The following is a 72,089-nucleotide window of genomic DNA, read 5'->3' on the forward strand; positions in this document are numbered from 1 at the left end:
AAATACTACTCACTTTTAACATACTTTGTACACCTTATTATCATGGTCATGTAGTACCTCGTATGGCACTAGTCTATAAATACGGGGTATTATAGCTCGGACCGTATTTTATCCCAAATCGACAACCTTCAACGAAACTCATTTTCTTTAATTCGTGTACCCTTTATCCTTCATGGCACTTATTTATTGCTTATTATAAATAGCATAAATACGTTAACCTCAAGATAATATCATCCCTGAGTCTACGTCGATTAACCGAAGATGGGACTTTAACGTACGAAATGCGATATGTAACATGGGTAACAATTTCAAATATTTTCCTGAATCCAGACGCATGGGCCAGGGGGTGAATTTTAGAAATCTTCCACTAGGGGTTGGGTTATTTACCTAATAGTTAAATTATGAACTTTTGAGTATATACTGACCTATTTATTTAATATTTGGCTAGTTTTGGGTTATTTGGCACCGAGTTGAGGATTTAAAGCGTATTTGTGGACCGGAAGTGAGTTTGAAAACGAAGTAAGTCTCTTGCCTAACCTTGTAAGAGGAAACTTATCCCATTAGGTGTATTTTATTGTGAATTACTTGTATTGGGAGCTACGTACGCACTAGGTGACGAGAGTCCGTGCTTAGCTATATATATCATATGGTGTCCGGGTAGTTTCAGATTTACATCATGCCTTATTTGCACTGTATGTTAATTACGCATATTAATTGTCTTAAAAAGAGCTGAGATTAAGGATATTAAGATTTAAAGTCTCCAGTTTAGATTTCTTATTTTTGGAAAGAATTGAAGAATTATATAATAACTTTAAGAAATCCAAGTCCACTCACGTCACAAGTATTTTCCCAAGCGAGGTAAATTCCTCTACTCTTATGGGAGCATGATGTTTGCCTCGTCAGGTTAGATGCATCTATGGTTCGTGTCATTCGACCCTCGGCAGTGCACATAGTATATTATTGGGATCAGGCCGTGCGACCTCGACATAAATCGTGCGTGATAATATTCGAATCTTAAGTCCACTTGATATTATGTTATGTAGTAATTCATTTTAAAGTTACTTTTAGTTGAAGAATTATTTATTCACTGCTTGTTATGGAGTTATTATTATTGTTTACATAATCCATGCTTATCTAGAATTTTTGTATTTTATTTGTTGGTCCATAGTAAGTGTCGATGTCGACCCCTCATCACTACTTCTTCGAGGTTAGACTGGATACTTACTGGGTACATGTTGTTTATGTACTCACGCTACACTTCTGCACTAACCGTGCAGGATCTGAGGCAGGTTCATCTAGTATTCATCGCGGCGCGCACTACTAATACTCCGAGACTTAGTGGTGAGCTGCCTTTCGAGTCCGTTCTGCAGCACCCGAAGTCTCTCTTTTGTATTTACTTTCTGTCTACTTTATTTCAGACAGTAGTTAGTGTTTTGTATATTCTACTAGTAGCTTATGCACTTGTAACACCGGGTCTATGAATTTTACTAGCAGACACTTGATAATTTTGAGTATTTATTTTACTACACTTGTTCTTATAATTGTTTAAACTTTATGGTATTAAATTTCCCACCTCTCACTTGTTTAATAATTAAAAATTAACTATTTCGAAAAATGTTAAAAAGAATAAATACATGGCTAGTTCACCGTGGCTTGCCTGAGAGCGACGTTGGGTGCCTTCACGACCTATAGGGAAATTGGGTCATGACAGTATTAGTTGATATATTTGCATTTGACGGGGCAACAGTTGATTCTAACAAAGAAAAGAATGTTACTGACTATTTCTCTATGTTTGAACTTGGTAAATAACAGAAAGTATATTGTTTCACTTTAAATTTATTGTACTTTAATATATTTATTAGAATTTTTTGTATATTAGGTTCGACATCTGGTGTACCTTGTGAGGGACATGATGTAGAGTCGTCAACTGTTAAAATAAAGGTTTTCCTCAATTTTGATCTTATATAGACATTCGTTTCTACTCTATTCACAGGAATAATGTTATATGTTATTTATCTTAAATGTGTCTATAAGTTAAAATACATAAATACTTTGTGCTCTTTCCTAATCGGTTCTGTACCTACTCAGGCTTCATTGTATGCTTTTAACCATCTTGACAATTTTGTTTGCCAACTGACAGCCTTGAAGCTCATGCGACTAAATTGTGGGGCAATTTAAAAAAAAGGAAGAGTATATGTGATGCTCCTATGATTTGTGAAACAGGTAAACTTAGCCTTTATATTAGACTTTGTTGGCAATGACATATTAACTGTACATTACTGTAAACCATGAGTGTCTACGCAAACCTCATGTTACAATATCTACCATATATGTTCCTTAGTTGTAAGCACGTGATTTTTGCCCTATATGAGAATTACTCCCAAAAATAAAAAAAAATAAAATGATTTTTTCTTTGGTGTGCAATTTTGTGATATTTTGAATAATTATTTGTATTTGTCTGTGCGTGTTTATTTGCTAAATTAATAAAAATACAAATATGTGTCGCATTTTGCATATAGAATTTAATTCCACAATTGTTAATAATTAGATGTGTTTTACAAAAATTAAAAAATTACAAAAATAGGCATCGTTTGCATTTTTAGTATTTAATGTCCAAATATACAATTTTATGCTTAATTATTATTTAATTGTGCGTTAATTGATATTGGGAGTTAATTTGCGCTTTTATGACTTAATTTAGTTCTTAATAATAGTTTAAGTATTTTTATAATTTAGTTTTAGAAAATAAAAGAAGAAAAGAGAGCGAAAATATAAAGAAAGTAGGAATTGGGCCTCTTCTTCGATTTCAAGCCACAGGCCCAAAAAATGGCCCAACCTTCCCTATGACCCAGTCCATTTCGAACTGGGTCGACCCAGTCCATAACCCAACACCCATATTATTGTACAAACAAAATAAAACAAAAAAAAAGTAAGAAAACCCTAAAAATGCCTAAAGCATCCGCCCCCCCCCCCTATTCTCCTTCTTCTTCCTCAAAACTCCAAAGCACAACCATGGCTGCCCTTGACCCCACTCCCTCTCATCCAAACACCATCAACAAACAGTTCGTCATGACCAAACGACCCCAAGAACCATAGCTACTGTTGTCCGCGTAGTTGTTTCTGCGTCGTCACTTCATTTTCTTCGTCCTTCGTCAAGCTCGAGCTTGAGCTCGACATCCATGGCTGCCCAGCTCCACCAAGCAGTCCGCCATTGCCTTCGTCGACCGCTCGCTTCCATGGCAGCTGATTCCGCGTCAACTTCTGTTGCTTCATCGTCCAAACCCCACCGGCGCAGTTGCTGCTTCATCGTTCAAACCCCACCGGCGCCGCTGCTTCTCCTGCCTCGTCGTGGCAGCTGGGTATGTCTCCTCCATCGTGCTGCTGCTACCGTTGCTGGTTCGCCAGAGTTGGGTCGTCGTTGTTGCTGCCGGCGCTGCTGCTTCACGTTCCATGCTTTGGCTCTTGCTTCGTCTTCTTCGTTATGTCAAAGTTTCGTTGGTTTCATTTAGAGTTCATTCGATGTTCGTCGTTGGTCATTTACGGTTAGTTGTTCTAAGTTTTATTTTTGTCCATATTTTTATTTGATATTTTCCGAATCCAAACTCGTTAAATGATTCAATTCTTGTCTTGTTCGTTGTTCATCGTTGAAATAATTTTCTAGTGTGTTCATGTGTTTGATTGAATTAATTTTCAGATTTTAAAATAGAAGTTTAATTAGTTATTTTCATGTTTGTATTATTGTTTAAGTGAATATTTGTTAGTTTAATATTAGTTAGATACAAATTGAAGTTTAATTAATTGTTTCTTCAATTTGTTTAATGTATTTTATGTATTTTTCGGAAATTGTTAATATTGTTAAGTTCAAGTTTAAATTCATAATTGTTTCTTCTTAGGTTTTGTTTTGTCATTTGCCTAAAAGAATTTAGTTGAAACAAGGGAAGTATGTTGGTTTTAATCATTTGAATCCGTCGTTTTTATTTTTAGATTTAATTCATGTTCATATTATGTTTGTTGATCTTGAATCCGAAATTTGTATAGTTTGATTTTTTTTTGTTTATCATTTATGATTATCTCTTGAATTTGTCTCATAATCTTGTTTAAGTTTGATATAGGAATTGTTGGTTGTAATGTTGTTATGGTTGATTTTGAGTTCAATATTATTGAATTTAGAAATCTAAATATACTTGTTTGATTGTTGTTGTTGTTTAAATCCGAAAATAGGTTTGTTGTTGCTAAAAATATTGTTCAATCAAATTTTAGTTGTTCTTTGTTGTTCAATTTGTGTTCATGTGATTTGTTGTTGAAATGTTGTTGAAATCATGTTCATGTGGTTTGTTGTTAAAATGTTGAAGAAATCATGTTCATGAAATTTGTTGTTTGAACATTGTTAGAAATTAATCATATTGTCTATATTTTGGTTAAGTTTGATTAATTGATGTGTTATAGCTGATGGGGTAGTTTGGTAATTTGTAGTACGTTCGGGGGTAAAATAGTAATTTGTAATAAGGTCGGAGGGGTAGTTTAGGAATTGTACATTTTGTAATTGTTTATTTGAAGCATGGGGGACAAATGAAATGGGATGGGTTGTGATATGGTTATTTAATATAAAGGGGGGACAAGACAAAAATTAGTGGGGGAATCTTGTATTTGTTTATGTTAGGCATGGGGGACAAAATATAATGGGGTGGTGTGATATATTTATTTAATGTAATGAGGATGAGTGGGAAGATAATGGGTTTGGTAGAGAAAATGGGTTGATTTTAATTGATTAAAAGATTTATGGGTTGGGGGATATATAGAGAGGTCTTGAATCAGATTAAGAAAAAAAAATTAAGAGAGAAAATTCCGAAAAAAAATATTAAGACTTTAGAAAAACAAAAAGAAAAACATTCTGGAAATTCAAAAGAAGAAGAATATACACCTGATATATAGTCCAAATATTCTGAGATACGGATTGAGAAATTAAGGGTTAAACACTAACTAGTCTTTCAAAGATCTGAAAAGTTTCCCTTTGCTTCTGTCCGTTGGTTGTTGTTGTTTCCGGATTTTGTCTTGATTTTAAAATCTGTCACTAAGTTTCTCGTCACTGGTTGTTACTAGTTGCTGGGATTGCTGTTGATGTATGCTACTGAATTTCTGCTGATCTCTCACTTTTCTTTTGCTTCCAATATCAGGTACACAACTGACACGCTGATTGTTGTAAACTGAAACAGGAAGCATGAATACGAAAAATGAAGAATTGAAGTTCTAAATTTATTTTGAATTATATTCTTAATTTTATTTGTATATATAAATTATTTAGCTTACAAAAATCGGAATCATGTAGCTATTTAATGTATATATAGTGGAACATCCAACGATAGCTTAACGGGTGAACTATCTATATATTGCTTAAAAATAAATAAATGGTGTAGTAACTCCGTCTAAGTTAAAAATCAAACGAATAGACCATTTCGGAACTTGTAAGAAAATTGTTTAGTTAAATAATATTGGTTAATTCCAGCATATAATTATTTTAGATTAAAATTAGATTGCCAAGTTTTTTTTTAATTTGACAAACTGAGAACATGCCTAGTATAATATAATTAGGTAGTAATACGTGAGCCTGTGCCCGTATTGGCAACGGACTGCCTTGCTTGTATCATTTTTTCATAATTTACGAATCATATTCGAAACTCAACTATAATAACTCAAGCATGTAAATAAATTAAGACTTTTTCTCTTTCATTTTTGTAGAGACAATTTTAATAGAAAATGTAGGCACTTTAGGATTATCCTGATAAAAATAAATGAGATGAGCCTCGCCAAATAAAACACACAAATTGCGGGGCCCTCGATAAATGTTTAATTAAAATTACTTAGACTTCGGGATGAGCCGTTTAGCAAAATTCCACGGCCTTACCCAGAAATAATAATACGATAATTGCTTCAGGCGTGCATTTTAATAATCTTACCTTCTTAAATTCGGGTGCGCATTTATGTGACCCAAATCCAAATCTCAACGGAGTCGGAATGTATTAACAACCATGGGCGCATTGATTGTGACATGGTTCGAAATGCATTTTTACAATGTTGCAATTCCATAAAAAATAAATGATAATAATAAAAGCGGTTTAAACTTAATAAAAGCACATAAGTCACAACATGTATTTAAATCAGATATTTAGCCATTATAACAATTTAAGCGACCGTGCTAGAACCACGGGATTCGAGGGTGCCTAACACCTTCCCTCGGGTCAATAGAATTCCTTACTTAGAATTTCTGGTTCGCAGACTTCATTTGGAAAGTCGAATATTTTCCTCGATTTGGGATTCAAGATAAACCGGTGACTTGGGACACCAAAAGCCAAACCTTTCCCAAGTGGCGACTCTGAATTAAATAAATAATCCCATTTCAAATATTGTCACTTAAATTGGAAAAACTCCCTCGCGCATTCAACCCTTCGGGGCGGGCGCGCAAAAAGGAGGTGTGACATTAGTGATCCAATTTTTTTTTCTAATGATACTTCTTACATATTTAGTTAATCACAGGACCAGAAAGGTATGTCTGGCTACTAAAGAGCAACAATGTGACTATGTTGCTCTAAAAAAAGGTTCCGAACTGCCAGTACAGTGGTGCCAAAAAATTGAAACTGAACCTCCAGGATTTTGTTGTAGCAACGGTTTGGTTAAGTTGACATCACATGAAATGTCTGCTGAATTATTGAATCTCCATTTAGCCAATACTGAAGAATCTGAGCACTTTCGTACTTATCTTAGAATGTACAATAACATGTTTGCGTTTACTTCATATTGGCACGCAGTATCACTTTCTGTTGGTAGTAGGTTTTATACCTAACCGTTATTTTCTTTCATTGCTGTTCTCCTTATTGTCTTGTTGTTTTTATTCTGCTTTTATATGACTTTTGGTATTGTCCCTTCTTGTCTATATTTTAATTAATATGGTGCTTATGCTTTACTGATCCGAGGGTCTATTGGAAACAGTCTCTCTATACTCACAAGGTAGGGGTAAGATCTGCATACATACTACCCTCCCCAAATCCCACAATGTGGGATAATACTGGGTATGTTGTTGTCACTTGGAGTGAACTATGACAAGGCACTAGAAGAAAGAACCATGGCATTTACACATTTAAAGTATAAGAACAAATGTATCACTTCGTAAATGATTTAATTCCATCAAATCGGCTGCCAAGATTGTCATGACCCAAACCGATAGGCCACGACGGGCACCCGATGCCTTACCCAATCGAGTACCAATGTAAAATATCTTTCTTACCATACCATCATGGGTAAATGGTCCAAAAGGGCCTTCATGAGATAATTGAAATAAAACATAAGGGAATACTAGGCATAGGATGACCCAACATGAAATAGAAACTTATACATGTGACATACGGGCCTCTAAGGCCGACATAATCATTTGTAAACTCAAGATATAGGCCGACAAGGACATACAAGTATCCATATACATGACATCTATCTACAAGCCTCTAAGAGTACATAAACGTCATAAAGGTCAGGACAAGGCCCCGCCATACTAGTCAATACATATCCAAATCATACTGACCACATAGGAAACTTCGAAGCAAGTGGAATATATCAACACCTTCTGCTGAGCTGATACCTACTAGAAGGACTCTCAACCTGTCTATGGGGACTTGCGAGCATGAAATGCAGTGTCCCCAGGCAAAACGGACGTCAGTACAAATAAAATACCGAGTATGTAACGCATGAAAAGCAGTGTATAAAAGACATGGAAGAAACATGGAGTAAAGGACTCAACTTGTAAGTCTGAACAGCTCTGTGAATCATGAAACATTTATAATGTCATGCATGTGCGTATAAATTTCATATCATGCATATGTATAGGTATACATAACGTCATCAAGCCTCTAAGGGCATTCCATCATATTATCTCGGTCTTTGTTGGAAAAATCATCAACGTATACCAACTGATCAAGTGGTGGTGCGTATATAACGCCATAATCTTTCCCCATACCCCATATACATATACTATATACGTATATAACGCCATCTATTCATGAGTCAATATACATATATAAATAAATGCAGTGCATAATGAAGTAAGTCAATAAGATCTCTCGAAATGTCATGAGACCCATGAACAAACAATATGATAGTAGGACACATGGGGAATCAAGAACATAGGCAACCCTAGTACTTCTAAGAATAGAATCATTTGTGAAAGTTGCTTTCTTGCTCGTTTCTTATGGATCATGCCAAAATGAAAGAAGGGATAGCCTTAACATACCTTAACTCTGTTAATTCATTAATACCTTACAAGAAATACTTCAAACAACTCAACTCAATCTACCATAGGATAAGGAGATTCAAAATCAGTGCCAAGTAAAGGCTAAGTCCGCAACTTAAACTAGTAGCTCGTTTATGTAAATTTGGGCAGCATCTCCCATGTAACAAGGGCCTCCTCCAATACCATATACCAACAACAACAGCCATAGCAACACAATTAGAAATTTAAAAACAACCTAACTACAATTCGGGACCTTTAATACAACAAAACCCCAAATATACCACAACACACACTGGGGTGAATAATTTATCAATTAGCATGAAATTGCAACAATGAGCGACAACCTAATACCCTACCACATGTGTCATTTTTACATGCCCTTCATCCTTCCAAACACCATAAATTAGTAGCACAATAGGCCAACACGAGTGGGCTACAAAACAGTCCACTAAACATGAAATAAATCAAACTCATGGCTTCCGATTACCGTCCTGTGAGTTCTAACTATTAGGAAACAAATTTATCAACCTTATTTGATATTTAAAAGCTTAAAAACAGAAATTAAGAATTTTCTTAACTATGAATTACCTTCCAAAACTCAAACTACAAAGAAAAAGAGAGGCAATATAGCGATACTTATGTCGCATGGATCGTTATAATGCTATCGCTTCTTGGTTTTGTACCCGAGATGTTAATATTATTTGAAACCCTAGAAGAGAGCTTATGGATATGTTTATGTATGTTCTATGGTAGTTTTCTATGGAAAAATGAATATAAAGACGGCCTAAGACCTATATATATCAATTTTGGAAAAGTCAAAGAGGTGCTAGCTTGGCACCCTAGCATTGACCCATCTTCTGATTCTTATATCTTTTTATCCGGATGCCGTATGAATGAACGGTTAAATGAGTTGGAAAATAAATTCCAAGACCTTTAATTTAGTATATAATATATCCCCAAAAAGACTTCATATAACACACGAAATGTATTTCTCAAAAAGCTTCAGTGATACACCTACTTGTCACCTATGCAGTCGGCGCAGTCTCGCAAAACTGCAAATATCTCTCTACTGCAATACCGTATCAACAAACGGTTTAATGTGTTAGAAACTAGACTCATATATATTCAATTTTACATGTGTATCATCCATAATTTCAAGTATATTGGGAGAAAAGCTCCTCTACATTTGACCTAAGTTTTAGCACATTTATTAGTGTAACTTGTGATTACCTTTGCCAACTTTTGTTCCACAACTCGCTTGACTTTAAAATGTAATACAATACTATCATAGGAATAAAATAACTAACATAACATCCTTATCTTGTTAAGCACCCTAGTATCACCCCAAAAATATATGTTATAACATTCCCAACTTGTCATCATTCGACGAAACTTATTTTCTTCAATTTGTTTAGCTTCTTGGTCTTTCAACCCTCTTGGTACTTGTTATCCATGATCTTAAAGATTTGTAACCTCGGTAACGTGATTAACTTACGTTATCTACTCTCAAAGATGATCGCATTTATGATCTTACATCAATTGACTTACGAATACTCTCACGTACGAAAATATGGGATGTAACATCATCCCCCCCCCCTTTGGAACATTCGTCCTTGAATGTTGACTGATGCACTTATTAGTATCATAACCTATTGATCTTACAAATACTTCAATATTGTCCTTGCATCCAAGCAATTGTTTGGTGAATAAATCCAAAGGCCAGGGCATTTCCCCCTTTAGGCCTCTTTCTCGCACTATGACTTGTTGTCGGAATTCATCCAATACCGTAACTTTTGCTACCTTCTGTCATGCAGCCTTTACGACTTTGTCCTTGTATGTGTGCCTATGCGACCCTTCTCTCCTTTTTCCTCAAGCTTTTAGCCAATCTCTAAGCCTCACTTTGGGAACATATACAGAACTTTGACAAGCTGTCCCTCTGGGAATTTATAGGTGTACCAAAGTTCTTTGCTCGATACTTTGTCGAACTTACGACTATTGTAATATCCTGTTCTATAGCCTCGGTTATCTGTACTTATGGCTTTACTAAAACTAGGTAGGTCATACTATACCATAACTTTTACTTTAGTTTATTATTACCTAGGTTTGCTACCCAACTCCAGGTTACTCTCTCACTGCTTATCCTAATGTATAAATCTAAGTCTTGTTCCTCAATACTATTCATCTTAAGAATGACGGCCTAATATCATCTCATATTTTGTAACTTTTATCAATACATTTTTGATTTACCTTGATATTGATCCATAATCTACCACTAATTACTTAAAACCTCTTACATAATATATTGTCACTAGGGCCCACGTTGCATCAGTGAGCATTTGAAGTGATTTGCCTGATCCACCTAGGGACGATACTATACTTCAATAATTGTATTTCATAGCATCACAACATGATTCATCTTATGGGTTTATTCTAATCCTGTGCAATTAATGAAATCCCTTTTCTTAAAATCATTATTCAATCAAAGGCCTAAACGTCATCCTCTTATCATCACCATTACAACCTCAACATTTCATCTCTTCTAATTGCTCCTAGTCTTAGACTCCTCTGAGTTCATTCAGGCTTTACCGAGCTTTCAATTACTTACGGAAACCATCAACTCCCTTGTTTTGATGGGTTTATCCCAAGGACTAACATATTCATGTCACCTTCTCACTCGCCTTTTCATATCCTTGCTCCTATGTACCTTAAACCTTTTCGCTCTATGATATTTTACCTTGTGACCCACCTATCTATTTATATTATTCACAACCTTCCTTTAACTTGATAGCACCATAGATTTCCTTTCGTGCCTTCTCAGTTGCCTTTAAGTGTAAGCAATTACTTTTCCTGGTCGTTTTGCCACTTGGTTCATGAGTACTTGGCTTATCTTATTGCCTATGAATATTGGAATTTCCTATAACTCATATGATCTCAAATATCACTTTTGACTTACCGTTCATTAGTCACAATAGGTGTCACTTTCTTATGGAGTGTATACAATATTGTAGTGAGACTGTTGTTACAAGATCATTTCTTCTTCAAGTTACAATGCTTAGGTTGAAGCCTTCTTCCTTATTTCCTCAGCTAGTCTTTCATTGTAGTACTTAAGGGAGATCCTCTGACTCCTATAAAGCTGCAAGCATATTACATCGCATACCCGAAGAAATTTTTGACGTTCTCAGTCGCCTATAATTATTCTTAATTACTTACCTTTGTGCCCTTGTGCTCTTAGGGTTGCTTCTGAACTGAAATTTTGACTATATCCCCAGTGACACTTTCTTTTATTTTTGTAACACTTATACGGTACCTTTAACTACCCCAACTCCTATATGAATATTTCTCAAGAATCACGACATCATATTTGCGAGACTGAATTCCCTATGTTGGGTTCACTACTTTTATCTTGCACAATATGCTTATTTGTCTGTAACCTCTTGCCTATCCATAACTAGGATCTTCCTAAATCAACTACTAACTACTCATTGGTCCGTTCTCATATCTATATTTCGCGTAATCTCTCTTGGGTTAGGTCCTTTGTCTTAACTTACCCCTCATACTGGCTTCTTATGTATCAAGTGTTCATTTGCACTTATTTATCAATAACATCCTGGTCGGGAGCTCTTACTGCCTCTTCCTGGCGTCGTGCTTGCATACTATTCTAGAGTACCAACATAGTTACCTGGACCACTTAACTTCAACTTAATACCACATTACACCATCTTCCCCCTATCTTCTTCTTTGGCGTCTTTTCACATTTTACTGATTCTTACTTGCCTTGCGGTAACCCTGATGTACCAAGGATAACTTCTTAAACATGAGGGTGACACCTAGTATAACTGACACACTTAGTCCCTTAAGCTTAACTCTGCTCACAATGCTTGCTTTAGGGAAGCATCTTCTTAAATGAACTTTAAAGGTTATTATTCTATTGTCCATTCTATTATTGCTTGAATGCGATCTCTAAAATTCTCATGATGTCGACTATTAATCAAATCCTTCGATCCCTAATTCATGTTTAGTTTATATTGTTCACTAGCTCATACTGATTTCTATTACTCTGGGGGTCTAACTTTTCATTCCGGTAATCATGTTCGAGTCACAACTAATTTCTCGAAATGAGGGTATGACTTTAGGGCTTATACTCTTGTATTCTCTAAAGGCATATCTCCTCTTGTCTTTTCCTTCACTTAACAATAGACTCTGTCATTCTGTCATATTTTGATTTACCATTATCACTCATTTATCACATCTTACTCAGAATGCTTTATTTACTCTCTTCTTATTCTCCGACTAATATTTTTATCTATCACTTTATCCTAAAAACTTCAACAAAATATTATTTCGCTTTTAGCTTCCCTTGCACCATCTCACTTGCTCTTCGGGTTGCCTAACATTCTCTCCTTACTAGGGGTAGGATGCATACTAAGGTAAATATTTATCCATTCTAAGATTCCACTACCTATCTTCTGAAATTTCTAAACATTCTAGTATTCATATCTAACTGTACTATTCTAGAGTGCACCACCTGGATGTCTCATAAGGAAATCTATTACCACATTTGTACTACCCTTCGGAAGTGTTAGCTAATGATAACAATCCATCCACCATTTTGGGTTATTCTAATTCCAGCTGGATCCTGATATCTCATCCTTCTCTTAAACTATATATGTTAGCTCTCATAGGGCATAACTAAGATATGTGTGGACAATTTTATGTATCTATGTTACTATTGAGGGTAACTCAAAATGCATATATTTCTCTGCCTAAATTGTAAATACTAATAATCTTCATTAACTAGGTACCTCGTACCCTTCTATACCTTGCTTCTTTTACTTGTTGAAACTTGTATCTACCTTCTAATTTTCTCATTTCATTAAACCATATGGGTGAATAGATATTCATGCCTTAGGGCTCCTTATCACGAAGCTTATAGTCTTCGTGTAACGACCCGGACGGTCATTTTGAGCATTTATATTTCGCTCGGTAGTTTGAGGGGATGAGTAGCTCCCTATGATGTATTATGACTTGTGTGCATCGTTGGTTTTGGTTTTCAGGTTATTCGTAATCGATTTGGAATGATGAATTTCATGATTGAAGCTTTAAGTTAGAAGAGTTGACCAAGTTTGACATTTTTAGTATTTGACTTCGGATTGAAGTTTTGATGATTCAGTGAGGTCTGGATGGTGATTTTGAACTCAGGCATATGCCTAGATTTGCATTTGGATGTTTCTATAAAGTTTCAGCGCAAATTGGTGAAAGTTGAAAATTTAAAGGTTTGAAAAGTTCATAAGTTTGACCGAGAGTTGACTTTGATGATATAGGATTCGACTTGTGGTTCCGGGAATTGGAATAGATTCGTTATGTCATTTTGGACTTATATGTAAAATTTGGGTTCATTCCGGGTTAATTTGATATGTTTCGGTGCGAGTTTTGGAAGCTGAAAGTCCGAAGTTCAGTTAAATTCGAATTGAGGTGCGATTTGTCATTTTGATGTTGTTATGTATGATTTTAGGCCTCGAGTAAGTTTATGTTTTAATGTGGGACTTGTTGATGTGTTCGGACAGGGTTCCAAGGGGCTCAGGTGAGTTTCGGATAGGTTTGAGTTGTGTTGCGCTCGTTTTTTTGTTAGGATGTCGTTTCTTCAAGCATAAATGGTACCACATTAAGCAAATGAGCTCCAATTTTTGTTTTGATTGAAGCATTAGATCTGTATCATAATTCTAGAACTATAACAACTGGAATCATCAAGTTTCGACATCGTATGAGGAATTTATGGTCATTTTACTAAGAATTGGATTACCAAATTTTCAGGTTAATTACGAAATTACCATTGAATTCGTATTTAAAAATCTTCACTACTTTCGAATATTGAAATCAATATATCTCCTTCATTATGAGGTCAAATGGAGTAATTCAAAAGCCTAACTTAACTAAAATTTTACAAGAAATCTATTGGAGGCATCAAAAGTGAGTTTCGGGATCATTTGGTATAAAGAATGAGGCAAAACAGCTGGGCGGAAGCATATTAATCAATGGTTTGTTCATTTGGTCATATTTTGAGTTGGGGAGCTCGGATTTGGACAATTTTGTCACGCCCCAAACCTGGGGAGGCGTGGCTGGCACCCGGTGTCGTACTATCCTGAGCGAACCATTCTGTAACTCTTTTTTTTCTTCTGTAATTATCATGGGCAACATGGCCACAACTCGTAATGTATAACTATAAGTAGGCAAGCGTTGTATCAATGAACCATCTTTCTTAAGACATGAATACATATGGACCGTCAAGGCCTCTGACATACTGTACAAAATGAACCTATTTCTACAAAGCCTCTAAGATTATTTGACACTAAATGGGACAGGGTACCGGCCTACCCATAAGTTTGTAGCAAAACTCTGATACGATGACTTATAGACTTGGCTGCACTCCGAATGAGGTGGAGTCTTACCGATCCTTCGTTGAATACCAACCTCGTCTATTATGAGGGCTCGTCAAACTAATTATTTATACCTCTAGGCATGAATGCAGCGTCCCCAACAAAAGGACGTCAGTACGAATAATGTATCGAGTATGTAAGGCGGAACTGAAACATTATAATAAGTCAACATTAATTAAAGACATATAAGAATCAACCTGAATCTCTGAAGTGCTATCGTATATGCATACTTATTATACTTACATATATACAATGCTTCTCTTTGAGACTATTATCCATATTGTATGATGTATGACTGCCCAACAAATTGTGGTAACAACCCGATCGACCGTAGCATGGTGGTAAATGCATGACTGACCTATCGGCCGTAGCTCGATGGTAAATGTGTAACTGCCCCAACTGGCCATAGCTCGGTGGTAAATGCATGACTGCCCAACCGGTCGTAGCTCGATGGTAAATGTGTAATTTCCCTACCGGCCATAGCTCGTAGTTGCATTACTGCGGACCTTGCGGAAGTTTGATGCAGTTTGGGTCATTGTCAATAGGTTTACCAAGTTAGCACACTTCATTCCGGTTGTGACCGCGTATAATTCAAAGAGATTGGCCCAGATTTATATTTAGGAGATAGTTCGGTTACACGGTGAGCCTGTTTCTATCATATTAGATAGAGGCCCTCAGATTACTTCGCATTTCTGGGAAGCAGTGCAGAGTGAGTTGGGGACACGTGTAGACCTCAACACGGCCTTTCGTCCGCAGACAGTCATAGCGGACAGTTTAGATCTTGGAGGATATGCTCAGAGCATGTGTGATTGACTTTGGAGGGCAGTGAGATCGATTCTTGCCTTTGGCCGAGTTTGCTTACAACAACAGTTATTAGTCCAGTATAGAGATGGCTCCATTTGAGGCTTTATATGGTTGCCGATGTCGTTCACCTATCGGATGTTTTGAGACCGGCGAGGCCAAGTTATATGGTACTGATTTGGTGAAGGATACCTTGGAAAAGATAAAATTGATTTAGGAGCGACTTCGCACAGCACAGTTCAGATAGAAGAGTTACGCGGATCAGAAGGCGCGTGATTTATCATTTATGGTGGGCGAGAAGGTTCTCTTAAAAGTTTTGATGATGAAGGGGATTAAGAGGTTCGGGAAGAAGGGCAAGTTGAGCCCAAGGTTTATTGGTCCATTTGAGGTATTGAGATGAGTTGGGGAGGTTGCTTATGAGCTTTCTTTGCCTCCCAGTCTATCGGGAGTTCATCCGGTGTTCCACATGCTTATGCTCCGTAGGTATCATGCCGACAGGTCACATATGTTAGACTTCAGCATGGTTCAGCTAGATGAGAGCCTGGGTTATGAGGAGGAGCCAGTTGCCATTGTTGACAGGCAAGTTTTCCAGTTAAGGTCCAAGAAGATTTCTGTGATAAAACTTCTGTGGAACGGCCAACCAGTCAAGAAAGCTACTTGGGAGGCCGAGGAGGACATGTGGAGTAGATATCCACACTTATTCAGCACTCCAAATATGATTCTAGACTCGTTCGAGGATGAACATTTGTTTAAGAGGTGGAAAATGTAACGACCCGGCCGGTTGTTTTGCTTTCTCGAACCTCATTCCCCTAAATAAGACTCCTTGTATGTGCTCTTACTATTTTATGAATTACGGGGATGGTTAGTTCGGGATTTGGAAAGGTTCGGGTTGAAATCGGAATACTTGGTTCCTTAGTTTGGCTTTAAAAGGCTAAGTTTAACTTTGGTCAATATTTTGAGTAAACGACCTCGAGATCGGGATTTAACGATTCCAATAGGTCTGTATGATGATTTCGGGCTTGGGCATATATTCGGATCGGGTTTGGATGACCCGGGAGCATTCTGCACCTAATAGTAAAAGTTGGCTCTTTGAAAGTTTTAAATTTCTTTAAATTTGGTTTGAAATAGGAATTGGTGTTATCGAGGCCCAATTGGTATTCCGAGCCTAGGAATAGTTCTGTATGGTGATTTAAGACTTGCACACAAAATTTTGTGTCATTTCGAGTAGTTTAAGTATGTTTCGGTGCGTTCGGAGTAAGTTTGAAGAACTTAAAGTTCCTAAGTTGATTTGATTTGGTTTGAGGAGTGATTCTGAGTTTTGATGTTGTTTTAGGCGCTCCGAGGGTATGAACGAGTTCGTTTTATGATTTCAAACTTGTTGGTATGTTCGGACGGGGCTCTGGGGGCCTCGGGTGTTAATCAGACGAGGCTCAGACCAAGTTTGGAACTTGGGAGCAACAGCTGAAGCTCCCAGCTTCTGGTGCAATCGCACCTGCGCTTGGCCAGCCGCAGGTGCGAGCTCGCAAAAGTGAGCCTTTTGACGCAGAAATGGACCAGCAAAGGGCATCCGAGTAACCAGCAAAAGCAAGCTAGGGACCGCACCTGTGAAGGCTTGGGTAGGGGTGTCAATGGATATTCGAAAACTAACTAAATCGACCACACCGAACCGATTTTTAGGTTTCTTTTTAAGAAACCATAGGTTTTTATATAAATATATAACCGCACTAATAATTAGGGTAGGTTTTTTATTTTATAAAAATAAATCAAAAAAATACCGAACCGTATCGAATAAATTTTACATGTGGAAAATATATTTATCTAGTAAGTTTAAAAATAATAATGCATTAAATTTTTCTTTAGGCCTTGGAATTATGAAAACTATTACAAGACAACAAGTAATTAAACTTAAAATACTAATTCCTAAAACTTATTATGCTACTTTCTACTAAAACTAATTTATTTCAAGTATCTTTATTAGCAAGATACAAAGTATTCTAGCGATTATGAGTAGCAAACTACATATATTGAATATGTTTCCTTTCATATAATTTAGATTTATCTTTTTGAATATTTAATCTTCTGTTAACTTTATTCTTGAGTCCCATCTTGGTTTATATCTTTCAACTCGTGTGGTTTATATTTTCTTTGTCTTTGTTTGGATTTTTTTACGTTGTTGTAGAATAGTTGATGGATTTATACTTTAGCCATCATTTATTTTTTTAAACTTCATCACCCTTTAAACAATAAAAATGTCTAGAGAGTTTTGCTAAGTCCTATAAAAGAATGTATGTTATTGCATTCTATTTCTACTAGTGAATTTTACATCATATTTAAAAAATACCGAAAATTAACCGAACTGTACCGATACCGAAGAGAAACCGATATGATTGGGACAGTTGCGAAAAGTCTAATTTTAGTTACACATAATAAAATAACCAAAAAATTAGTATGGTACATATTTTATAAAATAACCGGCCGAACCGAATCATTGACACCCCCAGGCGCAGGTGCGAAGGAAGTCGTTGCAGAAGCGGGCAGCATCGCAGGTGTGATTTTATCGCCATAGATGAGGGCTCGCAAGCGCGACCAGCTGAGCGCAGAAGTGAAGGGGGTCAGCCTAGCCATGGTCCGCACATGCGTGGTTTTGTCCGTAGAAGCGGAATCGCAGGTGCGGCTATTTTATTGCGGGTGCGGAAATCGTAGAAGGCAGAACCTCATTTAATTCGGGACTTGGGCATTTTGAGCTAATTCATTTCATTCGTTTGGCGATTTTTGGAGCTCTTAGAAAGGGGTTTTCACCTAACACTTTGAGGTAAGTAATTTCTACACAATGTGAGTTAAAAACATAGATTGTGGGTAGATTTAACAAGTAAAATTTGTAAAATCATGGGTTTAGATGAAAAACCTAGGTTTTGATAAAAATAGGATTTAACCACGAAAATGGTTATGGAATTTAGTGAAAATTATATATTTGAGTTTGTGAGGTTATGGGTAACAAGTTTCTTCAAAAATTTCCAGAATCTGGGTACGTGGGCCCAGGGATAAAGTTTAGGAAATTCTTCAATTGAGATTGGGTAATCACTTTAATATTTAGAATATGAACTTTTGAGCATGTATTGACTATTTTATATAACATTTGACTAGTTTCGAGTCGTTTGACACCGAGTTAGGGTTTAAAGCACATTTGTGGATTGAAAGTGAACTTAAGAACGAGGTCAGTCTCTTTTCTAACCTTGTAAGAGGGAACTCATCCCCTTAGGTGTGTTTTGTTGTAAATTACTTGTATGGAGAGGGACATATGCACTAGATGACGAGAGTCCGTACATAGTTATATTTATGCTTATGTCCGGGTAGTTTTAGGTTTACACCATACTTTGTTGGCACCGTTATTTGATTATGCTTATTAATTGCCTTGAATAGAGTTGAGATTGAGGATTTCAAGATTTGAAATTTCCAGTTTAGATTCCTTATTTTCTAAAAGAATTGAAGAATATTATGAGAACTTTGATAAATCTATGTTCACTCGCGTCGCAAGTATTTTTCGCGAGCGTAATTCTTTCTACTACTCTCATGGGAGCGGGCCGTTCGCCTCGCCAGGTTAATAGATGCATCTATGGTTCGTGTCGTTCGACCATCGGCAGTGCACAATTTACATTTATGTTGGATCGAGCCGAAAGTCCTCGATGTATATGTATTTTGGATCGGGACATACGTCCTCGGCATAATTCGTGCGTAATAATACATGGAGCCCAAATCATATTTGACGTTATTTTATTGGCTTGAGAGGTTAAATGGTTAAATGATGAAAATTCGTTCGGGATTTACTATCGGTGAAAGAATTGTTTATTTATTTCATGTTATTAAATTTTGCATTATCATTATTTAGCCCATGCTTATTTAAAATTTTGATATTTTATTGTTAACCCATAATAAGTGTCAAAGTCGATCCCTCGCCATTACTTCTTTGAGGTTAGACTAGATACTTATTGGGTACATATTGTTTATGTACTCACACTACACTTCTGCACTACCCGTGCAGGATCTGAGGCAGGTGCATCTAGTTATCATCCCCACGTGCACTCCTGATTACCTCGAGACTTTGCGGTGAGCTGCCTTCCGAGCCCGTTCTGCAGCACTCGAAATCTTTCTTTTGCTTTTACTTTCTGTCTATTTCACTTCAGACAATAGTGTAATATTTTTTGTACATTCTATTAGTAGCTCATACACTTATGACACCAGGTCTTGGGATTATGCTAGTTGTCACTTGGTGATTTTTGATTAATTACTTCATCTCATTTGCTTTAAAATCTTTCTATTTATCATGTTATTTAATTTTTCACTTCATATTTATCCAATAACTAAAAATCAACCATTTTTAAATTGTTAAAAGAAATAATCACATGGTTAGTTCAGTGTTGGCTTGCCTAGAGGTAACGTTGGGCGCCATCACGACTTATAGGAGAAATTGGGTCGTGACATAAATGCATTGTATTCTATATAAATACACTCAAATACATTATATTTTGTATAAATACATTATTCTTTTGCCTTTATTTATGTATTCCGAAGGTGAATACAGTCGAATATCACTATGTTTTGTGATTTTTTGTTGTCTGAAATCAACCGAATTGATTACGGTAAATTGAATAAAATGTATAATAGTGAATAATGAATATCTGTGAATTGAATACAATGTATACAGTCAAATTGAATAGAACGGTATACACCATATTTCTTGATTACCTCACTGTATTTATAAATACAGTCGCCTGAATATATGGAATACGGCACAGTAGCAGCAAAATTTATGTAAAATTGATTTTCTTGAGTTAAATTAGGAGTGATACACGCTTATTGATCTTTTTTCCGGGATTATATTCGGACGAATCAAGTTGCTTTGGTCCAACCCATTTTGTCTTAAGAAATTTGTTAAATATGTACAATTATTAATTTAAACCCAATAACTTAAATGAATAATAATGCCGAACCCATAAACTTCAAATCCTGACTCTACCTCTAGCCGTATATACATTCTTTCCCTGCTGGTATAGCACAGGCACTGGTGAGAAGTTGATATATATTTTTGTTTCCAAGAAAATAAATGTATATAGAAGATTTACATAGTCAACTATATCAGAGAGAATTAATTGTCTCATTTTAGTGTATATTTGCATGTTGTACTAATTCCCAAGGCACTCTTTTAACTGATTATGAACTCATAGTCAAAAGTGTAGAGAGAAAGACAAGGAATAAATATTGCAGTACATTTGGCTACATGTTTATGTTAGCCAAGCCTGCAAGTTAAAATTAGAAGCAAAATAATGAGATATAAAAACTATTGGAGTATCTATATTTTAATAGTTAATATACATTGTAAACATCTACTCCTACGCTCTAATTCATTATTCATCTAATGACCAAAGTGGTAAGAACTTTGGACTACTTTACTTTTGAAAAACTTAGGACCCGTTTATCCATAAAAAAAGAAATTCTTTTTCTAAAAATTATTTTTCAAAAATGTGTTTGTCCATGAAATTTTGCAAGTTTTTGAAAAAAAATCGAAAATGAGTTTTTTCAAGACCACTTTTTCTAAATTTTGAGAAAAACTTGGTTCCCCCTTGCAAAACTACAATATTTTTTCAAGTAAAGTACATGTCCAAACACAATTTTAATTTCCAAATAATATCATTTTTCAACTGAACTCCAAATATTACTTTTTTTTCAAAAATTATACAACTTTTATGTCCAAACGCCTGCTTGGTTCCCATCTTCTCTTATATATAGAGGTGTGCAATGAAACTAATCAAAACTCACTTATTCTAATTATCCATTCTCAACTTCCATCACTTTTTTCATGCACATTCCTTCGAGGGTATAAAGAGGAGAAAATCTTTGTTTAAGATTGGTAATAACCCTTCTCTTTATCTTAATTAATTAGTTATTTAATTTAATTTTTCTTAAACTAAGAAAGCATTATAATATATTGAAATGCAGGATTAGGACATACAATTCTCTTTCTCTCTTTCTTCACAAAGAACTAAATAAAAGCTAGAGCTAAGAACAGTACTCCTTTTTAATTTTTATTATTTTGTTTAATTAATTTCCCTAAGATCAACTTAGTTATTTGACTTGAGCAGATAAGGAGAGAAAATGTGGAAGCTAAAGATAGGAGAAGGGGAAGGGCCATGGCTAACGACCACCAACAATTACATTGGAAGACAATATTGGGAATTTGATTCAGAAGCTGGAACTCCTGAAGAAAGAACTCTAGTTGAGAAAATGCGTCAACATTTCAAGAAAAACAGATTCACCCAAACACAAAGTGCTGACTTACTCATGCGTATGCAGGTATTATATTAATTAACTAAAAGAAATAAAGTCCATAATCAATACTCCCTCCGTTTCATTTTATGTATCCTATATAGTTTGACTTGACACAAGTTTAAGAAAAAAATAAAAACTTTGAAACTTGTAGTTTCAAATATATTATAATATTTATGTAGCTATAAAACTTTGGAAATAAATTTGTATGGTTTACAATAGTTTTTCATTAAGAAAGTACAAAATAAGTCATTTTTTAAGACGGACTAATAAAGAAACAACGAAAAGGGTTCAAAATGCCCCTAAACTATTGGAAAATGTTTAAAAATACTCTTCATCCACCTTTTTGGTTCACTTATGCTCTTTGACCTTAGGTCAATGTTGAATTAAAAATAATTACTTAAAAAAAATATTTTGCAAAATATTTTTATTTTTTTAAGCTAATGCACCAGTAGTCCACTAATTTAGTAAAGTCTTATTCTTCTTTTTTCAGTTTTGACAAAAAAACAATTCAGTTTTTACAAAAATAATTATTTTTTTCAGTTTTTTTAAAGTATTTTTTTTTTGAAAAAACTGAAAAAAAAATTATTTTTAACAAAAATATTTTCGTTTATGAAAAATATTTTTTTTCAGTTTTTTTTTTTTTTTAAAATTCAGTTTCTTGTGAATGATTGCTAGGTCCCCATAGTTCATAATTTTAGTGACTTTGCAGCTTAGAAAAGAGAATCCATGTGGACCAATTCCAGCAGCAGTGAAATTAGAAGAAACAGAAAATATAACAGAAGAAGCAGTGAAGGCTACACTAAAAAGGTCCATAAGCTACTACTCAACAATTCAAGCAAATGATGGACACTGGCCGGCTGAATCTGCCGGCCCTTTGTTCTTTCTTCCCCCTCTGGTATATATTTTTCACCTTGTAACTATTAAATTCATATGTGATGAGACACTGGAAATGACAAAACAGGGTAATGTCAAAGTGCATATTATACTGTGATGAGTGCGTTTAACTGGCAGTATAAAAAATAAAATGTTATTGTGTAATTTAACTCGTTGTATGTAACATCTCAGTCCACTAGTAATATTGCTCGCTTTGGGCCTAGGCCCGTACAATTTACAGCGCGTCACTAGGATCTAAGATCTGTTTACTTATATATCGAGCATATCTCCCGTGTTTTATCACATACATCCCCTTTAAGGACTCGGCGTCCTCGCTAGGCTTGTTCAAGGTTGCACGCAGAGTGACTCTGATACCATATGTAACAGCACAACACTAGGGTTTTAAGGTCTGTTTACTTATATACCCAGCATATCTCCCGTGTTTTGTCGATATGAGATTCCCCTAGGGTGTCACATTGTAACATGTTGTCTGTCTATTAATTAATATGTACGTCTGCAGGTCATGGCATTGTATGTTACTGGAGACATGAATGCGGTTTTATCACCAGCTCATCAAATGGAGATTAAACGCTATACTTACAATCACCAGGTCTTTTTATTTTCTATGAATTAACACGTTGTAAATTATTCAGAAAGTGCAGACAGATTGTATATGTGATAATTAATGAAATGATATTTATGTGGACAGAACGAAGATGGAGGGTGGGGATTTCATATAGAAGGACATAGCACTATGTTTGGGACAGTATTTAACTACATAGCACTGAGGTTGCTAGGAGAAGATGGTGAAGACAAAGCATTGGCTATAGGACGTAAATGGATTCTTGATCATGGTGGTGCTGTTGCCACTCCTTCTTGGGGAAAGTTTTGGCTCGCGGTATGAATAATAACAGAGGCGGAGCCAGGATTTAATGCGTATGGGTTCCATTAATAATTTGTACATATTCAATGAATTACTTAAGACAAACATATGGTTTGGACTAAAGCTACCGGGTTCGGTCGAACCCGTAGCTTCTACTCTCCCTCCGCCCCTGAATAATAATACTCTCTCCGTCCTAATGTAACGGTATTTGACTGGACACAGAGTTTAAGCAGGAGCAAAGCTATATGTGGCTAAGACGTATTAAGTGGGAATTGATCCTTATTCCTCTCGATAATTAACCCGATTTTCAACCAAGTGCAACATTCAACCTTCTTGAAACATAGGTGCAAACGGTTAATATTATATCAATTTTAGAAAATATGTACATAAAATATTTAATTTTACGGACCCATATTTTTGCCTATATATCCGACCCCGGCTAAGGGTGGTCAACTGAATATCCTTTGCCGAAAAATTATACTACTGTGTATTGGATAAAATAATACTTGTTATTGACCAAATATAAACTTTAAATACCCTTGCATAGCCCACTGACAAAGAATTATTAAATTTCTGCCTTCGCCACCGATTTAAAAAAAGAGCGAAAGACATATATTTGAAATCTCTCGATTTAGAAAAGAACTTATCAATTGTATTTTACTAATTTCAGGTGCTTGGAGTATATGAGTGGGATGGTTGCAACCCAATGCCACCAGAATTTTGGCTACTGCCTACATTATTTCCTATTCATCCAGGTTTCTAATAATATCCATAATATAAATATTAAGGAGAAACTTTAAACCTAATTTAACAAAATATTCCTCACCAATTTTTTTTCTTTTTTTATAATGCAGGTAAAATGTTGTGCTATGGTCGTTTAGTGTACATGCCCATGTCGTATTTATATGGAAAGAGATTTGTGGGAACCATCACTAGTTTGGTTCAGTTCATAAGAGATGAGATTCATAATCAACCTTACCATGAAATTGACTGGAATAAAGCAAGGAATACATGTGCTAAGGTTTGTAGATTAATCTCTTGTTTTATTAGTTTACAATTTATGATCTGACTTTATTAAAAAATATTTACACAATCATTATTCTTATAAAATAATTAATTCTTTTTTAATATGAGGATAGGAGGATCTTTACTATCCACATCCACTGATACAAGATACACTTTGGGGGTTCTTGCATCACTTTGCCGAGCCAGTTCTAAAGAGATGGCCATTTACTAAATTAAGAGAAAAGGCTTTGAATCTTGCTATGGAACATATTCACTACGAGGATGAAAATAGCAGATACATTTGCATTGGATGTGTGGAAAAGGTAACTTACAATATAGTTGTAAGAGTTTATACTTTTAATTTTTTTTACACTATCAAATCACCTAAAAAATAACTGATTAATTACCTGAAAAATAAGACAGACAGCCATAGGCAGACCTATGTGTAGTGTTGAACATCACTGAACCCTGTAAATTTCGGTAAAAAGATTGTATGTATGTATGCAAGGGGTTTATCACTTTTAGCCCGTGCCAGAAACTATTTACATTCGGTAGCCGAAAAATATATAAAATTTGTATAATTTTTGTATATAACATACATAATATATATACAAAAAATATATATTTTTCGGCTATTATTTTAAGAGTGGCTATACAATGTCATTTTTCATAAATATCTTGGCACTCTGAACACTAAAAGCCTTTGGGGGCACATGTTGAGCAAAATAATATTGCCCCCGTCACATTAAAATCTTGAATTCGCCTCTGCAAACAACCTGCTACAATCAGTGGCAAACTAGGAATTTTAGCAAAGGATGTTCAAGGTTTAATATATATTTATAAAAAGTAATTTTTGACCTATATACATAATATAATTTTCTTATAAAAGGTATTTTTTCCGATGAAAGGAGTTCAACTTAACACCCTTCACTCTATGTGGCTAAGCCACTGTGCATTGGATAGATCCAGTGGGCCTTCTTGCATGGAGCAGCATTAGGGACAATGCCAGCTTTTATTCATGGGGGTGCGCCCTACTATTTTGTATTTTGATGGTTGATACATTTGAGATAACTGTACATATTTATTTGACTCTTAGCTTATGTTGCTAGTTGATAGTTGGCTTGTACATAACTTTTCATTCTAGTTACTTTTCTACTCTTACCAGATTACTATTGGATATCTGAAGATGGTTTAAAATTTCAGGTTTATTCAATAGCTAACCTTTTTTTTCTTAATTATCATCATATTTTATTAACAGATTATAGAAATTCTTATGATTTGCCAAAACTAGTTTGCTAATGATAAGTACGTGTGGTTATTCCAGTCCTTTGGTTGTCAAACGTGGGATGCAGTTTTTTCAATCCAAGCAATCTTATCAAGTGATCTAGCTGCAGAATTTGGACCAATCCTCAAGAAAGCAAATGATTTTCTAAAAGCATCACAGGTTCATCATAAAAACTCAATCTTATTTTTTTTTTATTTATAATCGTGATGGTAAAGTTGCTGCCATGTAACCAAGAGGTTACGAGTTCGAACCGTGGAAATCTCTTGCATAAATGTAAGGTAAGGCTGAGTACAATAAATCCTAGTCCGGCCCTTTTTCGGATGTCCTTTTGATGTCCGAATCAAGTACTTGTGTGCGGCCTATATTTTTAATTGATTGCAGTAGGATAAAATGTATCACAATTATATATCTGAAGATTTGGCACTATTTTTAGGTCAAAGAGAATCCTTCTGGGGACTTGAGGAAAATGTATAGGCACATCTCTAAAGGTGCTTGGACATTTTCCATGCAAGATCATGGTTGGCAAGTCTCTGATTGCACTTCCGAAGGACTAAAGGTAGTTTATTTATTATATTATTTTAACCGCACCCAAAAGTATGACCTAACACTCAATAAAGTTGGCTTAAAATCGTCGGATAATCATGTGGATTCATGATTCGAATTTTATATATGGATTCAGATTCATAATTCTACTGAGTTCAAAACCTATTATTTATACACATTTAGTGAATATTTTAACACATATATATGGTCTAAGCCGAAAGTTAAGTTAAGATGAACTCATAGCTTGTACATTGAATACGTCCCTGCGGATATAAGTATTTAAATCTCCGCAAATATACTAGGTGATTTCTTTTTTTAAGTTTAGTAATCAACAGAGTTACTTAATTTGTACTTATGTTGGTGCTATTATAAGAAAAATTATTGTAGTCATCATTATAATAGAACTAGGGTTTCTTAATTACTTTTTTTTTTCCTTTTGGTTTATGATATTCCATGCTTGTTTTGCAGTGTGCACTTTTATTTTCACAAATGCCTACAGAACTAATTGGGAAAAAGTTCGAGACTGAACGCTTATGTGATGCAGTAAATGTTACTCTGTCTCTGCAGGTAAACACTGATTAGTAATAGTCGTTTTGTTTTTAGGTATATTGCACTTTGTTAAATATAATACTCACAATATTTTATATATTTCGACTACTATTTTCTTGGTAATAGTACTCTAATATTGTATTTATCAGTATAAATAAAGAAAACCTCCTGTAACGCGTAGAAGGTCGTTGAAGTCAGGGGCGGATCTACCATATACCGGGGTCAATTGAACCCATTACTTTTGACGCGGAGTGAAATTTTATATGTAAAAATTCATTAAAATTACAAAAATAGTATATATGAACCCATAACTAAAAATATAATGGGTTTAATGCTAAAATTTTTGAAAGTTGAACCCATAAGGTCTAAATCCTAGATCCGTCTCTGGTTGAAGTATAAAAAAAGGATTTTAAAGATGATTTAAATGTTGTCCTCCTTGAAATTATATGCCATGATTAACCTTAATTATAATTTATAAATGTAGAGTGAAAATGGAGGTTTTCCAGCTTGGGAGCCACAGCGTGCTTATCGCTGGTTAGAGGTAATAAACTGAATCCTTTTCTTTCTCCAAAATAAACTAATTCCTAATATTATATATGTAGTACATTGCTAGTGTAAATATTTAGCGTATATAAATTAAAATTGTATTTGGATGAGTTTATAGTTTATCCGTTGATCGTAATTAAATCATACTTGTAATATATCTACATAATTAGATCACTTACAAGGTAATCTGTCCTACGTATTAATTGATGACCTAATTAAAATGATAACTAGCTAACATATTTTCACATGTTAAACGATATTATACTGATAGTTTAAAATATTTTTATAATGTCCATTTATATAACTTAAGTCCTATTTAAATTCTCAAACTCATATACTCTTCCTACTTGTGCAATTTGTGTAGTTTTTCTATTGCTGTAAATTCTGTTTATTTGATTTGCTATTGACTTTTTTCTTCTTATGTGCATATCAGAAATTTAATCCTACGGAATTTTTCGAGGATACTATAATTGAACGAGAGTAAGCTTTTACGTCCTACTTTTCTAAAATACTGATTTATTAGAAAATATTAAATATATCTTCAATTTTGGAACAATTTTCTTATAAAATGTTTATTTATGATTTCAAGGTATGTGGAATGCACTTCATCAGCAATCCAAGCTTTAACATTATATAAAAAGTGGCACCCTCGACATAGAAGAAAGGAAATTGAAGCTGCAATTTCAAAAGGTTTACAATACATAGAGAGTACACAAAACTCTGATGGCTCGTGGTATAATCTCTAAATCCTCCCGTATTCAAAATTAAAATAATGCGGATTTAATTTGAATTGGGAAAGTAATTCTGAAATGTATATCTAACTCTATTTGTATTTTTTTTTCATACATACGCATGAAGTTTCCCGAACATTAGGAGGGTGTTTGGATTGGCTTATTTTAAGTATGTATTGGCTTTTAAGCATTTTTTTAATTTGTGTGGTGTTTGGCAATGATAAAAAATACTTAAAAGCACTTACTTTAAGTTTAATGCATAAAAAATAAGCCAAAAGTTGGGTATTACCAACTTATGGCTTTTGGGTTTTAGCTTAAAAGCTACTTTATATAAGTCAATCCAAACACCCTCTAGGTGTTTTGCGGAGCCAGTGAAACCATTGCTAGATCAGCACTCCCCTCCAACTTGAAAGAAAAGAAAAGAAAAGAAAAAAATAATTTAAACCTTATCAAAATATACTAGTTAAGAATATGTCATTAGGGTGGGCTATCTACATCACACTTTTTAGGGTGCGGCCTTTCTTCGGACCTACTTATGCACCGGGTTGCGCCCTTTAATTAATAGCTAGCCCTTTGCTTTAATTTTCTTAAATTGATATTTACAAACATATATACATACAGGACAGGTTGTTGGGGAATTTGCTATACATATGGAACATGGTTTGCAGTAGATGGATTAATAGCTTGTGGAAGAACATATCCTACTTGTCATGCCCTTCAAAAGGCCTGTAAATTTTTGTTGTCAAAGCAATTGCCAGATGGTGGATGGGGTGAGAGTTATCTTTCAAATTCAAACAAGGTAGTAATTAACAAGATATATCCTTTCTGTTCTTCCTACACCACAAAATTATTTGAAGTTCATGAGTTGTTACAGTGATCTCAAACTACTATAACAACAACAATAATATATCTAATATATTTTCACAGCGTGTAATCTGGGGAGGGTAGTGTATGTGCATACCTTACTCCTCGAGGAGGTAGAGAAGTTGTTTCCAAAAAATAGTAGCCCTGTGACAACGCATCTCGTGTTCACTCACACTACAATAAATTGAGTTTACAGTTAAACATTTATATATTATTTAGTAAATTTCTTAATATATATGTACGTGTGGACAAAAATTATTGGGTTCACGTGAGCTTATACCGTACATGGTAGATCTGCTCCCATCTCTATCTTTCTAGTTATATAAGGTCTAGGATTATTAGGTGTTCGAACAACTGCTTAGGACAATTGATCACAGGATTTAAAAGGAAAATTGAAACTTGTATTGATTTGTTTCTTTTAATTAACAGTTCTTAATAATTCCTTTAATTTTGATATATCTATTTTTCAATAGGTTTATACGAACATTAAAGGCGACCAGTCAAATTTGGTACAAACTTCATGGGCATTGTTATCTCTCATTAACGCTGGACAGGTTTGTATTACAAACTTGTACTTTAAAAAAAGATTTTTAATTATGTCTTATTTTCACTCCCAATTTACTAATAAATAATAAATTAAGTTCCCCTCTACATCATAAAGCAATACTGTTTAGTGTTTACTAATCAGTTAAAGTTAAATTTCTTAGTATCGGAATAGTGAATCAGTTCCAAACTCTGTCGTTGATATTTTCTTTTTCTTTTTTTCTCCCTCAGGCAGAAATTGACCCAACACCAATACATCGTGGAATAAGACTGTTAATAAATTCACAAATGGAAGATGGTGACTATCCACAACAGGTAAGAAGCTGCCTTTTAACAATGATAACTTTTCTTTCATTATGAACTGTGACTTCTTAGTCATCAAACTGACTCCTGAAGAAACGCGACGAGTTTGCAGAATACCGTAGGGAAATGACACAGGAAAATAATAATAATAATAATACAGCAATAATATTATTTGTAATTGAATATACGAATTGGCTTGAGTCGTACTGCACACTATCCTAAGAAACTATTTCATCAATATGAAATGTTTCCGCAAGATTAAACAAACCTACCTCTATTTATTTAGAGGATACATGAATCAACAAAATATTAAGATTACAAACCCACTTATTTAAAAAGAGAGGAACAAAAGAAATTAAACTACTAAACTTTGAGAAGGAAAAACAACAAAGGAAAGTTGATGAAGACCAAATTAGAAGGAAAGAAGTAGAAGGATTTCTTTGTCTTGTGTTGCTCTCAAACGCACACGCAAGTATACGTGATCGTACAAGTAATAAAATGATAAGTCGAGTGTCGAACCCACAGAGACTTGTATCAACTACCCACTAATTCACCAATATTGCTATTCAGTCAAGCTAAATTCGAGTTCAAGAATGTGATTATACTAAATTATAATTCTAAGTAATAACTAAATTATTAAGCAGTAAAATAATTTTTATGTATTCAATAGAGACAAATATTTCAGGGTTGTGATTGATTCACCAATCCTATTGTGTTCTAGTTAACTCTCCCTCTCATACAATTCACTCATGGTTACTAATTAATCGATAATTGCTCTCACAGCCTTCTCCCGAAATACTACTCGCCTATTCAAAATAGATTAACGCCTATATTCCTATGAAATCAATCTATTAAGAATGCATTAAGATTACGATATTTAATTAAGCACGATGACTAGGTATATTCCTATCCTAACCACAAATCCTCTCCCTCTCCCCCTTCAAAAGTTAAGATCATGCTCTCTTCAATTCTTCTCTAATCTAAACATGACTTTCCCAAGCATAACATAGATAGTAAATAGAACCTAACTACTGGCCAGACAATTAAGCAATTAATTACAGTATTGAAGAAATAACCATATATTAGTGAATTGTAATCAAGTTTAAGTCAACGTTAAACAACAATATTCATGGCTAAATCATAACCCTGAACAATGAGTTTTTAGCCACTCATGATAATAGCAAACAATTTCATAAGTGTTGAATAATTGAAAATACTAAGAAAAGATGAAGAAAACTGAGATCTCTTCGCTTTTGAATGTTTCTCGTGTGTATTCTCCCTCAAAAGTGGTTCCCCCTTCACAAATAAGTTTAGTCTTACTTTTATACGTGTTGGGTAGGTCTAGGACTGAAATAACCGTGTCCCGGACGAATTTGGACAAGTTTCACGCCACTGGCACCCTGCCCAGCGCCAGGCGCCCTCCATGGCGCTGCCAATTTGGAGTTTCTATTTCTGGCGCCACAGGTAGGGCTAGGCACTTCCTGTGGCGCTGCAATGTCCATTTTTCATGCTTTCGTCTGTTTTGGCTCTAATTTCGCCTATTTTGCCCCCGATTGCTCCCGGATCATTCCTACACATAAAAACATCTTAAATTAATATAAATCAACACATTTTACATCATAAATCCACACAAAAAAAAGTAAAACATGAAAGCTGATGAAGACCGAAATTAGAAGGAAAGAAGCAGAAGGATTTCTTTGTCTTACTAATGATAGTTTTCTTGTCTAATTGAGAGCCTACTTATAGGCACATGTGCCTATATCCAACATGCTGAAGAAAAAGAACGTGGCAAATGCAATTGCCACTTTTCAAAAGCATTTTGCCATTTATCTATCTCATAGCTTCTAGAAGGGCTACCACATGGCTTTGGTTAAGACATTTGTCAATAAAAGCTTTAAAATATTGCCACAGTCACCCACTATTTTAAAGACCTTCAAAAATAAACTTGCTGGATTTGTATGGTCCAAATACATGTAATAGGTTTGGTGTTTTTTGGACTACGGACCAAACTTAAACTAATAAACTTAACTCACAGAATTACTGGTGAAATATAATATTTCTATGAACCAATAATTCTTATTATAAGTCAAAGATTTTATACATCACATTTCGACCTTCACAATTTTAATGTTCAATGCAGTTTTGCGCCACTAGGCATGCGCGTGCCTGGTTATTCATGAGAGCTATAAAGACTAGGCCAAAATCTCATAGGAGTGTCCCCACTCCACTCTCATATAGGTAAATTCATCAAGTGTATACTGCTTTTAAATACACCATCCATAAGGAATATGAATTCATTAAGAGTTATAGCTCAGGCTCTCAATTAGTAGCAGTCAAACACTCTCTTTTAGTGCTTCAGTATCAATATTGACTTGTTATTACTCATATGAACCTATTTCATGGGATCTCCAATCACAAAGATTGGATTACCATCACTATTGACAATATGTCGGCCTTAACGCCATCTCTTTTGAGGTTTGAAGAATTAATTTTCTTCCCACATGTTTAGTCATAGGATCGGCCAAATTAACTTCTGACTTCACATAATCAATAGAAATTATTCCATCTCTCAGCATCTGCTTTATGACATCATGTCTCAATTTTGTGTGTCTACTTTTACAATTATAACATTTATTCTTTGTAATAGCTATTGTCGCTTGACAATCACAATGCATAGACATATGAGGCACTACATCCTTTGTTAAAGGAACATTAGCTAAAAAGTTTCTTAGCCACTCAGTCTCAAAACCAGCTAACTCCAGAGCCACAAACTTTGACTAAATAGTCGATCTAGCAATAATTGTCTGTTTAGCTGATTTTCACGATATTGTACTACCACCAAGGGTGAATACATAGCCACTAGTGGATTTGATCTCATCTGAATCAGAGATCCAGTTTGCATCATTGTACCCTTTCAAAAGTAGAAGGAAATCTACTATATATGATACCATAATTCATGGTTCCTCTCAAATATTTTATTAGTCTAACTAATACAGACCAATGCTCTATGTTGGGATTATGAGTATATCTACTCAGTATACACATAGCATAGGCTATATCTGGACTTGTAAAATTTATTAAATGCATCAGACTCCCAATAATCTGAGCATATTTAGACTGAGCAACTGGGTCACCATTATTCTTTTTCAATTGAGAGTTAGCATCAAAAAGAGTGCTCACGGGTGTGATATTAAAATATTCAAACTTCTTTCGAAGTTTCTCAATATAATGTTCTTGTGATAACATTATGCCATCTTCTGTGGACTCGCTTCTGCAAGAAGTTGTCCGCTTCTGCGAAGCAGCCTGATCCTCCTCGTTCTGCTTCTGCGATCAACCAGCCACTTTTGCGCCTTCGCAGATGTGGCAAAAGCTCCGCACTTGCGCGTACTGCCCAGTCCCTCGCCTGGCCGATTCTGCAATTCCTATTTCGCTTCTGCAAGCTCACACCTGCGAGCAAAATTCCACAGGTGCGATTGCACCAGAAGGCAAAAGGTTTCCAACAATTCTCCAAGTCCAAATTTTCATCTGTTAGCCAACTGAAATCCACGAGAAGCCCCCGGGACCTCAATCAATTATACCAATACATCATAAAACATCATAAGAACTTAGTCGATGCCTCAAATTACATTAAACAACACTAAAAACATGAATCGCACCCCCAATTCATGCTTAACAAAAACTAACGAATTCCAACTTCTACATTCGATGCCAAAACCTATCAAATCAAGTCCGATTGACCTCAAATTTTGCACACAAGTCATAAATGACATAACAGACCCATGAAAATTTCCAGAACTAGATTTTGATCCTGTTATCAATAAAGTCAATTCCCAATCAAACTTCCAAACCTTAAATTTTCAATCTTCGCCATTCCAAGCTAAAATTAACTACGGGATTCCAAATAATTATCTGGACACAATCCTAAGTCCAAAATCACCATACGAAGCTATTGAAACCATCAAATTCCATTTCGGGGTCGTTTACATATAAGTCAACATTCGATCAACTATTTCAAACTTAAGCTTTAAATCTTGGAACTAAGTGTCCCAATTCATTCCGAAACTTCCGCGACAATTCACATAATCACAATTGAGAATAAAATATTCATTAAATGGGGGAATGGGGTTGTAATACTTAAAACAACCGGCCGGGTGATTGCATTCTTCCCCTTTTAAATAAATTTTCGTCCTCGAATGGGTTTAGAATCATATCTGAAGTCTTAAATAGGTATGGATATCTGCTTCGCATCTATTACTCAATCTCCCAGGTAGATTCTCTGACTGGCTGGCCTCATCACTATACTTTCACTGAAGCTATATTCTTCGACCTCAACTTTCGAATTTGCCGGTCTAAAATGGCCATCAGCTCCACATTATAAGTCAAATTACCATCGAACTGAATCGTACTAAAATCCAGAATATGAGACGGATCCCAGAGATACTTTTGGAGCATGGATACATGAAACACCGGATGAACACTCGATAGACTAGGAGGCAATGCAAGTTCATAAGCCACCTCTCAAGTGCTCTTAAGTATTTCGAAAGGCCTAATATACCGAGGACTTAACTTGCCCTTTTTCCCAAACCATATAACACCCTCCACAGATGATCTCAGAGTAGTACCTTCTCTCCTACCATGTAAGCAACATCGCGAACCTTCTGGTCGGCATAACTCTTCTATCTAGACTACGCCGTGCGAAGTCAATCCTGAATCAATTTAACCTTTTCCAAAACATCCTAAACTAAATCAGTACCCAATAGTCTAGCCTCACCCGGCTCAAACCAACCCACCAGAAACCGAAACCATCTCCCATACAAAGCATCATACTGAGCCATCTGAATGCTCGACTGATAACTGTTATTGTAGCCAAACTCTACAAGCGACAAAAACTGATCCCAAGAGCCCCTTGAAATCTATAACACAAGTGCATAACACATATTCCAATATATGAATAGTATGCTCGGACTGTCCGTCCATTTGTTTAATATAGAGATAGTGCCTCCAAATGTTTAATGCATGAACAATAGCTGCCAACTTTAAATCATGAACAGGGTAGTTCTTTTCATGTGGCTTCAACTAGCATAAAGCATAAGCAATTACTCTACCCTCCTACATTAAGATACACCCAATATCAATCCGAGAAAAATCACAATATACAGTATAAGAACCTGACACTGAAGGCAAAACTAGAACTGAAGTTGTGGTCAAAGTAGTCTTGAGCTTCTGAAAGCTCTCTTCACACTCATCCGATCACCTGAATGGAGCACCTTTCTAAGTCAATTTGGTCATAAGCGCTGTAATGGATGAGAAACTCTCCACAAAGCGACGATAATAATCGATTAAGCCGAGAAAACTCTAAATCTTGGTAGCTAAAAATGGCCTGGGCCAACTCTGAACCGCCTCTATCTTCTTTGGGTCCACCTTACTTCCCTTACTGGATACTACATGTCCCAAGAATTCCATTGAACTAAACGAGAACTCACACTTTGAGAATTTGGGATACAATATCTTTTCTCTCGGCCTCTGTAGTACAATACTCAAATGTTGTGTATGCTCTTCCTGGCCATGTGAGTACACCATTATATTATCAATAAATACTACGACAAGCGAATCAAATATGGCTGGAATACACTTTTCATCAAGTGCATGAACGTTGCTGGGGCGTTGGCCAGCCCAAAAGACATCACGAGAAATTCATAGTCACCATAGCGGGTCTTGAATGTTGTCTTTAGAATATCCAAATCCCAAATCTTCAACTGGTGATACCTAGACCTCAAATCAATTTTGGAGAACATCCTCGCTCCCTGAAGCTGGTCAAATAAGTCAAAAATACGTGGCAAGGGATATTTGTTCTTGATTGTAACTTTATTCAAATGCATATAATCGATGCACATCCGCATAGTACCATCTTTCTTTTTCACAAACTGAACTGGTACACCCCAAGGCGACACACTAGTCCTAATAAACCCCTTATCAAGAAGTTCCTGAAGTTTCTCTTTCAATTCTTTCAGTTTAGCTGGTGTCATACGATGCGGAGGAATAGAAATGGGTTGAGTACCCTACACCAAGTCAATACCAAAGTCAACATCCCTATCGGCAGGCATACCCAGCAGGTCTACAGGAAATACATCCGAAAAGTCTCATACCACCGGAATAGAATCAATAGTAGGATTGTCAGCATCAACATCTCTCACAAAAGCCAAATATGATAAACATCTATTCCCAACTATTCGTTTGGGCCTTTAAGTAAGAAATTACCCTACTGGGAACAAAATCTAGAGAACCTCTCCACTTGATTCTTGGCAGCCCTGGCATTGCCAACTTCACAGCCTTAGCGTGACAATCTAGAATAGCATGACATAGAGACAATCAATCCATACCCAAGATCACGTCAAAATTGACCATACTAAGCAATAAAAGATCAACTCTAGTCTCCAATACCCTAATAGTACTGAACACGATCGATATACGCGGTCTACAATAATAGTATCGCCCACCGGCATAGATACATGAACAGGTAAAACTAAGGACTCACAGGGCAAATCAATACGACAAGAAATATAGGATGATGCATAAGAATAAGTATAACCAGTGTCAAACAAGGTGGAAGCATCTCTGTGGCACACTGAAATAATACTTGCAACCACTGCATCTGAAGCAATGATTTTTGGCCTGGCAGGAATAGCATAAAATCAAGCTTGACCGCCGCCTAATCGGTCTCCCCCTCTAAGGCGCCCTCTGGATGTCTGAGCCCACCCCGATCTGGCTGATCGGGTGGTGAAGCTGTTGGTGCTGGTATCATCGACCGAGAACCCTGATGTGGCACCCAGCCAATAGTCTAGGACAATCCCTTTTGAGATGACTCAAGTCTCCGCACTCAAAACAATCCATCCTCTGGTGGAACTGCTGCTCCTAATAACCCAAGGAAATGCCTGTAGAAACTTGAGTATATGAGGCTGGGTAAGAACTCTATGCTGGCAATGTACTGAATGATGACTGGCCCGGACGAGTACTGTAAGAATCGTGGCTAGGAGATGCACCATGATGAGCTGGGCGAATCGTTTGATCGGGCCTATAAGGTCTACCCATACTATGATAGGACTATCCCCCAGAAGGAACACCGCTAGAATTACCCAGACCATGAGGCCTATTTGCCTCCCTTTACTCACGTTCTTGAGTACAGACCATCTTTAGCCATCACGCACTGTCAACAATCTCTCCGAACTTAGCACCTCCTACATTCCCTAGAGTCATAACAAAACCAAACTACTAGTTGAGGCCATTAATGAACCTCTTAATACTCTCCCTCTCAGTGGGAACCAACCAAACTACATGATGAGCCAAATCTGAAAACCTTATCTCATACTAGCTCACAGACAAGTCCTCCTAACGTAGTTGCTCGAACTGCCTGCGGAGCTCCCCTCTGCGGGTCTACAACACAAACTTCTCTAAGAATAATACGGAGAACTCATGCCATGAAAGTGGTGTTTCACCTACTGGCCTGCTTCTCTCACAAGTTTCCCACCATCTGAAGGCTGCCCCAGTCAGCTGAAAAGTAGTAATGAGACCCCACTAGTCTCCAAAATACCCGTTGTACGAAAAATCTGATAACATCTATCTAAGAAATCCTGAGCATCCTCTTACTCAACTCCACTGAATGATGGAGGCTTGAGCCTCTCAAATCTCTCTAGTCTCCTTTGCTCGTCATCACTCATAATGGGACCCCTTGGCCTTAGTACCCCCATCATTTGAAGTTCCTGCACTACCTGTTCTGGAGTATGGGAGACGGGGGTATGAGTGTGTTCCCCCGGCCTGAGAAGTGGATGGTGCGGCCTGAGCCGAAACCACCTGAGCAAGGTTAGTGCAAACAGTCAATATCTAGGTCAAAGCCTCTTGAAAGCCTGGAATCACAATAGGCATAACTAGTGCCTAAGCTGGTCCCACTAGATCAACTATATCTGGAACCTGCTCCTGAACTGGAGCAACTAGTGGGTCTATAGGTGTTGCTGTACTAGCTGCACCTCGGCCTCTACATGGCCCTGACCTCTTGTGGCCCAACTGGTGGCACTGGTTGCTGACAATCCAATCTGGTAGCACGTGTCCTCATCATCTGTGAGAAAATAGAATAATATAATTTTAGTTTTCGGAATCAACAAATTTGCACGACAAGAATGCAAGAAAGTGAAATTTTTTCCTAAGAATTCGGCAGTCTCTCGAAGATAAGTACAGACGTCTCTATACCGATCTGCAAGACTCTACTAAACTTGCTCATGACTCGTGAGACCTATGTAACCTAGGCTTTGATACCAACTTGTCATGATCCAAAATCTTATATGTTGTGATGGCACCTGTCTCAATACTAGGCAAGCTGATAACTTCAATAAGTCACAAAATTCTTTTAAGTTGAAACCATAATTGATAAGTTTAGAGTAAAATCCCACAATTTTTGATATAAAATATGACGTTTTTATACAATACACTCCCAAAATCCGGTGTCACTGAGTACATAAGCATTTAAAGGATAACATAGTCTGACTGATAAAAATACTGTCTAAAAATATAGAACAGTACAAATAACTGAAAGGAAAGAGAGTCAAGGTCTGCGGACACCAAAGCAGCTACCTCAATAGTCTCCAACAGATAAATCTCCAAAATCTAGCAATCGTCGTAGCCAGAAGTATCTGAATCTGCATACAAAGTGCAGAGTGTAGTATGAGTACAACCAACTCAATAGGTATCGTAGGTAAACAAGGTAAGGTAAAGGAAGCTTGGATTATAGATGATACTAGTCGCTTTGGTATGGTTCTACCTTTATAAATCAACACAAAATAATATTTACAACGAACTCCTCAAACTCCGTGAAAAGAACAACCGTAGGTTCATGCGCGCAAATTCCTCAATTTCCCTACTCAGATAATATCATAAAATGTTAGGGAAGGAAAAACAATTAAATATAATTAATGATCATAGGAATGCAAATTCCACACACTACACGGCCAACTCACGTGCAATGCAGACAACTCACGTGTCAAATAAAATCAATATATAGATCCGCACGGATAACTCATGTGTTGCACGGATAACTCACGTGACGATAGTATCAATGTATGAACCCGCACGAACAACTCACGTGCTGCATAGACAATTCACGTGCCAAAAGTATCAATATATGGATCCACACAGATAACTCACGTGCCAAAAGTATAAGCCGTCTGGCATAACCACAGGTCTCTAGTCCAAACAAAATATACATGAGCAATTAAACAATTATACAAGTATGTGATTAATGAATTAAGATTTTCATACTCCTAAATTGGTATAAATGTCATGCTACAGTGTAGGCATGTGCAAAATGTGCTATCGTAGCTAAATTCGACATTTTTGTCATTTAAAAACATTTATCAATTTCGTTAAGGGATTAAACCTCTGTGTAGCCTCAAACATGGCTCACAAGTTTATAACAAATATTACAAATAGGGAAAACATCATAGTTTTAAGCTTAGTAGTAAATCCTCGACTCAAAAGAGCCCGGCATAACCCAATCATGAATAAAGAAATTCCCGGTGCCGCACATGGGTTCATTGCCACACCTGTGCGCATCCAATAGCATGTAGCTATCATAACAATTCAGGCAACTAGTGCCTTAATCGAGTTTAAATAAGATACTTACTTCTGGTAAATTAAATCATTCTGCTAGCAAGCTCTTGCCTCACGAATTGGTGTTTGAACGCCTCGAATATAGTCACAATTAATTCGATACATTCAAAACCAATTATAGGAATCGATTCCATATGAAAATACTAAATTTTCCAATTAAATTCGAAAATCCAATATGGGAACCCACGTCTCGGAACCCGACAAAAATTATAAATTATGAACGCCCATTCAACCATGAGTCGAACCACACAAATTTTACCAAATTCCGACATCAAATCGACCTCCAAATCGTAAATCTTATTTTCAAAACCCTAGGCTCAAATTCTTGAATTACACCTCAAAAACACGTAATCTAGACGGAATATTCGATAGCAGTTCAATATTATGGAGTAAAAATGATCACAAGTGACTTACCTCAAGATTTCCTGTGAAATCTCGCTCAAATATTGCCCCAAACCGTGTTTAAAAAGTCCAAAATGAGAAAAATCTTGGAACCTCTCTATTTTATACTCAGCCCAGTGCTTACGCATCTGCGATAAAATTGGTCGCATCTGTGGTCTCGCAAATGCGAGAGTTGCTAATCGGGTCTAACCCTACACCACTACAGAGTGGCGAGAGCGGTCGAAGCAGCTTTTACCCGAGAAGGTCGGGATCGAATCCACAGGGAGCTACAACAATGTTTGGAGTTGGATTACTATCTAAACTAGCAGTGCGTAATACTCTTGATTATACTTCCAATCATATTTGTTTGTTTGTTACTTCTAATTTTATGCCAATGATATGCGAAATTAAGCTAAGTATAAATGCTTGTAAGGTTTTCTAAATGGTTAAAAAGGCACTAGGGAAGTGACTTTCCCCTATGTGAATACTTGACGGGTTCTAAAGCTTAAGGAAAAGTTGTTATGCTTGGGATCGCGATATAGACAATGCACGACACTACTCATTATATATCTCTCGGTAGCTTGAGTGACTTTTCTCTAATTGACTTTCTCAAGACCAATTGGGTGTCAAAATTGTGCAAGCAATAAAGGCTCAAGTCGGGTATTACTATCTCTAGGCTTAACCCTTTAATTGGGGCTATCAATCTCTTAAATACGCCCCAATTCCTTGTTGACCTGATTTTTCTAGACCCAAACTATCTTTCTCAAAAAGAGCCCAAGTTAAAAAGGGACAAATTAGTGTTTGCAACCACTAATTTAACATGAAAAACACAAATCAGACCAAATATCAACCACCCATAAACATCTAAGCCTTAAAATAAGAGACCCGTCAAATACCCACACTAGGGTTGAGCCACAACCCTAGCTAATGGGTCTAGCTACTCATAATAATAGAAGAAATCAGATATTTAGATGAAGAATAACCCATAAAATATAATTACAAGCTAAGATTTGAAGATTCAATGTTAAACTAGCTACAAAATTACTCAAAATAGACTAAAAACGTCGTTCACTTGCTCAGCTACAGATAAGATACCCTAAAATTTTGAAAAAGAAGTATTTATGCAAGGCCAAATTTTCTAGACAAAAATACCCCTGACGGAGGTACCGCGGTCTGCAAGAAATGGACTGCAGCCGTAGTGGGGATTTTAGCTTCAAATCTCTATCCTCTGAATCCAGCCACCGCAGACCACAATAAATGGACCGCGGTGGCTTTACTGCTGCCGCACAAAATGCACTGCGATCAGCGGTGGTTTGAAACTTCAAAAATCTTAGCTCTCTGAATCCCTTCTCCGCGGACCGCAACAATAGGATTGCGACCGCGATGAGGCTACCGCAGACCGCATTGCTTGAGCTTCCAAAATTGCATCCTCTCTGATTTTTTCCACCGCGGACCGCAACAAATGCACTGCGATCGCGGTGGGTCTATTTCTACTACGGTGGATTTACTGTTGTAGTGGTGCTTTGACTTATTCTTGGCACTTGAGCAGGTTTCACTCCTTTTTGAGCTGGTTTTGACTTCCTTGTCACTTTTTGACGAAGCACTGCAAACAAGCACAACATGTAAGCTTTCGGGATTACTTTTATACATTTTTAGTCCAAAACTCAAGCAAAAAAGAGCATATAATAGACTAGAATCCCTAGTTATCAGTTGCCTACTCTTCTATAACCTCTCACGCTTCTGCAGACAAAAAGTCCGCTTCTGTGGACTCGCTTCTACGAAGCAGCCTGCTCCTCCTCGTTCCGCTTTTGCGATCAACCAGTCGCTTATGTGCCTTCGTAGATGCGGCAAAAACTCTGCACCTTTGCGTACTGCCTAGTCCCTCACCTGGCCGGTTCTGCGATGCCCATTTCTCTTCTACGAGCTCGCACCTGCGAGCAAAATTCCGCAAGTGCAATTGTACCAGAAGGCAAAAAATTTCCAACAATTCTCCAAGTCCAAATTTTCATCCATTAGCCATCCGAAATCTACCCAATGCCCCCCGGGACCTCAACCAATTACACCAACACGTCCTAAAATATCATATGAACTTAGTAGATGTATCAAATTACATTAAACAACACTAAAAATACGAGTTGCACCCCAATTCAAGCTTAACAAAAACTAAAGAATTCCAACTTCTATATTCGATGCCGAAACCTATCAAATCAAGTTCGATTGACCTCAAATTTTGCACACAAGTCATAAATAACATAACAGACCAATGAAAGTTTCCAAAATTGGATTCCAAGCCTGTTATCAATAAAGTTAACTCCCGGTCAAACTTCCAAACCTTAAATTTTAAATTTTTGCCATTTCAAGCCAAAATTAACTACGGGATTCCAAATGATTATCCGGACACACTTATAAGTCTAAAATCACCATACAGAGCTATTGGAACCATCAAAATTCTATTTCAGGGTCGTTTATACACAAGTCAAATGACACGGCCCCAAACCGACCCAGTCGTGATGGCGCCTATCGTGAAACTAGATCAGCCGACACATTTCCAATTTAATCCACATTTCATTTAAAAACTTAAGTAAAATCATTTTTCAACTGAAATTCGAAAAAGATATAAAGTTAAAATCAACAAAGCGAAAAAATACAAGCCCGATCTCGGGTGTCACTAAATCATGAGCAACACTACAATAGTTCTGAAACAAGACAAGACCAAAATAGTCTTGAAATAACAACAAAGTACTAATAGGAAGATAGAGAAGGAGAAAGTGGAACTGCGAATCTCCAAGCAGCTACCTCGTTATCTCCGTGAATGCCACAACCGGAATAGTCAACAGCCGCTACCGTGCCATGAGATACCTGGATCTGCACACAAGGTGCAAGGGGTAACGTGAGTACACTAACTCCGTAAGTAACAAGTCCAAACTATGGACTGATAGGTAGTGACGAACCAAACCTTAACAGGTAATACAATTAAACTGTGCAGGAAAGTAGACATGCTTGCAGTTCAAGTAAAAACTCAACAGTAAATAAATGGAGTATGATTAGTACGGAGTATAAAGCTAAGAAAATCTCTATGTATCAATGTACAGATAGCATGATCAATATTCTATGTACCTCCACTCACAAGTGCTCAACCACTCGGTACTATATATGGTCATCCAGTTGAGGAAAGATCTATCCCGGAATATATATACATCACTTACCGCAGTCATCCAGTATCGAGGAAGGCCATTCCAGCCCTATGGAGAATATCTATCTCTAGGTATAAACACTTCGGACAAGATCCATGTCCAGGGAAGCTCCATCCCTCAATATCATCAACTGCGCTCACTCGGGTGTAATGACTCTGGAGGGGCTCCTTTTAGCCCAAGTGCTATAACAAGCTAACGAAGGTATAATCAATATATCGTTGCGGCGTGCAGCTCGATCCCATACTGTCACTCAATATCAGGCTCTCGACATCACTTAATCATCACTCTCCAGTCTTACACACACGGGCTCAAAATGTCATGATACTAGCCCGAACAATGATACGATGTGTCAAATAACAATAATTGAGACTGAGGCATGATATAATATGCATGAACAGGACCGAGTACAGAATATCAATGAAGCTAATGATATGACAGTAAGAAACGACCTCTCGGGTCTCAACAGTATTTGCGTAAAGCCTTAACATGATAATTAGCATGAATCTATAGCTCATTAACTTAATCACATAATTATAACACAGATATCAGCAAGAAAAAGTCACTAAGTGGTGTCATGGAATGATTCAGGCCGCAATTTTTACGGTGCACGCCCACACGCCCGTCACTTGGCATTTGCATCACTTCAATAGTAATCATAGAAAATATAGTTCGGGGTTTCGAACCCTCAGAACTAAGTTTGGAAGCATTACTTACCTCAAATCAAGCCAAGCTCTAGCCCGTGACGCCCTTACCTCTCGATTCGGCCTCCAAATTCCCCGAATCTAACCAAAGTTAGTATATATCATTAATACACGCTAAAGGAACAAAGCCCAAGAGAAAATAATCAAATTAACTCAAAATCCCAAAATTGGCCAAACCCGACCCCTGGGCCCATGTCTTGGAATTCGATAAAACTCACATCACAAGAATCTTTATCCTCCCACGAGTCTATACATGCCAAGAACATCAAAATCGAACCTCAAATGGCCCCTCAAATTACCACTTAAAGCTCTCCAAAACTCAAGCCCTAACCTTCAATTTTTACCCTTAAATTTCACAAATTTCATGTCTAATCAGTTAGAAATCACCATAAAATCGAGTATTGAGCTCAAAAATATTACCTCCAAGTGTTACCCTTGAATCCCTCTTCAATTCCTCTCAAAAAGCTCCAAGTCCGAACTCAAATGGTGGAAAAATGACCAAATTTCGTAAAGGCAAGAATTTCAATGTTCTGCCCAGGGGTTCTGCATTTGCGGTCCAATACCGCACCTGCGACAGCTGCACCTGCGAGAGCCGCACCTGTAACAAGAAGTCTGCATCTGCGGAATTTCACTTAAAGTCCCCATACGCACCTGCGATCTACGGTCCTGCATGTGCGATTAACCTTCCGCATCTGCGATACATCCCCAGCCAACTGGCCTTCGCTCCTGCGATCAAAGTGCCGTTTCTGCAGCTCGCACCTACAGTCCCTAATCCGCAGGTGCGGTTATGACAGAAACACAGCAGTTTCAACTGCAAACTGTTTTTTCCAATTCTCCGATAACCCGTTGAAATCATCACGAGGCCCTCTGGACCTCAACCAAACCTGCCAACAAGTCACATATCACCATTCAAACTCATATCAACCCTCGGAACACTCAAAGCAACGCCAAAATACCAAATTCCAAAACTTCCGCATTCCGCCATCGATCAAAAAGTCTATCAAACCTCATCCGAATGACCTGAAATTTTGCACACATGTCTCAATTGACACAACGGACCTACTCCAATTTTCAGAATTCCAATACGACCCCGATATCAAAATTTTCACTACCAACCGGAAAACGCCAAAACTCCAATTTCGCCAATTCAAGCCTAAATCTACCACGGACCTCCAAAATACATTCCGATCATGTTCCTAAGTCCCAAATCACCTCACGAAGCTATCCAAACCATAAAAACCAAGTTCCGATATCTTTACTCACAAGTCAACTTCTTGTTGACTTTTTCAACTAAGGCTTCCCAAAAAGAGACTAAGTGTCTCATTTCTCTAAAAATCACTCCGAACCCAATCAACCAATCTAATACGATGAAATATAGTTGAACAATACATAAAGAAGTAAAAATGGGGAAAACGGAGCAGTAACCCATGAAACAACCGGTTGGGTCGTTACATCAACATTCAGTCAACTATTTCAACTTAAGCTTTAAATCTTGGAACTAAGTGTTCCAACTCATTCCGAAATTTCCCCAACAAGTCACATAATCACAATTAAGCATAAAATATTTAGTAAATAGGGGAACGGGGCTGTAATACTTAAAATGATCGGTCGGGTCGTTACAAATTGATACGGAGTTTGGTTAGTTCTTCTATGTGGTATTCTATTTTGTAAGTGACATGCAAATAAAATAGCTTCACCCCACAAATTATCAGGAGCATTAGAACTAACTAACATAGAGTTCATTATCTCTTTTAATATTTTATTTTTCCTTTCAGCTACTCCATTTGACTCTGGTGATTAAGGCGGAGTTACTTCATGAATAATTCCATTCTTTTCATAAAAATCATTTAAAGATAAATATTTTACACCTCTATCAGATCTAGTTCTCTTGATTTTTCTACTAAGTTGATTCTCAACCTCAGTTTTATAAGAAATAAAAACATTAAAAGAATCATCTTTGTTTCTAAGTAAATACAACTAAGTATATCTAGAAAAATCATCAATAAAAGTCACATAATATCTTTTACCACCTCTAGCCATAGTTTGCTTTAAATCGCCTAATTAGTGTGAATCAAGTATAATAATTTAGTTTCTCTATTTACAGAAAAATAAGTCTTTCTAGTACTTTTAGCTTCAACACATATTTCACACTTGTCAATATTATTTGAGTCTAAATCAGATATTAATCCTAGTGATTGTATATTTTTTATATACTCGACATTAACATGTCCTAGTCTAGCATACTATAAAGAAACAGACTCAACCATATAAGCAGAAGAAGATGTATTTTCATTGCTAGTATCAGAAATATTAAGCATAAATAAACCATGGTTACAATATCCATTGCCTACAAAAATATTATTTTTGGTCAATACGACCTCATCATTCTCGAAATAAGTCTTCACCCAACTTTTTCTAATACATAGAAACCAAATTGGTTTGTATATTAGGAACATACAATACATCACTCAATGCTAAAGTTTTACCAGATGTGAGTTTGAGAAGAATTTTTTCCTTTCCCAAGAATGCGAGTTGTCCTTGAGTCACCAAGATAAATAGTTTCTTCTCCATCCTTAATGCGGATGTAAGACAAAAATTTATTTTTGTTTGCACAAATATGCCTAGTAGCACCAGAGTTTATCACTCAATCTCTCACATTGGCCACACTATTTATTTGTAAAATGACAGCAACAACTATATTATTCACTTTAGTCAAATTTAATTTTGACTTAACGAGATTATCATTTATCCCAGCTCTTCTCTTGCATTGAGCTGCATTTTTCTTGAAGGTTTTAATATTAGCATTGGATATGTAACTATGTCTATTCACATAGCTATGTTTTGACATTAGAGTCTATCAAAGTTGTGCATGCAATAATGTATTTTCAATACCATGGATATCTGGCAAGATAGCTAGAACATTAGCAATGGAGACAACACCAAAATTGGTAGCACCATCAAAAAATTTCGTAGTAGTATTTCTTGCCATAGTTTTTTAAATTGTTGGAAAATGACACAGGATAAAAAATAATAATAATGATGATAATAATATTGCAATAATATTAATTGTAAGCAGATGCACGAATTGGCTTGAGTCGTGCTGGGCACTGTCTTAAGAAACTATTTCAACAATGTGAAATGTTTTCCCAGGATTAAACAAGCATATCTCTATTTATTTAGAGGATACAGGAATCAGTAGAATATTAAGATTACAAACTCAGTTATTTGAAAGAGGAGAACAAAAGAAATTATACTACTAATCTTTGAGAAGGAAAAATAACAAAGGAAAGCTGATGAAGACCGAAATTAGAAGGAAAGAAGCAGAAGGATTTCTTTGTCTTACTAATGATAGTTTTCTTGTCTAATTGAGAGCCTATTTATAGGCACATGTGCATGGATCCAACATGCTGAGGAAAAAGAACGTGGCAAATGCAATTGCCACTTTTCAAAAGCATTTTGTCATTTATCTCATAACTTCTAGAAGGGCTGTCACATGGTTTTGATTAAGACATTTGTCAACAAAATACTTTAAAATATTGTCACAGATACCACAGGTGAATTCCACAAAATACAGAAGAGATATATAAGTAAACAAGCTTTAGACCCTAGTAATGTGTTTTAAAGATGTGTGGGTCTGTGTCCAAAGTAGACAATATCACTAGTGAACTGGGTTGTTACATATGGTATCAGAGCCACTCTGCATGCAACCTTGAACGGTGGTGGGACAAACCTTAGCGAGGAAGCTGAATCCCGTATGTGACCCCTAAGGCAGCGAATCCTACATCGACAAAATACGGAAAAGATGATGATTATATAAGTAAACAAATCAGTAAACCCTAGCGACACGTTTTGAAATCATACGGGCCTAGCCCCATGACAAACATTTACTAATGGGCTGGGCGGTTAAAATCCAATAATATGATTGTAAATAAAATTCTTTCATTCCAAGATATGAGCATGTATATAGCAATTTTATATACTGAATGACTAATGTTCCATTTCTTGTGTATTTGCAGGGAATAACGGGAGCATTTATGAAGAACTGCACCTTGAACTATTCATCATACAGAAATATCTTCCCAATATGGGCTCTTGGTGAATATCGCAAACGTTTTCTAATGAAACTGAAGTAGAATCCTTGGACTTCATTTTCATTTAATGAGTCTTGAGCCTAGGGTCTATTGATGGGGTAAGATCTGCGTACACCCTATCCATCGTATCCTTCTCAGACGTCACTTATGGGACCACACTCGGTATGTTATTGTTGTTGAAGTATGTACACTAAATATATGTGTTTCTACTTATTTTTGTGAAAAAGAGGAGGCCAAGCAAGTGGCATACGTGTTGTAATCCTCCATTTTGTGATCTAAATTGCAAACATATTCGCAACATTCCTAATATAATAGAAAGTTGCAATTGTCGTTGCAAAGAGGAGCGATTTATTCTTAAGCAAAGTAAAGGAAAATTTGGCGTTTGCTTGTTGCTTGCCTCTTTCAAAGCCTGAGGCTTTTAGCCTCTTATTTGGTCCTCTTATATACCGGCATACCGCATATGCAATATTGCTATTTTGAGGCGTAAGCTATCACTTTTATGTCAATATGAACAAAATCACAAAGCAAAAAAAACTCGGCTCTGATAGTATTGCTTTTTCTTTTTAAACATAACCAAGCCTTGGGAGGTACCAGGCACCCGATGAAATTATTCGAGATGCGCAGAGATGTGCCGCCCCCGAACACCACGGTTAGTCGGTTACCCTAAAAAATAGGGACATAGCAACAAGGACACCAATATTTTGTACTGCAGTAGGTCTGAGTCAGTATTCAGAATATAATTCAAAACCAGTGCCCTAAATTTTTCTGCAAATCCAAGGCCTTTTTTCTCCTTACAATCAATGTTTGACATTTCTTTCTCAATCTAGCTTACTTATTTCAGGTGTACAAAATTGTAAAGCTAGCTAATACACAACATATCTCATGAATTACAACTTGACCTAAAGCAGTCACTCCACTAACTCCAGGTCCAATAGAAGTAGTAAGCTTTACGACTACCCCAGCAGCAACAGTTGAAGCGGCCGAAATCGGTGGATAAGTTCCTCATACAGCCAGTACGCAACGTTTTTTCATTACCTAGAATTGCAAGTCCCAATAGAGTTTTGAGAAACTCCTTTTTTTTCAAGGAAAGAGTAAGAAAGGAACCTCAGAAGCACAAAATCTATGCTACAGACATAGTCATAATCTGACGAGCAAGACCAGGATCTTGTTGTAAGAGCTCCCTAAGGTTATTCTCCACCTCCGCCAGATGCTTTTCCAGATACTCTTTAGAAGTCTGTCCAACAAGCAATATCTGTTAACATACTGACCCTTCACCGACATATTCAGTTAATATAAGTTTCATACAAACAGCAAAAGGAAAACTATAATTATTCATAGCAGTAATTACTAGAAAAAAAAAAAAAAGATATCAGAAAATAGAGAGCTCTTACCTTCTTAAGTTAAAAGATCATAAAATATGCAGGACTGCATTTGGTACGAAAGAAAAGGCTTCCATGGAGAAATTTTTGTGAAAATGTTCCGTTTTAGGGAATCACTTTTTAGTGTTTGGTTGAATATAAAAGTTGTTAACATGTGGCAATCATAAAATGCGTAGGATAAGACACAAGAATAATGTTATAATGATATTTTTTACTATTAAAGATTGACACAATCTAAGTGTTGATCGAGGCAAATGATATGGAGTGGAATTTGAGATATTATTAAAGAAAAATGACGTTTGTCCACCAGAGATGGAAGTTATCTTATCCCTTTTTAAGGTAACCAAATACTTAAAAATGTTTTCCTTGTGCTCCTTTAATTTCTTCTTGCTTTTCTTTTATACACTAAACAGGCCTTTTATTTTGTACACTAAATAGAGCAGAATGAATGTTGAGGATTCATAATAGCAAACTCAAACTAGCTTGGAATTTGGGTAGCTGTCGTTGTGGTTTTGATGTAACAAATAAAAGTAAGGTAGCAACTAAAGTTCGTTCAACAGCACGGCAGCATTTATTTCTACCAAGGGTCAATATGCTAAACATTGAGACTGAAATCAGCGAATAGTAGGTAAATGAAAAGTAAGGAAAATGGCAAGCTACAGAAAAAACAGGAAGTTCCTATCTGCAGAGCTAAAGGAAGAAATTGCTGTCCAGTAATGAGGTTTAAGCTATAGAGTAGAGTGGATCTTTTCTGTTTCCATTTTTCCCCAAATGATTTAGCTCAGACTTATAATCGGTGGATGCTTTCAGAGCAGAGTCCTCTTTGGTAAAGTAAGTGAATGACTGAACTCCAAACACCATAGGAACACTTTTTTATTTGATGAGTTCACAGCAAAACTTCAAAACTTATTTAACTAATAATTTCAGAACAAAGCATTAATCTTAGGCCTAAGATCAAAATTGAGACTTGAAACTAAATTACTTTATCAGCTTGAGACATCTCTATTTAATTACCATAATAATTCTGTGACACAAATGCAAACTATAACTATGAAGAAGTCAGGCCTGGTATGACAATGAGAAACAATATTCTAAAATGAGAAAGGAATTTGAGAATTCACCTGCAAAGATGCAATTGCGGTTTCACTATCCTTGAGTTTTTGCTCTTGCTCATCCATTAACACAGTCTTTGGCTCTAAGATAAACCTGAAAATAAAAGATTGTTCAAAGTGAGATAAATATAAAAGCAGCACAGAAATTTGAGAAATCCAGAATAATAATGTATATGATCCACATCCCCTTGTCCTTTTTCAGATAACAGCAGGACATGATAGACTTCAGTTCAAAACTTACGTTCTTCCTGCAACAAAAAGACAAAAGACAATGGAACACGACAAAGTTAGAACTCTGGTCAAAATTATTTAAGTGAAATCTAAAAATTAACAAATCATTCAATCAATCAATCGGCTTTTTCTCAATTCCGGAATGGTTTGGGTCAACTACATGAAAACTTATATATTTACTCCACTGTATCCGAGGCCACATAATTCCAACACTAAATAATTGTTCTTTCAGGTATTCATCTAAACTCTGTCTTTTCAGGCAAATGTGAATTCTTTAAGGGTGTGTTTGGTATGAAGGAAAATGTTTTCCGGGAAAATGAGTAGTTTTATCACTTATTTTTCCTTGTTTGGTTGGTGAGTGAAAAACTTTTTCGGAAAATATTTTCTAGTGTTTGGTTAGAGAGTATAAAATTTTTGTTAGAAAGATAATTTTTATGCTACTCTCCTCCCCTCCCTTCCCCAAAATCCCCATGTTTCCTGTGAGTAGTTTTATCACCTATTTTTCCTTGTTTGGTTGGTGAGTGAAAAACTTTTCCGAAAAATATTTCTAGTGTTTGGTTAGAGAGTATAAAATTTTTGTTAGAAAGATAATTTTTATGCTACTCTCCTCCCCTCCCTTCCCCAAAATCCCCATGTTTCCTGTGAGTAGTTTTATCCCCCCCCCCCCCCCCACACACACACACACACACAAATACCCAACGTTTTCATGATTTTATTTTCTTCAAGAATTTAATTTTTATTTTAAAATTTTACAAAAACCCAAAGGAACTAATGTGTTGCTTTACTTTTTTTCACCCAAAAACAACGTTGAAATTTGTGCTCCATAACTAAAAAGAAAACACTCTTTTTTGGTTAAAAAAAAAATACTCTTTCTACAAAACATGAAAAGAAAGTACTCATTTTGTTAAAATGAAAGAAAATACTTTTTCTACATCATGAAAAGAAAATACTCATTTAGTTGAAGGGAAAGAAAATACTTTTTGCTACATTAATTTTGTTAAAATAAAAGAAAATATTTTTCTACATCATGAAAAGAATGTACTTTTTTGTTGAAATGAAATACTTTTTTCTACATTATTTTGTTGAAATGAAAGAAAATACTTCTACATCATGAAAAGAAAGTACTTTTTTGTTGAAATGAAAAAAATATTTTTTTTAGATCATGAAAAGAAAAAATTCATTTTGTTGAAATGAAAAAGAAAGTTATCTACAACATGAAAATAAAGTACTCTTGATAATATTTTTATTTAGGATGGATGTTATGGTGGGGGTTGGGGTTTGGGTGGGGAGGGGAGTGAGGGGTGGGGTGGGAGGGGTTAGGTAGGGATGGGGAATAGAGTTTTGGAAAATATTTTTCCTTCTTTTGATAGGGAAAATATTTTCCTCCAATTGGAGGAAAATGAGTTCATAAGGAAAATGTTTTCCAAAACATTTAAGCCAACCAAACATGGGAAAATTGGAAAAATGTTTTCCTTCATACCAAACACACCCTAAAACTAGAGGTTTTTAAAATCTCACACTTTTCCCTACGCCTGATATACAATATCTAACCTGACCGGAAAGACTCGTGCCAAATATTGAACCTAATATAATTTAACAAACAAATCTTAATCCCTACTAGTTGGTATCCTATTTATGGATCTTTTACTTCCATTGTGTTTAGTTCTTAGCAAAATCTGCATTGATTTTACAAAATTGTATGTCTTTTGAAGCAACTTCCCTCCATTTAATTTTTATGCCACGTCCCTTGTAAGCACATTAAATCATCATAGTCACATCAACGGACCAATGCATTTGGAGGTATTTAAGACATTGGCCAAACCATCTTTAATTACCTCTCATCTTGACCTCTATGAGTGCTACCGACAACACAGATTTTGCGAAATGTTGGGTCTTAAAGGACCTATATCCACTTTATAAAACATTTTACAACTGTTCTATAAAACTTCTTTTGTTTTCTAATCTCCATTAACCACAAGAACATTGTGATGTGATTTCTAAGAGAAACCATTTCTTCTAAGTACTAATTTACCATTGATTCCTTTATTTAAATGGAAACTAATAGTTTGCTACTGATTACATTAATGTGCTTGATCTCCCAAGAAATGAGAAGCTACAAAAGAAAATAAGATACACCAATGATTGTGAATCCCTTGTGTACAAAGTGATAGAACAGAAAGAACAAAATTTTCAAACTCTCCCATGAAGTCATCAAAAGTAGCTATGACTATAAAACCAATTTAAACCAACTTTTTCTTCAAGCATACCTATGGCTTTGTATGTATTAGTATCATCAGAGAGCTGCTTCAGTTCCTCCAATGTCAAAAAGGCACGCTTCTTTTCTGTTTCTTTAGTTCGCATCTGCGTTTGAACCTACAACGCCAAAACAATTCTTATTCACCTTAGATCACAATATATAAATATCTCAATCAACTAGTTCAATTATGCCCAATCTTAAGCACTTCTTTTCCCATTTCATTTTATTTAGGATTGAAAATCTAAAGGATCAGAAAATCAGAAATTGTTCAATTTCTCCTCTAACCACAATAAAAATGGTTTCTTTTTAATTTAAATCGATCTCACAAATAAAAATTACTAATAAGTTTTCCTTACCTGCTTCAATTTCCCGGTAGTCTCAATCATGCGACCTTGAATTTCAATAAAAGCCTGTTGAAGGAAACAAATGGCAATTAATCCGAACTATAACAAGTAAAAATCCGAAAAAATTTTGGAAGGGAAAAGCTAATGATATTTTACCGCTCTATTTGCTTCGTCGGCCATTTTTTCAACTTCAATTCCGAGTGCTGATACAGAAGCTGAAGCCCTAGTATATGATTCTACTTTCTGAAGCTGAGTGAGAGTTGCCAACAAGAGAGAGACGGACAGTGAGAAGTATGTTGCTGCTGTTACTTTGAGTTAATAATTCCGGCCCAATTCTTGTTTGGGCCTGGATTTGTGGAAATTGCGGCGACTTTTATTTGGGCCTCTCTGCAACAAACTCATTCTAATCTGGGAAGGTGTCATAGGGGCATTTTTTGTCCGCCGAAAATATAGCCTGCTAGGCGGCAGTCAAGTCTCAACTTGGCTCACCCTTACTCCAATTTCCTTTCGCTTTCGAGGTTTAACACTTATAATATTTTCAAGGCAACATAAATAAGTAAAGGCACAAGTATATTTTAGGGGAACTCTTTCACAACCTTTTATAATATATGAGTTACAAAGGAAATTATCGAGTTTGGCAAGGTGTTGTCACCCTTGGCAGACACTAACTCACAAAATTACCGACTCTAGCACAAACTGCCCTATAAAGCCCCTGCCTAAGGCATTTTATGCTGCTCACTCTTGGCAAGGCAATGGCACATAATTTGCCATGGTCAAGCCTTGACATAGACAACCTTATGCCTACATCTTTGCTTATTTCCCTCCCTAGGTACTTAGCTCGTTTTTTGGGCTGATAACACACACATATATAGTGTAGTCAACCTAAAACAGTTTTTCTATTTTAGTTGACACCCCCAACTGATAGGCCATGATCACCCATGATCAAAAATGTGCATGTCATGCTAAAACACGCCTAAAAACGTGCATAGACTTAGCCTCATTATCAGCAACTCTTTGGACAAGGTAGTTGTAACCGCCCAACTGCACAGCATGTGCACAACACACTTGATAACCACTCTATATGCGCTGCATGTGTGCGTTTCTGTCCAGCTATTGCACGCCCAAGGCTGACATTGCGTCCAGCCTTGCCCTTTGACACTGCTCCTCCCCAATGCCATAGTCACATCTTGTCGCACATGACTTAGCCGCATGCACGCCCGCTACCACAGTAACTTGTTCATGTCAAGTCGCCCCTACTTGATCAAGCCTGCCATTTGCCAATGCCAAGCTGATTTTAGCATCAAGTCACCAAGCAATGATGTCATTCCCTTGCTGAGTCGTTTCACAAATTCCTTAGGTGTCAGCCCGCTCACCTAAGCTAAGACAACACTAAGTTGCAAATGCCACTGCCTTGGCACTCAGTTGCCTCGTCTTAGCGCCTAGGTCTTTCCCCCTTTGCCTTGTCAAGCTTTCGTCCAGCCCGCCTAGTTCCGTTAAGGCCTTGGCCTTTGCTTGCACGCAGCCAACTCCTGCTTTAGTATAGTCCGCCACACCTTAGCCCTCAAATAGTAGTGTAGTCCATCACACTTGCTCTTGCAACAGTTTGTTGCCATTGACAATGCCTGCATTGTCCCGCATGCTGATTTCCCTCCCGCAACTAGGCCAATGGCAAGGCCATCATGCCAAATCCTTGCCGATCAGCTTTGTCAAGGGTCTAACAGAAGGGTAGTGTGCAGAAATGACATCAGCAGTCATTCTAAAGGCATGTTATTTAGGAATTAGTTAGTGCGTCCTGAATTTCAATTTTTGAGTTTAATTTTTCAGGAAAAAAATATCCTGAATTGACCTGATGTTAAGATTTTTAGTTTAAAATTTCAGGACAAAGTAAATACTCGCTAATCTCTAAATAACATCCATGAAAATAGCTATATGTGCACTTGCCCTGGGTAGTGTGGACGCAATGTTGAAGGTAGATTGGTTGTTTCCAATAGATTCCTGGCTGAAGAAAATAAAAAACAGTAGCAACAAGCAATTACTATTTGGGCCTCTGTTTGTGAGAAATATTTGTGATTATCTTATCAAGTAATGTAACACAATTAACAAAAAAAATAAGGGATATTTACACAAATATCTGATTGGATTCATTCTTTATTTTTCTTAACCGATATAAATAGATCATACAATAATTATACACTAATTAAATATATATTATACTCAAATTATACATATATTATGATTCATCGGCTATTTTTAGTTTAAGCAATTGGGTATGCGACTATTCAGATTAATTCTTCAAAAAGAGTGTAATCCGTTTGAATGAAGCAATAATTTGCTACTTAAAAATAGATTTTTAACATATGGGTGATGGTGACCATTCGCAAATGGAATTTAAATACCTTTAATAAAATGATAAATGTGGCAAATTTATAAGGAAGTATTATATGTTGGTATAATATATTACCGTGTAATAGATAATTAATAGGTATCAAAAAATAATTTAGATCAATAAATCTGTTGAAGAAGAACCAAATAAATCCAATTCATATCCAAATGTTGCATTGCATACTTGAGCTTGATCTAAATCAAATTTAAACTAGATTCCTCTACAAAGTCATATTAGAAACTCAAAATTTTAAAAGCGATACTAGAATTCATTTTATTAGTACGTGAATTTTTCATTTTATAAAGGTGATAGAAACTAAGGGTCCACCAAATTATATCGAGAATTTGGTTCTTTATTAGTTCCCACAAAACACACACACAACAGTAAGTAAATAACACAGTGGAGTTTTACGTGGAAAACTCCCAGCTTACGAGATTAAAAACCATGACCTACACTAATATGATTTCAACTCCACTGCTGAGTAAACTTCATATTACAACCTGTTGTAATTAGGGGTGGCAAACGGGCGAGTCGGGTCAGATATGAGCGAGTTAAAACGGGTAATTTAAAAAATGGATAAATTATCCGACCCGACCCTTATTTGAGACTGATAAAAACGGGTTTATCCGGCAGATAATATGGATATCCATATTATCCATTAGCTTATTAAATATGATCACTTATGAGAGAATTCCTAGTCTTCCAAACTTGAGGAACTCCAATTTAAGGCTTTACAAATTAGTTATCCATTGGTTATCCATTGGTTATCCATTTGGTTAACCATTTTCTAAGTGGATAATATGGTTCTTTATCCATATTCGACCCGTTTTTAAATGGTTCATTATCCAACTCATTTTTTGATGGATAATATGGGTGGATAACTATTTTCTTTTAACCATTTTGCCACCTCTAATTATAGCCTAGGAATTAAACTCTTAATCCCTCGCTCACTTGTAATAACTCTATTACAAAGCTTACAATTTGAGTAACTCTAGCCAAGACACAAACACACGGTTTACAATTTTACAAAAGGTTTTCTACACAATGCTTCTTGAAAAGCTAAGTAGGAATTACAAGTAAATCATTTTAATAAAGGTGCAACACAACTAAGGACATATAATAACTCAACTAGTCTTTTGTTATGTTGTTCTCTGTTCTTGAAGCCCTGAAAGTCACTTGCAAGATGGCAAAACACTTTAGAGGAAACTTGATTAACTCTTGAATGTGCAAGTCTGTGTTTTTCTTTTGATCCATGTTAATATTACCCAAGTGAAGTCATTTGGATGATGCAAGCAAATACTTGGTACAAGGTACTCCCCATAAAATGACTGCTGCATTGTTTGTACTGTTGCGTGTGTGCAGAGGAACAACTGCAGTGACTTTACAACTATGGGAGTTGACTAGCACAGTAAGCAAGGGAACTGGTATTCATTTGTTTCCTCTGTCGTTTCTTTGACTCTGATTGTTGGAACTTGTGCCCAACTGTTGTTCTTGAGCACTTTGAGTATGTGTAACAGGTTTTCCATCTGGTTCTTATGATTAAGTTTGTCATATCATCAAAACATAACAGGGTACATAACCTATTAATTTTCCCCTTTTGATAATGACAAACTTGTAATTTAAGTTCCCCTGAGAACCAAAGTACCTTACAATATTCATGTGTTCCCCTCTCAATTAATTCCCCCTTTTGGCATCATAAAAAGATTGGTCACAAGTAATAAGCAAAAAGAAGTCTAGCATGATTAACGTATGCCTCATGTGTGCACACAAACATGGCTAAGAACAGAGCATAAGAGTAAAGCATGCATAGTAAAGGGACGGGATACTCATTAATTGTAAATGAAAGAGAGCAGAATTAGCAGTACCATTTGTTACACAACCATTCACAAAATAAAATAACTTAAAAAGTACCAGCCACCAAAAATAACAAAACAAAAGGACAAAAATAGAGGACGGAATGGACTCATCATCCTTCATATTGAAGAGTTCATACATAGTGGTGAGCATGTTGATCTTTGACTGCTTGATTTGAGTTGTTCCTTCGTGTGCCGTTTGGAGAGCTTCCTAGATCTCTTTGGCAGATTGGCAGGCAGAGATCATGTTGTATTCGTCTGCTCCAATACCACAGACGAGGATTTTTTTTGCTTTGAAATTCTTCTCTATAGCTTTGCGGTCAGCATCGTTGTACTCTTTCCTTGTCTAGGAACTGTCACTGCTAGTTCGTCAATGGTCTTCATAGGAACAAAGGGTCCATCGCAGATAACATCCCAGGGCTCTGAATCTTCACCCATGATAAAATCATACACCATTGTCTTCCACCATCTGTAGATTGACCATTGAATCTTGGTGGTCTGTAGGTAGATTGACCTTCTTTAAAGATTGGTGGAGCAGCCATGAGGATGTTTTCTAGGTGTTAGCCTGACAGAAAGAACCTGCTCTAATACCAATTGATAGAAATTAAGGGTTCACCAAACTATATAGAGAACCTGGTTCTGTATTAGTTCCCACATAACACGCACACGGCAGTAAGTAAATAATACAGTGGAGTTTTACGTGAAAAACTCCCAGCTCACGGGATTAAAAACCACGACCTACCCTCGTAGGATTTCAACTTCACTACTGTGCAAACTTCAGATTACAACCTATTGTAACCTAGGAATTAAACTCTTAATCCCTTACTCATTTGTAATAACTCTACTACAAGCTCTTTTGTAATAACTCTATTACAAAAGCTTATAACTCGACTAACTCTAGCCAAGAGACAAACACATGATTTGTGGTTTTACAAAAGGTTTCCTACACTATGTTTCTAGATAAGCTACGTAGGAATTACAAGTAAATCACTTTAACAAAGATGCAACACAACTAAGGGTATATAATAACTCAATACAGGAAACTGGTCCTTCATTATGTTGTTCTTTGTTCTTGATGTCCTGAAAGTCACTTGCAAGATGGCAAAACACTTGAGAGGAAACTTGATTAACTCTTGAATGTGCAAGTCTGTAATTTTTCTTTGCTTCATGTTAATATTACCCAAGTGATGTCACTTGGATGATGCAAGCAAATACTTGGTACAAGGCATTCCCCATAAAGTGGCTGTTGCACTGTTGTGTGTGTGCAGAGGAACAGTTGCAGCAACTTTACAACTGTGTGAGTTGACTGGTACAATCAGCAAGGGAACTGATGTCCATATGTTCTCTCTATCGTTTCTTTAACTCTGATTGTTGGAACTTGTGCCCGACTGTTGTTCTTGAGCACTTTGAGTATGTGTAACAGATTCCCATCTGTTTCTTATCATTAAATTTGTTAGATCATCAAAACATAACAGCGCACATTACCTATCAAAAGGCAAGATAGTTCTTTAATGACAATTCGATCCCTACATAGTTCATAACTCACACTCCTGAAGATGTAGAATATAGAAAATGTCTATAGTTCAAAGTTGGACGTGAAGTTTAATTTTTAAAGCAAATTCGAAAGATATGAAAGATTTTCACCCAATTTTATTTGTCCAATAATATTTGAAATATTTTATAAAAGAGAATGAATAGCAAATACAAACAGGAAATGGTATGAAGTGTGATTTCCTTAAAAATTATCATTATACTAAAAGTTTACGAAAGATTTCTAATTCTCTTATTTAATTGTTTCTAAAGTTCGTCAATCCTACCTTTTGCGCAAATGTTTTCTTCTAAATAAATTGCAAACAACTCTTTCCAGAAGTTGCCTTAACGGCAATAACATTTCTATTTAAATAAATCACAAATATTGTGGAAAGGGAAAGATTGTCACTTCACTGATCAAAAAGATTTTTGTTTTTTTAAAAAAAAAAAATTAGAGAAAGGGACTTAACCGTGTGCTGATGACTCTAAGCGCGTGGACTATTCAAGAGTCAAGCCCTTCGTCAAATTTGAAGATCTCACACGCTGACAAAAATTTATTAGTAAATAATAGTATCATGTTTCAATGGGCTATTTTTTTATTTATCTTGGAAAAGGATTAATTTTTTCTATATATTATTCAAAATTGAGCAAGTTTGCCTTTTGTAGGATTTTTTATTTAATATTACCCTTGCCGGTAGGAAAAGTTGTTTTTGCCCTTGAATCCTAATAGAATTCAAAGTTGACGGTAACTTTGAATCAAAGTCAAAACTTGATGGGTAAAGATTAATTTTTTTTCTCGGAGAATTTGGACCTGTGAAGTCTACTTGTTTCACCTTTAGAGTTTTGTTAATGACACTCTCTCGATAATTAATAATGGCAAGGATATGAATGATTCAAATAAATTACTGGTACATATGTTCAATTTCGTATATTACAAGTGCAAATTTGAAACTTTCACATTTTCTCATTAGGCTACATTCATATTCCCGAAATAGTCCTTGGACATATTTCCGAATCAAAAAAATAAATTGTATACGGTCAAAATCATATGCCTCCGATTTATAGGCTCGAGGGTCCGTCTTAAGCCCGAGCTCAGGCAAGGTCGAAGATACGATGCAATGCCCGAGGATCAAAGTACAATGGACATCAAAGCCGAGTATGCTCGACCCCAAAATAATGTCGTTATGGATTTCTAACAGAATGAGCGAGATTCCTGCCATGTTCCTAAAATCATGGCGCAAATCCCGAAATAGGATTGTACGATTCCATACTAGGCGGTTAGACAGCTGTACCAATAAGATTCTTTACTGTAAATGGAAATGTACCTTATTTAAGGTTCCCCTATTATATAAAGGGGACCCCAATCATTTGTAACATCATCTAATCATTGGCAAGAATATACTATCCTACTTTTCTCTCTTGCTGCTCATCAGAATTGTCCTTTACATTTATTGTTCTTGCTTTATTGCTCAGTTCATCTCGAGGTCACTAAGCTCGAGGTCACCACTGCTAAGTAACATTGGTTTGATTCATTTATTTCTTTCATTTCTACTTCATATTTCTTGATTATTAATTGGTATTGAACTAAATCACATATCTTTAAAACCATAAATCAAATCTAATTGTTACTTGTATTTTCGAGGTAAACAGTTTGGCGCCCACCGTGGGACTAAAGATAATAATGATTATTTCTTCACTGATTCTCATTACACACATTATTTTGCACTTTTTCTCGTCAAGATTTTTTGATTCTCAGGCTGAAACATGTCTAACTCACAAAACGCACATGTCCATGACAATGAAGGTCTTGGAGAAAATAGCAATGCAGGTGTCGGTGTACCATCGATAAACCTAGGGGAAGTGCCAAATATGAAACCAATTGATGTTAGTTCACACATTGCTCTAAACGCGGATTTAGGCATAGACCCTGGATGGAATGTATGCAGGGAAGCCCGGTCTGGTGGCCAAGGAACACAAGGAATGGGAGATGAGGGAATCAACCTCCAAGTGATATTCGAGATGTTACAAGCTCAACAGATTGCCATCGTTCAACTTCAGAGTCAGAATAAAACTCCAAGTATAGTCGAACCAGGAAACGCTTGACGTACTGAGCCGATACCAGAAAAATCAAACGAGAACGGCTCGGGGACTGACCCCACCATTATGAGGATGCTCGAAGAGCTCAGCAAGAGGATCGAAATCAATGAAAAAAAGATTGAGGACAATGATAAAAAGGTGGAAACTTATAACTCCCGTGTTGACCAAATACCGGGGGCACCTCCAGTTTTGAAAGGTTTAGATGCCAAAAAGTTCATACAAAAACCTTCTCTCAGAGCGCGGCTCCGATGCCCATTCCCAAAAAATTCCATGCCAGATATACCCAAATATAATGGGACAACCGACCCTAACGAACATATTACTTCATACACTTGTGAGATCAAAGGAAATGAATTGAATGATGACGAGATCCAATCAGTATTATTGAAATAGTTTGGGGAAACATTGTCGAAAGGAGCCATGAATTGGTACTATAACTTGCCTCCTAACTTTATTGATTCGTAGCGGATGCCTTCATGAAAGCACACACCGGAGCCATAAAGGTGGCTATGAGGAAATCGAATGTCTTCAAGATAAAACAAAGGAATGACGAGATGTTGAGAGAGTGTGTGTCTAGGTTTCAGATGGAGCAAATGGAATTCCATCGGTCTCGGATGACTGGGCAGTACAAACTTTTATGCAGGGTTTGAATGAAAGGAGCTTGATTGCATCTCGACAGTTAAAGCATAATCTGATCGAGTATCCAGTTGTGACGTGGTCAGATGTGCACAACTATTATCAATCAAAAATCAGGGTCGAGGACGACCAGTTGGGAGCTCCTTCGGGTTCAGTTTATCCTAACAGATTCGCAGCCAAGCCCCCAAGGGATGCAGACAGGGAATCACGATCGAACAATGAACGATATCAGCCATACGTCGAACAGAGAAACAACGGCTCGGGCCGTAACGCCCATCGAAATGATCGGAGAAATGATCGAGGCCAAAGTTCTCGAGGACTCATGAGTAAAAGCGGGTTCGATAAGCATACCAACCCCATGGAGGTACCTCAATTGTCAGAGTATAACTTCAGCGTAGATGCATCGGGGATCGTGTCAACTATTGGAAGGATCAAAGACACCAGGTGGCCCAGACCCATACAAACCGATACTTCTCAAAGGAACCCAAACTTGATGTGCAAGAATCATGGCACACATGGTCATAGAACCAAAGATTGCTGGCAGATAAGAGAGGAGGTAGCTCAGTTGTTCAACAAGGGTCACCTTTGAGAATTTCTAAGTGATCGAGCTAAGAATCACTTCAGGGAAAGAGATGCAAGGAAAAATGGGCAAGAAGAACCACAACATGTAATCCACATGATCGTTGGCGGAGTCGATGTCCCGTAATGACCTGTATTCAAACTCACCAAGGTATCAATCATCAGATAAAAACGAACTCGGAGCTATGTACCCAAGGACTCCTTATCGTTCTATGATGAGGAAGCAGAAGGCATATCTCAACTGCACAACGACGCCCTGGTAATCTCTATTCTTTTAAATAAAATTCAAGTTAAACGTGTTCTAGTGGATCCAGATAGCTCAGTAAACATAATCAGATCGAGGGTCGTAGAGCAGCTCGGCCTACAGGATCAGATTATACCTGCATCCCGAGTCCTAAATGGCTCCATCATGGCAAGCGAAACAATAAAGGGGGGGATAATTCTACTAGTAAACGTAGCCGGGACCATACAAGATACTAAATTCCATGTCATCGAAGGCGACATGAGGTGTAACGCACTCCTCGGGAGACCATGGATACACAACATGAGGGCAGTACCTTCAACTCTTCATCAAATGATGAAGTTCCCAACAAAGGATGGAGTGAAAATGGTCCACTGGGAGCAACATGCTGCAAATGAGATGTTTGTAGTCGATGAAGTGACGCCGGTACTAAAGCCTTCGACCTCGAAAAAGTCGAACACCAAAGGTAAGCAAGCAGCCAAATAGCAATCACCGCCTCCAGCCTCGATGAAATCGAAACAACAGGTAATCGAAGACAAAGAAGAGGATTTCCTTACTCCTTGAAACTTCGTCATTCCTGAAGAGTTCGATGCAACTAAATCAACGATCTAGGAACTAGAGCAGGTCATATTGATTGAATACATGTCCGAGAGAAAGGTATACTTGGGAACAGGATTAACCCCCGAACTCAGGAAAAATCTCATTCAATTTCTTATTGATACTATGGATTGCTTTACTTGGTCCCATTCAGATATGTCAGGGATTCCACCGGAAATAACAACACACCGACTAAGCCTCGACCCCAGGTTCAAACCAATAAAACAAAAAAAGGAGGCCCCAGTCTAAGGTAAATCACACATTCATAAAGGACGAGGTAATCAAACTTCTTAAAATAGGGTCTATTCGGGAGGTAAAGTACCCCGAATGGTTAGCCAACGTAGTTGTAGTTCCTAAGAAGGGAAATAAACTTAGAATTGCATAGATTACAAAGATTTGAACAAAGGATGCCCAAAAAACTCTTTCCCACTGCCCAACATCGATCGTATGATCGATGCCATGGCCGACCACTAGAACCTAACTTTTCTCGATGCCTACTCCGGGTACAATCAGATTCAGATGAACCCGGAGGACCAGGAAAAGACATCATTTATTACTAAATTTGGAACTTATTGTTACAACGTAATGCCCTTCAGGCTAAAAAATGCAGGAGCTACATACCAATGCCTAGTTAACAAATGTTCGAAGAACAAATAGGTAAAACAATGGAAGTTTACATTGATGATATGTTGGTTAAGTCCCCGCGCACAGAGGACCATTTAGCTCATTTGCAGGAAACATTCAAAATCTTAAGGAAATACAACATGAAACTTAACCCAGAGAAATGTGCCTTCGGAGTTGGCTCGCGTAAGTTTCTCAGCTTCATAGTGTTGAATCGGGGCATCAAAATTAACCCCGATAAAATCAAGGCCATCGAGGATATCACGATCGTGGATAGTGTGAAGGTCGTGCAAAGGCTAACAGGTTGAATAGCTGCTTTGGGTCGATACATTTTGAGGTCATCAGATCGAAGTCACCGGTTCTTTTCCTTGCTCAAAAAGAAAAAAGGATTTTGCATGGACCCCGGAATGCCAACAAGCCTTAGAAGAACTGAAACGATACTTATCAAGCCCACCTTTGCTTCACACCCCGAAGGTTGATGAAAAACTTTACCTATATTTGGCAGTATCCAAGATAGCGATAAGTGGGGTACTAGTTCGAGAAGAGCAACGTATGCAATTTTCTATTTATTATGTAAGCCGAACTTTAGGAGATGTCGAAACCAGATACCCTCACTCAAAAAAATAAGCACTTGTATTGATAAGCATATCTAGAAAATTAAAGCCATATTTTCAATGTCATCCCATATGTGTGTTAACAACATACCCCCTTCGAAATGTTTTGCATAAGCTCGAGCTATCGGGCCGGCTGGCCAAATGGGTCGTTGAACTTAGTGGGTACGATATCGAATATCAACCCCGAATGGCCATCAAGTCTCAAATTCTAGCTGAATTGGTGGCCAATTTTAGCCGACCCTCGTACCCAAAGTGGAAAAATAACTCTTGCTAAGTTCGGGTAATCATCGGGGGTATGGACCCTTTTCACAGACTGTTCTTCGAATGTGAAGGGGTCCTGGCTTGGCATTGTCTTAAAACCACCTACATGCAGTACTATTAGACAATCTATCAAAACTTCTAGGTTGACTAATAATGAGGCCGAATATGAGGCCATGATTGCAGGTCTCTATCTAGCCAGAAGCTTGGGATCAGAAGTCATTGAAGCCAAGTGCAATTCACTGTTGGTGGTAAACCAAGTAAACAAAAGTTTTGAAGTTCGTGAGGATAGGATGCAACGATACTTAGATAAACTACAGGTAACATTGGATCACTTTAAAGAATGGACCCTGGATCATGTGCCTCGAGAGCAAAATAGTGAGGCCGATGCAGTTGCTAATTTGGGATCCTCGGTTGAAGAAGATGATATCGTCCCGGGGGTTGTCGTCCAGTAATCAAGGTCTGTGGTTGAAGAGGGCCATGCCGAGATAAATTCAACAAGTTTGACTTGGGACTGGAGGAATAAATACATCGATTATTTGAAAGGTGGAAAAATCCCATCGAACCATAAAGAATCGAGGACCTTACGAACCAAGGCTACTAGGTTTGCATTAGACGAGGGTGAAACATTGTACAGGAGAACGTTCGATGGGCCATTGGCAGTATATTTAGGGCCGTGGGACACCGATTATGTTTTACGAGAGGTCCACGAAGGTACTTGTGGAAATCACTCCGGCGCCAAGTCTTTGGTTCACAAAATTATCAGAGCAGGGTATTACTGGGATAACATGGAAAAAGATACTAAGGAATTTGTCAAAAAATGTGATAAGTGTCACCGATTTGCACTGATGATCCATCAGCCTGAAGAATAACTCCATTCGGTCCTATCCCCGTGGCCTTTCATGAAATGGGGAATGGATATAGTTGGCCCTCTACCAACGGCCCCAGGTAAAGCTAAATTTATTTTGTTTATGACTGATTATTTTTCTAAGTGGGTGGAAGCACAGGCCTTCGAGAAGGTCAAAGAAAAAGAAGTTATTGACTTCATCTGGGACCACATCATATACCGATTCGGGATACCTGTCGAGATTGTATGTGACAATGGAAAATAATTCATCGGCAACAAGGTGACGGAGTTCCTCGAGGCACATAAAATAAAGAGGATTTTATCGACACCGTATCATCCAATTGGAAATGGACAGGCTGAGTCCACAAACAAAACTATAATTCAAAACCTAAAAAAGAGGTTGGACGATGAGAAGGGAAAATGGAGAGAAGTTCTACCCGAGGTCCTTTGGGCATATCAAACAACATCAAAGTCTAGCACAGGGGCTACTCCGTTCTCTTTAGTTTATGGCTCTGAGGCCCTTATCCCTGCCAAGGTTGGGGAACCCAATGACAGGTTTCGACATGCATCGGAGGAGTCAAATCACGAGGCTATGAATACTAGCCTCGAGCTACTAGATGAAAAACGAGAAGCAGAGCTTGTTTGGATGCGCAGAAGGAAAGGATCGAAAGATACTACAATAGAAGGACCAACCTTCGACACTTCGGAATCCGGGACTTAGTTCTACGGAAAGTCACCCTCAATACTCGAGACCCGAATGAATTGGAAACTAGGCCTGAATTGGGAAGGACCGTACCTAGTCCTCGGAGTTGTGGGTAAAGGATCTTAGAAACTTAGCACAATGGAAGGTGAACAACTGCCGAACAGTTGGAACATATCATTACTCAAATGATACTACTGCTGAGGTATGACTTTATCCTTTTGTCCATTTGAGTTTAAACCTAACTCATTGCAGATTTTTGATCGAAGCTATCGAAGACACCCTTTTTACACGAAGGACTTAGGTTTTAAAGCATGTGTTGCACTCTTTTTCCCTTAGATTGGATTTTGTCCCAAATGGGTTTTACTGGCAAGGTTTTTAATGAGGCAACAACTATGCACTACCTAAGGAGAACTCAACAGTATCTAAGGCTTCTTTTCAATCAACCTCGAATACAGGGGGGCACCACCCTCTAAGGTTATATTTTCGAGGAAAATACTTTACTTCATGCCAAAGAGGGCCTCGATAGGAGAACTTTGTAATGGACCAAACAGTCAGATGAACCATGTCCATATAGAATAGTCAAGCCCCGATGGCAAAACATGTACACATATATCAATTATCTGAAGAAGCAATCTGTTTATATCAAAAACACTTTGTGTCTCGAAAAAGTCTAGTATAATACGAGCTCTACACTTATAATCCTACGGGAAATGGCTCAAGAGCCAGAAGCACCCCTAATACTCGAGGACTGTCATCGACAGTCAATGCATCTGAGTCATCAAAAACTCGGACTCATAAGACCTCAAAGAGGCATCCCCTCGATATAAAGGCCAAGGCTAACATATTCGGGGACTAACCTTCCGAACAAGTTCGAAAGGATTATTGGGAAACAAGTCCAATAGACATACCCAAAGGCCACGACCATATTTAATACTACGGTCATATAAAAAGGCTACGACCGAGATAATGCGGCTCGTAGACATCCAACTTCCGCCATAAAATTAAACGACTTCAAACACTTTGAAAAAATTGGTTAAATCAGGCTACCCTCGACAAAAGCAAAGATAAAGGGCTTCGATAAAATCAGCCCCCGAATAATTTAGAGGATTCGATAACATCATCCTTCAAAAAAACCTCAAGAGGCATTCGATTATGTTTACACAAACAAGTTATAAATGAGGTTCCAATCGATCGAACCTTCGAAAAACCCAATGGGTACAAAAAACACATGCTAAGGCATACAAAAATTTTCACTAAGTCTTTTAGCCGAAAAGAGAAAAAAATTATAGCCACTTTAGAGGCCAAATCGGTCCAACTTAAAGAGCCTAAGGGACAACCCCAAAGAGCCTAAGGGACAACCTAAAAGAACCTAAGGGCCAAAATATAAGGGGTTCGAGACCTTACTCTCACTCAACTCGGACTCAAAGGTCTAGATACCCCGAGCACACATCAAATTGATTTGAGCTTAGCTCGAGGATTAACTAAACCCCTAAGAGGTATTATGTTGATCAATAAAAAACCTAAGGGTTTATTATGTTATGAGTCTAGTATTCGGACTGATCATTAGAGTTATACAATAAAAAATTTCACAGATAAAGACAAAATGGAATTCAATAGAAGACAAAGAAAAAAGGTTCTTTATATCCACAAAAGATGATTCACAAAGTATATTTACAACGCCCATGAGGGGCCCTTACACAAAAAAGAAAAAGAGAACCTAATCTATTTCGGGGTCACATCCCCGGAAGCGACATCCTCAAGAACTGCACCCTCGGTAGCTTTATCTTTGGGAACCCCCTCTTTCTCGGGGACACCTTATTCACCTTTCCCATCCCCGGAGCCACTCATAGCATCCTTGTCATAAGAAGAAACAAGTAACCTGGCATTGGTTTCCCGCGCCTTTGCTTAGGCAATTTCTTCAGTAAGGTCAAATTATCGGGCGTGGATTTCTTCGAGAGTCTCCCTTCGGGCATGGCACTTGGCCAAATCATTGCTCCATTTTTCCCGATCGAAGGCCTCCCTCAATTGAGCTTGAAATGTCTCGGCATCCCTTAAGTATACAGCGATGGTCTTGCGAGTTGTAGCCTTCGTCTTCTCAACTTCAACCTTGGCCTGTGCAGCTTTGGCCTGAGATCCAGCAAGCTCTGCCTATAACTCCTCAATTTTCTTGGCCTGGGCCAGAACCTTCACTTTAATGCCTCAGAGTTTAGTTTCAGTCGAGGTCAGTTGGGATGTAACGGATTCCTTATCAGCAGCGAGCTGATCCATGTTCTCTTTCCATCTATGACAATCAGCCTTAACTTGATCAACCTCATCCCGGAGCTGCCCAATCATTTCCAACTTCTGCTGCAGTTGAGACATCAAAGTGTTAGCCTCCGAAGTAAGGCCAAGAAGACCATACTCTGTTAAAATCACAGTTACTTGTGCATCTAGCTCGATCTTGTTTTTCTGAGCTTTGGCCAATTTAGCTCGAAGGTCCTTAAGCTCCTCCTCCTTTTGGCCACAGAGGAGCCTCAGGGCCTAACCTTCCTAAGCTCGGCCTAACATTGGCTCAGCTCAGCTCTAAACTTGACAATGGCTTATACATGAAATGAAGATGTGTTAGTCAAAGGAAGGGAAGAAAAGAAAAAATTACAACAATAAAAGTTAGTATTTACATGAGAGAGGAGACGTTGAGCCTCTTTGAAGATGGTGGATGCATCGTTAAGGTCAACAACATAGTTAACCTCGGTGAAACAGTCCGAAAAGGGTCTTCTTCGAGGAACTTTCTCGGATTGGGTGTTTGTAGAGCCCGAGCATCCTTTATTGTCTCCTCGGAGTAAGCTGGTAGAGGAGGTGAGTGACCCATTGTCATGGCCCTAAGCTCCACACTTGGGGTGCTATAATTAGCTTTGGCCCTCTCGGCACTTGTCCCCTCCGGCGTATTTGTTGAAGGAGGAGGTACGATATCGATCTCGGGGGACTCAAGGGCTTTTCTCGAGTCTTTCATCGAAGTTCCTCCAATGAGAGGCAAGGTATCAGGTTGGGAGGACTTGGCGGCCTTGACTGGTTTCCTAGGTCGGTATACCAGCACCAATTCCTCACCTTCATTCTCTTTGTCCTCCAGGTGTTGAATGGCTGAATCCAATTCCACGTGAATGAGTTTTCTCCTCGGCTTCCAAGTAGGGGCCGCCTCATCTTGAGTATCTTTGGGCTTCGAAGCCCTCTTTCTTTTGTGGTCTTTCCCCGATTTCGGAATCGGGGACTCAGTCCCTTCCCCAAGTAGGGCTGGCCTCATTTTGGAGACATCTCCGATGCCTGCACAAGTAAATACAAACGAGATGACACCACCAATAAAAGAAGAATATCAAAAACATGAGAAGAGAATTTACTATGATGTTTGGCCTCCCATTTACCCCTCGATAAATCATGCCATTTATGCTCACCATACGAGGAGATCGCAGCCAACTCTCAGACCCAGTCCTCAAGGTCTGGGACTGTTACGGCCCAAACTGGAGGGCCATGACTAGCACCCAGCCATACTTGCCTAGCACCAACGTATATTTTATCTAACGTTATTTATTATCTTTTAGGGCCTACAAAATCAATATAAATGGTAGACATGGATTATGGACAACCAACAATGAAAGATGATGGCATGAACATACATAACATGGATGACCAGACAATCAAGAAACTATATATAAGGTACGAGCTACCACGCTATCATGAAAGACTATACAACAAAAATCATCCGACAAGGCATACCTAACTATACATGAGTCGACACCTATCTATGAGCCTCTAAAGGAACATAAGTGCTACAACATTGCCAGAACCGGGTCCCGACATACCCATAATATCTATAACAAAAATGCATACCAAGACTCCGACAAGTCTGGAGAAGGGATCTCGCCAATAACCGTTGAACTAGGCAGCCTACTGTGGTGGGGGGGCTGTGTATACCCGTCTATCAGGACATGCAACACAACATATAGCATCCACAAATAAAAGGACGTCAGTACGAATAAAGTACTGAGTATGCAAGGCAGGAAAATATAACTATGAACAGTAATATGAATAAGGATAGAGAATATACAACCTGTAACATATGGGTACCTTTGTGGGCTACTGACAAGAAATGCATGATACTGACATATATATAAATAAACTTTTAAAACACACGCTTATGTGGGCATAATCATCATTATAACGTACCCATAGTCAAATAGTACTCGGTAAAAACGTACCCGGCCATCATAAGGCTTGGTAGAATCGTACCCAGCCACATGGAGCTCGGTAAAACCCAACTGATCAGTAGTTGCACAGTAGGTGCCGTACTCGGCCGACTATAGCACGACTCGATAGAGTAAAATAGATACATATATATAATGCATGCTCGACTCATGGAATCATGTTCTAAACCTTTCGGAGCGACGTAAGGTCAGTATCCTCAGTACATGTTATTAGGACTAACTCTTCACCATAAACCTTATAAGAATCAGGAAGTACCAACAACATTGATAACATAAGAATAAGAGAAGCAACATCAACGTCAACCGTTCCATAAGAGGGGAAACAATGTAAGTACTGCTAGCTTCTAAGAGTAGAGTATCTTTGGAAGCTCGTTCATTACATTATGTACAATCGGAGTCGTGCAAAAGAAGGAAAGGGATAGCCTCACATACCTTGTATATACTACCCAACCTCAAGCTATGCAAATGTCACGACTCCTTAGTCTACAATAGGAGAAATGACACTATCGTTAACGTTTAAGCGTCGTATTTATTATGTAACGACCACAACCTATTTTACGAAGAAACGGACAACAACTTCCCTATTTATATGACTTCCCACGAGTGAAAACAATCACCAAACAGACCAAACAACATCAATGTTAATCATATTGAGCCTCCCAAAATAGTCCACCAACCGATAACATTACTGCCAAGCCTTTCGATATATATTTCACAAGTTCTAGCTTCAATGACTTAGCCGCAACTTAGATAATCTTAAATACATGTAGAGTAAGAGGTTCCTTACCTTTATACAGAAAGAACAACTCCAATTTGACCTTAATTGTCCACGAAATATCCCTCCAATGCTACCACAACAACAAGGAAGCAAAACTAGCAATCAATTAGGGTTTTTCGGCACTAGAATCACTTTAGAAGGCTTGAAATCACCTAGGGTTGATATTAAGAACTTGAGTGAGTATTTAAAGAACATAAACCCCTTAAAACAACATCTCACACGATCCAGAACAACACAAAAATGAGCAATAACAAGAAGAACAAGAAACTTAATAGCGCTACGGGATTCCCGACACTTGATTTGTGTTGTTTGCCCTTTGCTTGGGTCTTGAATCTTGAGAGAACCTTGAGAGGGTGTTTCTAGGGTTCTAAGGTCTGAATATACTGAAAAAATGACTTAAAACGGGTTGGAGGCATTATATATATATCCAAATGTCTTAAACCGCCTAAGTGGGCCCCATAGAGAGGTGTTTGGCGCAGTCTCGCAAAAATGCGAATATTTCTCTACTCCAAGATCGTATTGATGAACAGTTTAATGCGTTGGAAACTAGACTCATAGATCTTCAATTTGGTGGGTATATCACCCCATAATTCTAAGTAAATTTGGAGAAAATCTTTGTAACATTTGACCTAATGTTTAAGTAAAATTATGAACCTAAGTTGCGACAACTTTTGTTGACTTTTGTTTCATAACTCGTTTGACTTAAAGACTTATGATACGGATATTATATGATTCAAATACCTTTAAACACGACCTATTAAGTGTATTAAGAACCTCTAAGTTTACCCAAAAATACGACTGACAACATCGT

The 72,089-nt window shown here is 37.1% G+C and overlaps 2 protein-coding genes across 2 annotated transcripts; one reads left to right on the forward strand and one right to left on the reverse strand.

Annotated features, from left to right (window-relative positions):
- Positions 1-21,328: 21,328 nt before the first annotated feature.
- On the forward strand, positions 21,329-48,336 carry LOC107822584 (lupeol synthase-like). Its single transcript, XM_075224044.1, has 20 exons — positions 21,329-21,415; positions 21,648-21,858; positions 22,544-22,729; positions 23,228-23,317; positions 23,417-23,605; positions 24,261-24,345; positions 24,445-24,611; positions 24,730-24,918; positions 25,084-25,090; positions 25,761-25,798; positions 25,920-26,039; positions 26,314-26,436; positions 26,892-26,990; positions 27,457-27,513; positions 27,952-27,998; positions 28,108-28,251; positions 28,871-29,048; positions 29,587-29,667; positions 29,888-29,971; positions 47,909-48,336. Exons 2-20 carry the CDS (start codon positions 21,661-21,663, stop codon positions 48,023-48,025), a joined length of 2,199 nt encoding a protein of 732 aa, XP_075080145.1. The 5' UTR covers positions 21,329-21,415; positions 21,648-21,660; the 3' UTR covers positions 48,026-48,336.
- A 384-nt stretch (positions 48,337-48,720) lies between these two features.
- On the reverse strand, positions 48,721-53,640 carry LOC107767812 (prefoldin subunit 1-like). The gene is made up of 6 exons (XM_075223494.1): positions 53,463-53,640; positions 53,319-53,372; positions 52,973-53,078; positions 50,716-50,722; positions 50,484-50,568; positions 48,721-49,217 (listed from the first exon to the last, which is right to left on the reverse strand). The coding sequence occupies exons 1-6, from the start codon at positions 53,484-53,486 to the stop codon at positions 49,104-49,106; spliced, it is 390 nt and encodes a 129-aa protein (XP_075079595.1). The 5' UTR covers positions 53,487-53,640; the 3' UTR covers positions 48,721-49,103.
- Positions 53,641-72,089: the final 18,449 nt, after the last annotated feature.

This window comes from Nicotiana tabacum, chromosome 10 (genome assembly GCF_000715075.1).
Source record: "Nicotiana tabacum cultivar K326 chromosome 10, ASM71507v2, whole genome shotgun sequence".
NCBI classification, from domain to species: Eukaryota; Viridiplantae; Streptophyta; class Magnoliopsida; order Solanales; family Solanaceae; genus Nicotiana; species Nicotiana tabacum.

What these genes read in the sequence shown, in the direction of transcription:
- LOC107822584 (XM_075224044.1), top strand. Translation starts at nt 21,661, where the DNA reads ATGTGGAAGCTAAAGATAGGAGAAGGGGAAGGGCCATGGCTAACGACC. An exon ending in GCACTTCCGAAGGACTAAAG is followed by an intron (nt 26,437 to 26,891) that starts GTAGTTTATTTA and finishes CTTGTTTTGCAG; the next exon opens with TGTGCACTTTTATTTTCACA. An exon ending in GTGCTTATCGCTGGTTAGAG is followed by an intron (nt 27,514 to 27,951) that starts GTAATAAACTGA and finishes TGTGCATATCAG; the next exon opens with AAATTTAATCCTACGGAATT.
- LOC107767812 (XM_075223494.1), bottom strand. Translation starts at nt 53,486, where the DNA reads ATGGCCGACGAAGCAAATAGAGCG. An exon ending in CTACCGGGAAATTGAAGCAG is followed by an intron (nt 53,079 to 53,318) that starts GTAAGGAAAACT and finishes TTGGCGTTGTAG; the next exon opens with GTTCAAACGCAGATGCGAAC. An exon ending in CCGCAATTGCATCTTTGCAG is followed by an intron (nt 49,218 to 50,483) that starts GTGAATTCTCAA and finishes CTTGTTGGACAG; the next exon opens with ACTTCTAAAGAGTATCTGGA.